This window comes from Castor canadensis, chromosome 2 (assembly GCF_047511655.1).
Source record: "Castor canadensis chromosome 2, mCasCan1.hap1v2, whole genome shotgun sequence".
Lineage (NCBI taxonomy): Eukaryota > Metazoa > Chordata > Mammalia > Rodentia > Castoridae > Castor > Castor canadensis.
The window spans coordinates 154,800,854-154,872,942 of NC_133387.1; positions in this window are offsets into that span (position 1 = coordinate 154,800,854).

A 72,089-nucleotide genomic window follows, 5' to 3' on the forward strand; every position below is an offset into this window, starting at 1 on the left:
CATGTCCTAGAACATCCTGCTTGAAACACAGACTGTTTTCTCGGGAGAGATACCTGTGTTTTGTCAACCAAGCAGAAAATGCCAATGTGGAGAAAAAGATCCTATCTCCAGCTTGAAACACCTATGTCGCAGGAAGTCGTCCTTTCAAAAAATAATCCAATTCGCACTGGGAAACAATGTGCTAGATTCCAATACTTTGAACAGAGATGGTTTTCTTTCAAGTTCTGTGTGTGTTTTTTCAAGTTAGCTGAGTAGGCCTATTTGAAGAAAGTGAGGGTTTCTACACCTGGAAAACTAACATTCCCAGGAAGTATTCCTTTCCAAACTAATGCGATTCTCCTAGCGAAACTGTGTGCTGGATGCTCCTTCTTTTAACACATATGCTTGTCTTTGGTGTGAGGATACATGAGTTTTGTCAACTCAGCTGAATAGGAATGTTTGAAAGAAAATGAGTCTATCTCCACCTTGAACAATTCGATTTGCAGGAAGTGTTCTTTCAAGAAATCAATCAGTTCTCAATGGGAACCCATGTGGAACATACTCCTGCTTCAAACACAGAAAATATTCCTTAGAGAGATATATGTGTTTCTTCAACTCAGCTAAATAGGCCTGTTGGGAACATCATGAGTGTTTCTCCAAGTTGACAATTATGATTTGCAGGAAGGATTCCTTACAAAGCCTAACTCAGTTCTCACAAGGAAACAAATACTAGATGCTGCTACTTCTAACACAGATGGTTTTCTATCGAGAGGTACCTGTGCTTCCACAACTCAGCTGAATAGGCCTATTGGGAGCACAGTGAGCCTTTCCCACCTTGAAAACTCTGATATGCAGGAAGTATGCCTTTCAAAAACAAACTCAATCCTCACAGGGAAACCATGTGCTTGATGTTGCAGCTTCTCACAGACGTATCTTTCTTTGGATAGTTATATATTTTTCTTCTGCTGAGCAGAATGGGCCTATTTGCAACAATCAAAGCCTTTCTAAATGTTGAAAAATCCTAGTTACAGGACATAGTCCTTTCAAGAATTAACTGAATTGTCACAGGGGAACAAGCTTCTAGACGCCTCTGCTTCTAACACACATGGTTATTTTTCCAAGGGATACATGCGTCTTGTCAGCTCCGCAGAATATGTCAATTTGGACATAAGAGCGTATCTCCTCATTGAAACACCTGTTTCAGGAAGTAGTCCTTTCAAAAAAGAATTCAATTCTCATAGTTAAACAATGGGCCATATGCTAAAGCTTCTAAAACAGACGGTTTTCATTTATGAGATACATGTGTTTTGATAACATAGCTGAGTAGGCTTCTTTGGAACAAAATGAGCCTTTCCTCACCTGGAAATTAGGATTTTCAGAAAGGATTGCTTTCAAAACTAAACCAGTTCTCCCAAGGATACAATGTGCTAGTGCTCCTGCTTCGAAAACATATGGTTTTCTTGCGAGTCATACATGTGTTTTGTCTGCTCAGCTGAACAGGCGTATTTGGAACAAAACAAGCCGATGTCCACCTTGAAACCTTTCATTTTGAAGGATGTATTCCTTTCAAGAATTAACTCAATTCTCACAGGGAAACAATGTGCTTGATTCTGCTGCTTCTTACACAGATGGTTTGGTTTTGCATGATGCCTGTGTTCCTTCAACTTTCAGCAACAGGCCTGTTAGGAACAAAATGAGTCTATCACCACGCTGAAAACGCTCATTTGCAAGAAGTATTCTCTTCAAAATCCTATTCAGTTCTCACAGGGAAACCATTCACTAGGTTCTCCTCTTTCTAATACCTAAGTTTTTCTTTTGAGAGATACGTGTGTTTCGACTCGTGACCTGAATAGGCCTGTTTGGAACCAAATGAGCCTATCTCCACCTTAACATAATGATTTGCTCCAAGGATTGCTTTGGAAAACTTACTCAATTCTCACAGGGAAACAATGTGCGAGATGCTGCACTTTCTGACAGACATGGTTTTCTTCGAGAGATACATGTCTTTCTTCAACTCAGCAGAGTAAGGCTATTTGGAGACAAAGAGACTATCTCCACCTTGAAACTCCCATATGGTCACAAGTATTTCTTTCAAAAAATATCTCAATTCTCACTGGGGAACAGAGTTCCTAGATGGTAATACTTGTAACCCAGATGTTTTTCTGTGAAGTTATAGTCGTGTTTTGTCAACTAAGCTGAATAGGCCTATTTAAACAAAATGAGTGTTCCTCCTCCTGGAAAACTAACATTCTCTGGAAGTATTCCTTACAAAAAGTTCCTCAGTTCTCACAGGGAAAGCACAAGCTAAATGCTCCTGCTTCTAACATATATGGATTTCCTTTGGCAGTTACATGTGTTTCTTTGCCTAAATTGAATAGGCATAAGTGACACAAAATGAGCCTTTCTCCCCCTTCAAACTGTGATTTCGGGTAACTATTCCTTTCAAAGCCTAACGAAATTCTCACCAGGAACAACAATTTTGATGCTGCACCTTGTAACATACATGGTTTTCTTTCGAGACCAGCATGTGTTTCTTCAACTCACCTGTATAGGCCTACATGGAACGAAATGACCTTTTCTCCACCTTGATAACAGTGACCTCCAGGAAGTATGCATTTCAAGAAGTTAGGCAATACTCCCAGGAAAACAACGTGTGAGCAGCTCAGGCTCTAACACAGATGGTTTGTTTCGAGAGATACTCGCCTTTCCTCCAGTTAGACGAATATGACTACTTGCAAAAATGAGTCTTTCTCCAATTTGAAAATTATGTTCTGCAGGAAGCATTCCTTTCAAAAACTACATCAATTGTCACTGGGAGACAACGTGCTAGAGGCTCCTGCCAGTAAAATGTATGGTTTTCGTTTTGGAGATACATATTTTTCTTCAATTTAGACAATTAGGTCTATTTAGAACAAAATGAGCCTGTCCCCTTCTTGAAATCTATGATTTGCAGGATGTACTCAATTTCCAAAATAACTCTATTGTCACAGAGAAACAATGAACTGGATGTTGTTGCTTGTGACCCGATGGTTTTCTTTCAAGAGATACATGTGTTTCTTCAACTTTGGGGAATAGGCCTCTTTGAAACACAATGAGCCTTTCTCCACCTTGAAATCTGCGATTTGCAGGGATTTTTTCTTTCAAAATGCACTTAATTCTTACAGGGAAATGGTGTGCTAGATGCTGCAGCTTCTAACATAGATGGTTTTCTTGGGAGAGATACATGTGTTTCTTGAACTCAGCAGGTTTTCTTGGGAGAGATACATGTGTTTCTTGAACTCAGCAGAATAGGCCTGTTTTCAGCAAACAGAACCTATCTCAGCTTGAAACCCATAAGTTTCGGGAGGTATTCCTTTCAAAAACTACACCAACTCTCACAAGGAAAGAACTCGCTAGATGCTCCTACTTCTAACACAGATGGTTTTGTATCGAGAGTGACATGTTTGGACAACTCAGCTGAATAGGGCTATTTGGAACAAAATGAACGTTTCTTCTCCTTGAAAACTCTCATTTGCAGGACGTATGCCTTTCAGAAACTAACGCAATTCTCACAGAGAAACCATGTACTGGATGCTCCTGCTTCCAATATACGCATATAATTTTGAATAGATATATTATGCCTTCGACTCACCTGAATTCATCGGCCCATTGGGAAGAATAAAAGCCCATCTCGATGTTGAACAACCTAATTTACAGGACACATTCCTTTCAAGAATTAACTCAATTTTCACAGGAAAACATGTCCTAGAACATCCTGCTTGAAACACAGACTGTTTTCTCGGGAGAGATACCTGTGTTTTGTCAACCAAGCAGAAAATGCCAATGTGGAGAAAAAGATCCTATCTCCAGCTTGAAACACCTATGTCGCAGGAATTCGTCCTTTCAAAAAATAATCCAATTCGCACTGGGAAACAATGCGCTAGATTCGAATACTTTGAACAGAGATGGTTTTCTTTCAAGTTCTGTGTGTGTTTTTTTAGTTAGCTGAATAGGCCTATTTGAAGAAAGTGAGGGTTTCTACACCTGGAAAACTACCATTCACAGGAAGTATTCCTTTCCAAACTAATGCGATTCTCCTAGCGAAACTGTGTGCTGGATGCTCCTTCTTTTAACACATATGCTTGTCTTTGGTGTGAGGATACATGAGTTTTGTCAACTCAGCTGAATAGGAATGTTTGAAAGAAAATGAGTCTATCTCCACCTTGAACAATTCGATTTGCAGGAAGTGTTCTTTCAAGAAATCACTCAGTTCTCAATGGGAACCCATGTGGAACATACTCCTGCTTCAAACACAGAAAATATTCCTTAGAGAGATATATGTGTTTCTTCAACTCAGCTAAATAGGCCTGTTGGGAACAACATGAGTGTTTCTCCAAGTTGAAAATTATGATTTGCAGGAAGTATTCCTTACAAAGCCTAACTCAGTTCTCACAAGGAAACAAATACTAGATGCTGCTACTTCTAACACAGATGGTTTTCTATCGAGAGGTACCTGTGCTTCCACAACTCAGCTGAATAGGCCTATTGGGAGCACAGTGAGCCTTTCCCACCTTGAAAACTCTGATATGCAGGAAGTATGCCTTTCAAAAACAAACTCAATCCTCACAGGGAAACCATGTGCTTGATGTTGCAGCTTCTCACAGACGTATCTTTCTTTGGATAGTTATATATTTTTCTTCTGCTGAGCAGAATGGGCCTATTTGCAACAATCAAAGCCTTTCTAAATGTTGAAAAATCCTAGTTACAGGACATAGTCCTTTCAAGAATTAACTGAATTGTCACAGGGGAACAAGGTTCTAGACGCCTCTGCTTCTAACACACATGGTTATTTTTCCAAGGGATACATGCGTCTTGTCAGCTCTGCAGAATATGTCAATTTGGACATAAGAGCGTATCTCCTCATTGAAACACCTGTTTCAGGAAGTAGTCCTTTCAAAAAAGAACTCAATTCTCATAGTTAAACAATGGGCCACATGCTAAAGCTTCTAACACAGACGGTTTTCATTTATGAGATACATGTGTTTTGATAACATAGCTGAGTAGGCTTCTTTGGAACAAAATGAGCCTTTCCTCACCTGGAAATTAGGATTTTCAGGAAGGATTACTTTCAAAACTAAACCACTTCTCCCAGGGATACAATGTGCTAGTGCTCCTGCTTCGAAAACATATGGTTTTCTTGCGAGTCATACATGTGTTTTGTCTGCTCAGCTGAACAGGCGTATTTGGAACAAAACAAGCCGATGTCCACCTTGAAACCTTTCATTTTGAAGGATGTATTCCTTTCAAGAATTAACTCAATTCTCACAGGGAAACAATGTGCTTGATTCTGCTGCTTCTTACACAGATGGTTTTGTTTTGCATGATGCCTGTGTTCCTTCAACTTTCAGCAACAGGCCTGTTACGAACAAAATGAGTCTATCACCACGCTGAAAACGCTCATTTGCAAGAAGTATTCTCTTCAAAATCCTATTCAGTTCTCACAGGGAAACCATTCACTAGGTTCTCCTCTTTCTAATACCTAAGTTTTTCTTTTGAGAGATACGTGTGTTTCGACTCGTGATCTGAATAGGCCTGTTTGGAACCAAATGAGCCTATCTCCACCTTAACATAATGATTTGCTCCCAGGATTGCTTTGGAAAACTTACTCAATTCTCACAGGGAAACAATGTGCGAGATGCTGCACTTTCTGACAGACATGGTTTTCTTCGAGAGATACATGTCTTTCTTCAACTCAGCAGAGTAAGGCTATTTGGAGACAAAGAGCCTATCTCCACCTTGAAACTCCCATATGGTCACAAGTATTTCTTTCAAAAAATATCTCAATTCTCACAGGGGAACAGAGTTCCTACATGGTAATACTTGTAACCCAGATGTTTTTCTGTGAAGTTATAGTCGTGTTTTGTCAACTAAGCTGAATAGGCCTATTTAAACAAAATGAGTGTTCCTCCTCCTGGAAAACGAACAATCTCTGGAAGTATTCCTTACAAAAAGTTCCTCAGTTCTCACAGGGAAAGCACAAGCTAAATGCTCCTGCTTCTAACACATATGGATTAACTTTGGCAGTTACATGTGTTTCTTTGCCTAAATTGAATAGGCATAAGTGACACAAAATGAGCCTTTCTCCCCCTTCAAACTGTGATTTCCGGTAACTATTCCTTTCAAAGCCTAACGAAATTCTCACCAGGAACAATAATTTTGATGCTGCACCTTGTAACATACATGGTTTTCTTTCGAGACCGGCATGTGTTTCTTCAACTCACCTGTATAGGCCTACATGGAACGAAATGACCTTTTCTCCACCTTGATAACAGTGACCTCCAGGAAGTATGCATTTCAAGAAGTTAGGCAATACTCCCCGGAAAACAACGTGTGAGCAGCTCAGGCTCTAACACAGATGGTTTGTTTCGAGAGATACTCGCCTTTCCTCCAGTTAGACGAATATGACTACTTGCAAAAATGAGTCTTTCTCCAATTTGAAAATTATGTTCTGCAGGAAGCATTCCTTTCAAAAACTACATCAATTGTCACTGGGAGACAACGTGCTAGAGGCTCCTGCCAGTAAAATGTATGGTTTTCTTTTTGGAGATACATATTTTTCTTCAATTTAGACGATTAGGTCTATTTAGAACAAAATGAGCCTGTCCCCTTCTTGAAATCTATGATTTGCAGGATGTACTCCATTTCCAAAATAACTCTATTGTCACAGAGAAACAATGAACTGGATGTTGTTGCTTGTGACCCGATGGTTTTCTTTCAAGAGATACATGTGTTTCTTCAACTTTGGGGAATAGGCCTCTTTGAAACACAATGAGCCTTTCTCCACCTTGAAATCTGCGATTTGCAGGGATTTTTTCTTTCAAAATGCACTTAATTCTTACAGGGAAATGGTGTGCTAGATGCTGCAGCTTCTAACATAGATGGTTTTCTTGGGAGAGATACATGTGTTTCTTGAACTCAGCAGAATAGGCCTGTTTTCAGCAAACAGAACCTATCTCAGCTTGAAACCCATCAGTTTCAGGAGGTATTCCTTTCAAAAACTACACCAACTCTCACAAGGAAAGAACTCGCTAGATGCTCCTACTTCTAACACAGATGGTTTTGTATCGAGAGTGACATGTTTGGACAACTCAGCTGAATAGGCCTATTTGGAACAAAATGAACGTTTCTTCTTCTGGAAAACTCTCATTTGCAGGACGTATGCCTTTCAGAAACTAACGCAATTCTCACAGAGAAACCATGTACTGGATGCTCCTGCTTCCAATATACGCATATTATTTTGAATAGATATATTATGCTTTCGACTCACCTGAATTCATCGGCCCATTGGGAAGAATAAAAGCCCATCTCGATGTTGAACAACCTAATTTACAGGACACATTCCTTTCAAGAATTAACTCAATTTTCACAGGAAAACATGTCCTAGAACATCCTGCTTGAAACACAGACTGTTTTCTCGGGAGAGATACCTGTGTTTTGTCAACCAAGCAGAAAATGCCAATGTGGAGAAAAATATCCTATCTCCAGCTTGAAACACCTATGTCGCAGGAATTCGTCCTTTCAAAAAATAATCCAATTCGCACTGGGAAACAATGCGCTAGATTCGAATACTTTGAACAGAGATGGTTTTCTTTCAAGTTCTGTGTGTGTTTTTTCAAGTTAGCTGAATAGGCCTATTTGAAGAAAGTGAGGGTTTCTACACCTGGAAAACTACCATTCACAGGAAGTATTCCTTTCCAAACTAATGCGATTCTCCTAGCAAAAGTGTGTGCTGGATGCTCCTTCTTTTAACACATATGCTTGTCTTTGGTGTGAGGATACATGAGTTTTGTCAACTCAGCTGAATAGGAATGTTTGAAAGAAAATGAGTCTATCTCCACCTTGAACAATTCGATTTGCAGGAAGTGTTCTTTCAAGAAATCACTCAGTTCTCAATGGGAACCCATGTGGAACATACTCCTGCTTCAAACACAGAAAATATTCCTTAGAGAGATATATGTGTTTCTTCAACTCAGCTAAATAGGCCTGTTGGGAACAACATGAGTGTTTCTCCAAGTTGACAATTATTATTTGCAGAAAGGATTCCTTACAAAGCCTAACTCAGTTCTCACAAGGAAACAAATACTAGATGCTGCTACTTCTAACACAGATGGTTTTCTATCGAGAGGTACCTGTGCTTCCACAACTCAGCTGAATAGGCCTATTGGGAGCACAGTGAGCCTTTCCCACCTTGAAAACTCTGATATGCAGGAAGTATGCCTTTCAAAAACAAACTCAATCCTCACAGGGAAACCATGTGCTTGATGTTGCAGCTTCTCACAGACGTATCTTTCTTTGGATAGTTATATATTTTTCTTCTGCTGAGCAGAATGGGCCTATTTGCAACAATCAAAGCCTTTCTAAATGTTGAAAAATCCTAGTTACAGGACATAGTCCTTTCAAGAATTAACTGAATTGTCACAGGGGAACAAGGTTCTAGATGCCTCTGCTTCTAACACACATGGTTATTTTTCCAAGGGATACATGCGTCTTGTCAGCTCTGCAGAATATGTCAATTTGGACATAAGAGCGTATCTCCTCATTGAAACACCTGTTTCAGGAAGTAGTCCTTTCAAAAAAGAACTCAATTCTCATAGTTAAACAATGGGCCACATGCTAAAGAGTCTAACACAGACGGTTTTCATTTATGAGATACATGTGTTTTGATAACATAGCTGAGTAGGCTTCTTTGGAACAAAATGAGCCTTTCCTCACCTGGAAATTAGGATTTTCAGGAAGGATTACTTTCAAAACTAAACCACTTCTCCCAGGGATACAATGTGCTAGTGCTCCTGCTTCGAAAACATATGGTTTTCTTGCGAGTCATACATGTGTTTTGTCTGCTCAGCTGAACAGGCGTATTTGGAACAAAACAAGCCGATGTCCACCTTGAAACCTTTCATTTTGAAGGATGTATTCCTTTCAAGAATTAACTCAATTCTCACAGGGAAACAATGTGCTTGATTCTGCTGCTTCTTACACAGATGGTTTTGTTTTGCATGATGCCTGTGTTCCTTCAACTTTCAGCAACAGGCCTGTTACGAACAAAATGAGTCTATCACCACGCTGAAAACGCTCATTTGCAAGAAGTATTCTCTTCAAAATCCTATTCAGTTCTCACAGGGAAACCATTCACTAGGTTCTCCTCTTTCTAATACCTAAGTTTTTCTTTTGAGAGATACGTGTGTTTCGACTCGTGATCTGAATAGGCCTGTTTGGAACCAAATGAGCCTATCTCCACCTTAACATAATGATTTGCTCCCAGGATTGCTTTGGAAAACTTACTCAATTCTCACAGGGAAACAATGTGCGAGATGCTGCATTTTCTGACAGACATGGTTTTCTTCGAGAGATACATGTCTTTCTTCAACTCAGCAGAGTAAGGCTATTTGGAGACAAAGAGCCTATCTCCACCTTGAAACTCCCATATGGTCACAAGTATTTCTTTCAAAAAATATCTCAATTCTCACAGGGGAACAGAGTTCCTACATGGTAATACTTGTAACCCAGATGTTTTTCTGTGAAGTTATAGTCGTGTTTTGTCAACTAAGCTGAATAGGCCTATTTAAACAAAATGAGTGTTCCTCCTCCTGGAAAACGAACATTCTCTGGAAGTATTCCTTACAAAAAGTTCCTCAGTTCTCACAGGGAAAGCACAAGCTAAATGCTCCTGCTTCTAACACATATGGATTAACTTTGGCAGTTACATGTGTTTCTTTGCCTAAATTGAATAGGCATAAGTGACACAAAATGAGCCTTTCTCCCCCTTCAAACTGTGATTTCCGGTAACTATTCCTTTCAAAGCCTAACGAAATTCTCACCAGGAACAATAATTTTGATGCTGCACCTTGTAACATACATGGTTTTCTTTCGAGACCGGCATGTGTTTCTTCAACTCACCTGTATAGGCCTACATGGAACGAAATGACCTTTTCTCCACCTTGATAACAGTGACCTCCAGGAAGTATGCATTTCAAGAAGTTAGGCAATACTCCCAGGAAAACAACGTGTGAGCAGCTCAGGCTCTAACACAGATGGTTTGTTTCGAGAGATACTCGCCTTTCCTCCAGTTAGACGAATATGACTACTTGCAAAAATGAGTCTTTCTCCAATTTGAAAATTATGTTCTGCAGGAAGCATTCCTTTCAAAAACTACATCAATTGTCACTGGGAGACAACGTGCTAGAGGCTCCTGCCAGTAAAATGTATGGTTTTCTTTTTGGAGATACATATTTTTCTTCAATTTAGACGATTAGGTCTATTTAGAACAAAATGAGCCTGTCCCCTTCTTGAAATCTATGATTTGCAGGATGTACTCCATTTCCAAAATAACTCTATTGTCACAGAGAAACAATGAACTGGATGTTGTTGCTTGTGACCCGATGGTTTTCTTTCAAGAGATACATGTGTTTCTTCAACTTTGGGGAATAGGCCTCTTTGAAACACAATGAGCCTTTCTCCACCTTGAAATCTGCGATTTGCAGGGATTTTTTCTTTCAAAATGCACTTAATTCTTACAGGGAAATGGTGTGCTAGATGCTGCAGCTTCTAACATAGATGGTTTTCTTGGGAGAGATACATGTGTTTCTTGAACTCAGCAGGTTTTCTTGGGAGAGATACATGTGTTTCTTGAACTCAGCAGAATAGGCCTGTTTTCAGCAAACAGAACCTATCTCAGCTTGAAACCCATAAGTTTCGGGAGGTATTCCTTTCAAAAACTACACCAACTCTCACAAGGAAAGAACTCGCTAGATGCTCCTACTTCTAACACAGATGGTTTTGTATCGAGAGTGACATGTTTGGACAACTCAGCTGAATAGGGCTATTTGGAACAAAATGAACGTTTCTTCTCCTTGAAAACTCTCATTTGCAGGACGTATGCCTTTCAGAAACTAACGCAATTCTCACAGAGAAACCATGTACTGGATGCTCCTGCTTCCAATATACGCATATTATTTTGAATAGATATATTATGCCTTCGACTCACCTGAATTCATCGGCCCATTGGGAAGAATAAAAGCCCATCTCGATGTTGAACAACCTAATTTACAGGACACATTCCTTTCAAGAATTAACTCAATTTTCACAGGAAAACATGTCCTAGAACATCCTGCTTGAAACACAGACTGTTTTCTCGGGAGAGATACCTGTGTTTTGTCAACCAAGCAGAAAATGCCAATGTGGAGAAAAAGATCCTATCTCCAGCTTGAAACACCTATGTCGCAGGAATTCGTCCTTTCAAAAAATAATCCAATTCGCACTGGGAAACAATGCGCTAGATTCGAATACTTTGAACAGAGATGGTTTTCTTTCAAGTTCTGTGTGTGTTTTTTTAGTTAGCTGAATAGGCCTATTTGAAGAAAGTGAGGGTTTCTACACCTGGAAAACTACCATTCACAGGAAGTATTCCTTTCCAAACTAATGCGATTCTCCTAGCGAAACTGTGTGCTGGATGCTCCTTCTTTTAACACATATGCTTGTCTTTGGTGTGAGGATACATGAGTTTTGTCAACTCAGCTGAATAGGAATGTTTGAAAGAAAATGAGTCTATCTCCACCTTGAACAATTCGATTTGCAGGAAGTGTTCTTTCAAGAAATCACTCAGTTCTCAATGGGAACCCATGTGGAACATACTCCTGCTTCAAACACAGAAAATATTCCTTAGAGAGATATATGTGTTTCTTCAACTCAGCTAAATAGGCCTGTTGGGAACAACATGAGTGTTTCTCCAAGTTGACAATTATTATTTGCAGAAAGGATTCCTTACAAAGCCTAACTCAGTTCTCACAAGGAAACAAATACTAGATGCTGCTACTTCTAACACAGATGGTTTTCTATCGAGAGGTACCTGTGCTTCCACAACTCAGCTGAATAGGCCTATTGGGAGCACAGTGAGCCTTTCCCACCTTGAAAACTCTGATATGCAGGAAGTATGCCTTTCAAAAACAAACTCAATCCTCACAGGGAAACCATGTGCTTGATGTTGCAGCTTCTCACAGACGTATCTTTCTTTGGATAGTTATATATTTTTCTTCTGCTGAGCAGAATGGGCCTATTTGCAACAATCAAAGCCTTTCTAAATGTTGAAAAATCCTAGTTACAGGACATAGTCCTTTCAAGAATTAACTGAATTGTCACAGGGGAACAAGGTTCTAGACGCCTCTGCTTCTAACACACATGGTTATTTTTGCAAGGGATACATGCGTCTTGTCAGCTCTGCAGAATATGTCAATTTGGACATAAGAGCGTATCTCCTCATTGAAACACCTGTTTCAGGAAGTAGTCCTTTCAAAAAAGAACTCAATTCTCATAGTTAAACAATGGGCCACATGCTAAAGCTTCTAACACAGACGGTTTTCATTTATGAGATACATGTGTTTTGATAACATAGCTGAGTAGGCTTCTTTGGAACAAAATGAGCCTTTCCTCACCTGGAAATTAGGATTTTCAGGAAGGATTACTTTCAAAACTAAACCACTTCTCCCAGGGATACAATGTGCTAGTGCTCCTGCTTCGAAAACATATGGTTTTCTTGCGAGTCATACATGTGTTTTGTCTGCTCAGCTGAACAGGCGTATTTGGAACAAAACAAGCCGATGTCCACCTTGAAACCTTTCATTTTGAAGGATGTATTCCTTTCAAGAATTAACTCAATTCTCACAGGGAAACAATGTGCTTGATTCTGCTGCTTCTTACACAGATGGTTTTGTTTTGCATGATGCCTGTGTTCCTTCAACTTTCAGCAACAGGCCTGTTACGAACAAAATGAGTCTATCACCACACTGAAAACGCTCATTTGCAAGAAGTATTCTCTTCAAAATCCTATTCAGTTCTCACAGGGAAACCATTCACTAGGTTCTCCTCTTTCTAATACCTAAGTTTTTCTTTTGAGAGATACGTGTGTTTCGACTCGTGATCTGAATAGGCCTGTTTGGAACCAAATGAGCCTATCTCCACCTTAACATAATGATTTGCTCCCAGGATTGCTTTGGAAAACTTACTCAATTCTCACAGGGAAACAATGTGCGAGATGCTGCACTTTCTGACAGACATGGTTTTCTTCGAGAGATACATGTCTTTCTTCAACTCAGCAGAGTAAGGCTATTTGGAGACAAAGAGCCTATCTCCACCTTGAAACTCCCATATGGTCACAAGTATTTCTTTCAAAAAATATCTCAATTCTCACAGGGGAACAGAGTTCCTACATGGTAATACTTGTAACCCAGATGTTTTTCTGTGAAGTTATAGTCGTGTTTTGTCAACTAAGCTGAATAGGCCTATTTAAACAAAATGAGTGTTCCTCCTCCTGGAAAACGAACATTCTCTGGAAGTATTCCTTACAAAAAGTTCCTCAGTTCTCACAGGGAAAGCACAAGCTAAATGCTCCTGCTTCTAACACATATGGATTAACTTTGGCAGTTACATGTGTTTCTTTGCCTAAATTGAATAGGCATAAGTGACACAAAATGAGCCTTTCTCCCCCTTCAAACTGTGATTTCCGGTAACTATTCCTTTCAAAGCCTAACGAAATTCTCACCAGGAACAATAATTTTGATGCTGCACCTTGTAACATACATGGTTTTCTTTCGAGACCGGCATGTGTTTCTTCAACTCACCTGTATAGGCCTACATGGAACGAAATGACCTTTTCTCCACCTTGATAACAGTGACCTCCAGGAAGTATGCATTTCAAGAAGTTAGGCAATACTCCCAGGAAAACAACGTGTGAGCAGCTCAGGCTCTAACACAGATGGTTTGTTTCGAGGGATACTCGCCTTTCCTCCAGTTAGACGAATATGACTACTTGCAAAAATGAGTCTTTCTCCAATTTGAAAATTATGTTCTGCAGGAAGCATTCCTTTCAAAAACTACATCAATTGTCACTGGGAGACAACGTGCTAGAGGCTCCTGCCAGTAAAATGTATGGTTTTCTTTTTGGAGATACATATTTTTCTTCAATTTAGACGATTAGGTCTATTTAGAACAAAATGAGCCTGTCCCCTTCTTGAAATCTATGATTTGCAGGATGTACTCCATTTCCAAAATAACTCTATTGTCACAGAGAAACAATGAACTGGATGTTGTTGCTTGTGACCCGATGGTTTTCTTTCAAGAGATACATGTGTTTCTTCAACTTTGGGGAATAGGCCTCTTTGAAACACAATGAGCCTTTCTCCACCTTGAAATCTGCGATTTGCAGGGATTTTTTCTTTCAAAATGCACTTAATTCTTACAGGGAAATGGTGTGCTAGATGCTGCAGCTTCTAACATAGATGGTTTTCTTGGGAGAGATACATGTGTTTCTTGAACTCAGCAGAATAGGCCTGTTTTCAGCAAACAGAACCTATCTCAGCTTGAAACCCATCAGTTTCAGGAGGTATTCCTTTCAAAAACTACACCAACTCTCACAAGGAAAGAACTCGCTAGATGCTCCTACTTCTAACACAGATGGTTTTGTATCGAGAGTGACATGTTTGGACAACTCAGCTGAATAGGCCTATTTGGAACAAAATGAACGTTTCTTCTTCTGGAAAACTCTCATTTGCAGGACGTATGCCTTTCAGAAACTAACGCAATTCTCACAGAGAAACCATGTACTGGATGCTCCTGCTTCCAATATACGCATATTATTTTGAATAGATATATTATGCTTTCGACTCACCTGAATTCATCGGCCCATTGGGAAGAATAAAAGCCCATCTCGATGTTGAACAACCTAATTTACAGGACACATTCCTTTCAAGAATTAACTCAATTTTCACAGGAAAACATGTCCTAGAACATCCTGCTTGAAACACAGACTGTTTTCTCGGGAGAGATACCTGTGTTTTGTCAACCAAGCAGAAAATGCCAATGTGGAGAAAAATATCCTATCTCCAGCTTGAAACACCTATGTCGCAGGAATTCGTCCTTTCAAAAAATAATCCAATTCGCACTGGGAAACAATGCGCTAGATTCGAATACTTTGAACAGAGATGGTTTTCTTTCAAGTTCTGTGTGTGTTTTTTCAAGTTAGCTGAATAGGCCTATTTGAAGAAAGTGAGGGTTTCTACACCTGGAAAACTACCATTCACAGGAAGTATTCCTTTCCAAACTAATGCGATTCTCCTAGCAAAAGTGTGTGCTGGATGCTCCTTCTTTTAACACATATGCTTGTCTTTGGTGTGAGGATACATGAGTTTTGTCAACTCAGCTGAATAGGAATGTTTGAAAGAAAATGAGTCTATCTCCACCTTGAACAATTCGATTTGCAGGAAGTGTTCTTTCAAGAAATCACTCAGTTCTCAATGGGAACCCATGTGGAACATACTCCTGCTTCAAACACAGAAAATATTCCTTAGAGAGATATATGTGTTTCTTCAACTCAGCTAAATAGGCCTGTTGGGAACAACATGAGTGTTTCTCCAAGTTGACAATTATTATTTGCAGAACGGATTCCTTACAAAGCCTAACTCAGTTCTCACAAGGAAACAAATACTAGATGCTGCTACTTCTAACACAGATGGTTTTCTATCGAGAGGTACCTGTGCTTCCACAACTCAGCTGAATAGGCCTATTGGGAGCACAGTGAGCCTTTCCCACCTTGAAAACTCTGATATGCAGGAAGTATGCCTTTCAAAAACAAACTCAATCCTCACAGGGAAACCATGTGCTTGATGTTGCAGCTTCTCACAGACGTATCTTTCTTTGGATAGTTATATATTTTTCTTCTGCTGAGCAGAATGGGCCTATTTGCAACAATCAAAGCCTTTCTAAATGTTGAAAAATCCTAGTTACAGGACATAGTCCTTTCAAGAATTAACTGAATTGTCACAGGGGAACAAGGTTCTAGACGCCTCTGCTTCTAACACACATGGTTATTTTTCCAAGGGATACATGCGTCTTGTCAGCTCTGCAGAATATGTCAATTTGGACATAAGAGCGTATCTCCTCATTGAAACACCTGTTTCAGGAAGTAGTCCTTTCAAAAAAGAACTCAATTCTCATAGTTAAACAATGGGCCACATGCTAAAGCTTCTAACACAGACGGTTTTCATTTATGAGATACATGTGTTTTGATAACATAGCTGAGTAGGCTTCTTTGGAACAAAATGAGCCTTTCATCACCTGGAAATTAGGATTTTCAGGAAGGATTACTTTCAAAACTAAACCACTTCTCCCAGGGATACAATGTGCTAGTGCTCCTGCTTCGAAAACATATGGTTTTCTTGCGAGTCATACATGTGTTTTGTCTGCTCAGCTGAACAGGCGTATTTGGAACAAAACAAGCCGATGTCCACCTTGAAACTTTTCATTTTGAAGGATGTATTCCTTTCAAGAATTAACTCAATTCTCACAGGGAAACAATGTGCTTGATTCTGCTGCTTCTTACACAGATGGTTTTGTTTTGCATGATGCCTGTGTTCCTTCAACTTTCAGCAACAGGCCTGTTACGAACAAAATGAGTCTATCACCACGCTGAAAACGCTCATTTGCAAGAAGTATTCTCTTCAAAATCCTATTCAGTACTCACAGGGAAACCATTCACTAGGTTCTCCTCTTTCTAATACCTAAGTTTTTCTTTTGAGAGATACGTGTGTTTCGACTCGTGATCTGAATAGGCCTGTTTGGAACCAAATGAGCCTATCTCCACCTTAACATAATGATTTGCTCCAAGGATTGCTTTGGAAAACTTACTCAATTCTCACAGGGAAACAATGTGCGAGATGCTGCACTTTCTGACAGACATGGTTTTCTTCGAGAGATACATGTCTTTCTTCAACTCAGCAGAGTAAGGCTTTTTGGATACAAAGAGCCTATCTCCACCTTGAAACTCCCATATGGTCACAAGTATTTCTTTCAAAAAATATCTCAATTCTCACAGGGGAACAGAGTTCCTAGATGGTAATACTTCTAACCCAGATGTTTTTCTGTGAAGTTATAGTCGTGTTTTGTCAACTAAGCTGAATAGGCCTATTTAAACAAAATGAGTGTTACTCCTCCTGGAAAACGAACATTCTCTGGAAGTATTCCTTACAAAAAGTTCCTCAGTTCTCACAGGGAAAGCACAAGCTAAATGCTCCTGCTTCTAACACATATGGATTTCCTTTGGCAGTTACATGTGTTTCTTTGCCTAAATTGAATAGGCATAAGTGACACAAAATGAGCCTTTCTCCCCCTTCAAACTGTGATTTCCGGTAACTATTCCTTTCAAAGCCTAACGAAATTCTCACCAGGAACAATAATTTTGATGCTGCACCTTGTAACATACATGGTTTTCTTTCGAGACAGGCATGTGTTTCTTCAACTCACCTGAATAGGCCTATATGGAACGAAATGACCTTTTCTCCACCTTGATAACAGTGACCTCCAGGAAGTATGCATTTCAAGAAGTTAGGCAATACTCCCAGGAAAACAACGTGTGAGCAGCTCAGGCTCTAACACAGATGGTTTGTTTCGAGGGATACTCGCCTTTCCTCCAGTTAGACGAATATGACTACTTGCAAAAATGAGTCTTTCTCCAATTAGAAAATTATGTTCTGCAGGAAGCATTCCTTTCAAAAACTACATCAATTGTCACTGGGAGACAATGTGCTAGAGGCTCCTGCCAGTAAAACGTATGGTTTTCTTTTTGGAGATACATATTTTTCTTCAATTTAGACGATTAGGTCTATTTAGAACAAAATGAGCCTGTCCCCTTCTTGAAATCTATGATTTGCAAGATGTACACAATTTCCAAAATAACTCTATTGTCACAGAGAAACAATGAACTAGATGTTGTTGCTTGTGACCCGATGGTTTTCTTTCAAGAGATACATGTGTTTCTTCAACTTTGGGGAATAGGCCTCTTTGAAACACAATGAGCCTTTCTCCACCTTGAAATCTGCGATTTGCAGGGATTATTTCTTTCAAAATGCACTTAATTCTTACAGGGAAATGGTGTGCTAGATGCTGCAGCTTCTAACATAGATGGTTTTCTTGGGAGAGATACATGTGTTTCTTGAACTCAGCAGAATAGGCCTGTTTTCAGCAAACAGAACCTATCTCAGCTTGAAACCCATAAGTTTCAGGAGGTATTCCTTTGAAAAACTACACCAACTCTCACAAGGAAAGAACTCGCTAGATGCTCCTACTTCTAACACAGATGGTTTTGTATCGAGAGTGACATGTTTGGACAACTCAGCTGAATAGGCCTATTTGGAACAAAATGAACCTTTCTTCACCTGGAAAACTCTCATTTGCAGGACGTATGCCTTTTAGAAACTAACGCAGTTCTCACAGAGAAACCATGTACTGGATGCTCCTGCTTCCAACATACGCATATTATTTTGAATAGATATATTATGCCTTCGACTCACCTGAATACATCAGCCCATTGGGAAGAATAAAAGCCCATCTCGATGTTGAACAACCTAATTTACAGGACACATTCCTTTCAAGAATTAACTCAATTTTCACAGGAAAACATGTCCTAGAACATCCTGCTTTAAACACAGACTGTTTTCTCGGGAGAGATACCTGTGTTTTGTCAAGTAAGCAGAAAATGCCAATGTGGAGAAAAAGATCCTATCTCCAGCTTGAAACACCTATGTCGCAGGAAGTCGTCCTTTCAAAAAATAATCCAATTCGCACTGGGAAACAATGCGCTAGATTCGAATACTTTGAACAGAGATGGTTTTCTTTCAAGTTCTGTGTGTGTTTTTTCAAGTTAGCTGAATAGGCCTATTTGAAGAAAGTGAGGGTTTCTACACCTGGAAAACTAACATTCGCAGGAAGGATTCCTTTCCAAACTAATGCGATTCTCCTAGCAAAACTGTGTGCTGGATGCTCCTTCTTTTAACACATATGCTTGTCTTTGGTGTGAGGATACATGAGTTTTGTCAACAAGGCTGAATAGGAATGTTTGAAAGAAAATGAGTCTATCTCCACATTGAACAATTCGATTTGCAGGAAGTGTTCTTTCAAGAAATCACTCAGTTCTCAATGGGAACCCATGTGGAACATACTCCTGCTTCAAACACAGAAAATATTCTTTAGAGAGATATATGTGTTTCTTCAACTCAGCTAAATAGGCCTGTTGGGTACAACATGAGTGTTTCTCCAAGTTGAAAATTAGGATTTGCAGGAAGGATTCCTTACAAAGCCTAACTCAATTCTCACAAGGAAACAAATACTAGATGCTGCTACTTCTAACACAGATGGTTTTCTATCGATAGGTACCTGTGCTTCGACAACTCAGCTGAATAGGCCTATTGGGAGCATAGTGAGCCTTTCCCACCTTGAAAACTCTGATATGCAGGAAGTATGCCTTTCAAAAACAAACTCAATCCTCACAGGGAAACCATGTGCTTGATGTTGCAGCTTCTCACAGACGTATCTTTCTTTGGATAGTTATATATTTTTCTTCTGCTGAGCAGAATGGGCCTATTTGCAACAATCAAAAACTTTCTAAATGTTGAAAAATCCTAGTTACAGGACATCGTCCTTTCAAGAATTAACTGAATTGTCACAGGGGAGCAAGGTTCTAGACGCCTCCGGTTCTAGCACACATTGTTATTTTTCCAAGGGATACATGCGTCTTGTCAGCTCTGCAGCATATGTCAATTTGGACATAAGAGCGTATCTCCTCATTGAAAACACCTGTTTCAAGAAGTACTCCTTTCAAAAAAGAACCCAATTCTCCTAGGGAAACAATGGGCCACATGCTAAAGCTTCTAACACAGACGGTTTTCATTTATGAGATACATGTGTTTTTATAACATAGCGGAGTAGGCTTCTTTGGAACAAAAGGAGCCTTTCCTCACCAGGAAATTAGGATTTTCGGGAAGGATTGCTTTCAAAACTAAACCAGTTCTCCCAGGGATACAATGTGCTAGGGCTCCTGCTTCGAAAACATATGGTTTTCTTGCGAGTCATCCATGTGTTTTGTCTGCTCAGCTGGACAGGCGTATTTGGAACAAAACAAGCCTATGTCCACCTTGAAACCTTTCATTTGAAGGATGTATTCCTTTCAAGAATTAACTCAATTCTCACAGGGAAACAATGTGCTTGATTCTGCTGCTTCTTACACAGATGGTTTTGTTTTGCATGATGCCTGTGTTCCTTCAACTTTCAGCAACAGGCCTGTTAGGAACAAAATGAGTCTATCACCATGCTGAAAACGTTCATTTGCAAGAAGCATTCTCTTCAAAATCCTATTCAGTTCTCACAGGGAAACCACTCACTAGGTTCTCCTCTTTCTAATACCTAAGTTTTTCTTTGAGAGATACGTGTGTTTCGACTCGTGATCTGAATAAGCCTGTTTGGAACCAAATGAGCCTATCTCCACCTTAACATAATGATTTGCTTCCAAGGATTGCTTTGGAAAACTTACTCAATTCTCACAGGGAAACAATGTGCGAGATGCTGCACTTTCTGACAGACATGGTTTTCTTCGAGAGATACATGTCTTTCTTCAACTCAGCCGAGTACGGCTATTTGGAGACAAAGAGCCTATCTCCACCTTGAAACTCCCATATGGTCACAAGTATTTCTTTCAAAAAATATCTCAATTCTCACAGGGAAACAGAGTTCCTAGATGGTAATACTTCTAACCCAGATGTTTTTCTGTGAAGTTATAGTCGTGTTTTGTCAACTAAGCTGAATAGGCCTATTTAAACAAAATGAGTGTTCCTCCTCCTGGAAAACTAACATTCTCTGGTACTATGGAAAACTAACATTCTCTGGAAGGATTCCTTACAAAAAGTTCCTCAGTTCTCACAGGGAAAGCACAAGCTAAATGCTCCTGCTTCTAACACATCTGGATTTCCTTTGGCGGTTACCTGTGTTTCTTTGCCTAAATTGAATAGGCATAAGTGACACAAAATGAGCCTTTCTCCCCCTTCAAACTGTGATTTCCGGTAACTATTCCTTTCAAAGCCTAACGAAATTCTCACCAGGAACAATAATTTTGATGCTGCACCTTGTAACATACATGGTTTTCTTTCGAGACCGGCATGTGTTTCTTCAACTCACCTGTATAGGCCTACATGGAACGAAATGACCTTTTCTCCACCTTGATAACAGTGACCTCCAGGAAGTATGCATTTCAAGAAGTTAATCAATACTCCCAGGAAAACAACGTGTGAGCAGCTCAGGCTCTAACACAGATGGTTTGTTTCGAGAGATACTCGCCTTTCCTCCATTTAGACGAATATGAATACTTGCAAAAATGAGTCTTTCTCCAATTTGAAAATTATGTTCTGCAGGAAGCATTCCTTTCAAAAACTACATCAATTGTCACTGGGAGACAACGTGCTAGAGGCTCCTGCCAGTAAAATGTATGGTTTTCTTTTTGGAGATACATATTTTTCTTCAATTTACACGATTAGGTCTATTTAGAACAAAATGAGCCTGTCCCCTTCTTGAAATCTATGATTTGCAGGATGTACTCCATTTCCAAAATAACTCTATTGTCACAGAAAAACAATGAACTAGATGTTGTTGCTTGTGACCCGATGGTTTTCTTTCCAGAGATACATGTGTTTCTTCAACTTTGGGGAATAGGCCTCTTTCAAACACAATGAGCCTTTCTCCACCTTGAAATCTGCGATTTGCAGGGATTTTTTCTTTCAAAATGCACTTAATTCTTACAGGGAAATGGTGTGATAGATGCTGCAGCTTCTAACATAGATGGTTTTCTTGGGAGAGATACATGTGTTTCTTGAATTCAGCAGAATAGGCCTGTTTTCAGCAAACAGAACCTATCTCAGCTTGAAACCCATAAGTTTCAGGAGGTATTCCTTTCAAAACTACACCAACTCTAACAAGGAAAGCACTCGCTAGATGCTCCTATTTCTAACACAGATGGTTTTGTATCAAGAGTGACATGTTTGGACAACTCAGCTGAATAGGCCTATTTGGAACAAAATGAACCTTTCTTCACCTGGAAAACTCTCATTTGCAGGACGTATGCCTTTTAAAACTAACGCAATTCTCACAGAGAAACCATGTACTGGATGCTCCTGCTTCCAACATACGCATATTATTTTGAATAGATATATTATGCCTTCGACTCACCTGAATACATCGGCCCATTGGGAAGGATAAATCCCATCTCGATGTTGAACAACCTAATTTACAGGACACATTCCTTGCAAGAATTAACTCAATTTTCACAGGAAAATATGTCCTAGAACATCCTGCTTGAAACACAGACTGTTTTCTCGGGAGAGATACCTGTGTTTTGTCAAGTAAGCAGAAAATGCCAATGTGGAGAAAAAGATCCTATCTCCAGCTTGAAACACCTATGTCGCAGGAAGTCGTCCTTTCAAAAAATAATCCAATTCGCACTGGGAAACAATTCGCTAGATTCGAATACTTCGAACGGAGATGGTTTTCTTTCAAGTTCTGTGTGTGTTTTTTCAAGTTAGCTGAATAGGCCTATTTGAAGAAAGTGAGGGTTTCTACACCTGGAAAACTAACATTCGCAGGAAGGATTCCTTTCCAAACTAATGCGATTCTCCTAGCGAAACTGTGTGCTGGATGCTCCTTCTTTTAACACATATGCTTGTCTTTGGTGTGAGGATACATGAGTTTTGTCAACTCAGCTGAATAGGAATGTTTGAAAGAAAATGAGTCTATCTCCACCTTGAACAATTCGATTTGCAGGAAGTTTTCTTTCAAGAAATCACTCAGTTCTCAATGGGAACCCATGTGGAACATACTCCTGCTTCAAACACAGAAAATATTCCTTAGAGAGATATATGTGTTTCTTCAACTCAGCTAAATAGGCCTGTTGGGGACAACATGAGTGTTTCTCCAAGTTGACAATTATGATTTGCAGGAAAGATTCCTTACAAAGCCTAACTCAGTTCTCACAAGGAAACAAATACTAGATGCTGCTACTTCTAACAGAGATGGTTTTCTATCGAGAGGTACCTGTGCTTCCACAACTCAGCTGAATAGGCCTATTGGGAGTACAGTGAGCCTTTCCCACCTTGAAAACTCTGATATGCAGGAAGTATGCCTTTCAAAAACAAACTCAATCCTCACAGGGAAACCATGTGCTTGATGTTGCAGCTTCTCACAGACGTATCTTTCTTTGGATAGTTACATATTTTTCTTCTGCTGAGCAGAATGGGCCTATTTGCAACAATCAAAGCCTTTCTAAATGTTGAAAAATCCTAGTTACAGGACATAGTCCTTTCAAGAATTAACTGAATTGTCACAGGGGAACAAGGTTCTAGACGCCTCTGCTTCTAACACACGTGGTTATTTTTCCAAGGGATACATGCGTCTTGTCAGCTCTGCAGAATATGTCAATTTGGACATAAGAGCGTATCTCCTCATTGAAACACCTGTTTCAGGAAGTAGTCCTTTCAACAAAGAACTCAATTCTCATAGCTAAACAATGGGCCACATGCTAAAGCTTCTAACACAGCCGGTTTTCATTTATGAGATACATGTGTTTTGATAACATAGCGGAGTAGGCTTCTTTGGAACAAAATGAGCCTTTCCTCACCTGGAAATTAGGATTTTCAGGAAGGATTGCTTTCAAAACTAAACCAGTTCTCCCAGGGATACAATGTGCTAGTGCTCCTGCTTCGAAAACATATGGTTTTCTTGCGAGTCATACATGTGTTTTGTCTGCTCAGCTGAACAGGCGTATTTGGAACAAAACAAGCCGATGTCCACCTTGAAACCTTTCATTTGAAGGATGTATTCCTTTCAAGAATTAACTCAATTCTCACAGGGAAACAATGTGCTTGATTCTGCTGCTTCTTACACAGATGGTTTTGTTTTGCATGATGCCTGTGTTCCTTCAACTTTCAGCAACAGGCCTGTTAGGAACAAAATGAGTCTATCACCACGCTGAAAACGCTCATTTGCAAGAAGTATTCTCTTCAAAATCCTATTCAGTTCTCACAGGGAAACCATTCACTAGGTTCTCCTCTTTCTAATACCTAAGTTTTTCTTTTGAGAGATACGTGTGTTTCGACTCGTGATCTGAATAGGCCTGTTTGGAACCAAATGAGCCTATCTCCACCTTAACATAATGATTTGCTCCAAGGATTGCTTTGGAAAACTTACTCAATTCTCATAGGGAAACAATGTGCGAGATGCTGCACTTTCTGACAGACATGGTTTTCTTCGAGAGATACATGTCTTTCTTCAACTCAGCAGAGTAAGGCTATTTGGAGACAAAGAGCCTATCTCCACCTTGAAACTCCCATATGGTCACAAGTATTTCTTTGAAAAAATATCTCAATTCTCACAGGGGAACAGAGTTCCTAGATGGTAATACTTCTAACCCAGATGTTTTTCTGTGAAGTTATAGTCGTGTTTTGTCAACTAAGCTGAATAGGCCTATTTAAACAAAATGAGTGTTCCTCCTCCTGGAAAACTAACATTCTCTCTAAGTATTCCTTACAAAAAGTTCCTCAGTTCTCACAGGGAAAGCACCAGCTAAATGCTCCTGCTTCTAACACATATGGATTTCCTTTGGCGGTTACCTGTGTTTCTTTCCCTAAATTGAATAGGCATAAGTGACACAAAATGAGCCTTTCTCCACCTTCAAACTGTGATTTCCGGTAACTATTCCTTTCAAAGCCTAACGAAATTCTCACCAGGAAGAATAATTTTGATGCTGCACCTTGTAACATACATGGTTTTCTTTCGAGACCGGCATGTGTTTCTTTAACTCACCTGTGTAGGCCTACATGGAACGAAATTACCTTTTCTCCACCTTGATAACAGTGACCTCCAGGAAGTATGCATTTCAAGAAGTTAGTCAATACTCCCAGGAAAACAACGTGTGAGCAGCTCAGGCTCTAACACAGATGGTTTGTTTTGAGAGATACTCGCCTTTCCTATAGTTAGACGAATATGACTACTTGCAAAAATGAGTCTTTCTCCAATTTGAAAATTATGTTCTGCAGGAAGCATTCCTTTCAAAAACTACATCAATTGTCACTGGGAGACAACGTGCTAGAGGCTCCTGCCAGTAAAATGTATGGTTTTCTTTTTGGAGATACATATTTTTCTTCAATTTACACGATTAGGTCTATTTAGAACAAAATGAGCCTGTCCCCTTCTTGAAATCTATGATTTGCAAGATGTACACAATTTCCAAAATAACTCTATTGTCACAGCGAAACAATGAACTAGATGTTGTTGCTTGTGACCCGATGGTTTTCTTTCCAGAGATACATGTGTTTCTTCAACTTTGGGGAATAGGCCTCTTTGAAACACAATGAGCCTTTCTCCACCTTGAAATCTGCGATTTGCAGGGATTTTTTCTTTCAAAATGCACTTAATTCTTACAGGGAAATTGTGTGCTAGATGCTGCAGCTTCTAACATAGATGGTTTTCTTGGGAGAGATACATGTGTTTCTTGAACTCAGCAGAATAGGCCTGTTTTCAGCAAACAGAACCTATCTCAGCTTGAAACCCATAAGTTTCAGGAGGTATTCCTTTCAAAAACTACACCAACTCTCACAAGGAAAGAACTCAATAGATGCTCCTACTTCTAACACAGATAGTTCTGTATCAAGAGTGACATGTTTGGACAACTCAGCTGAATAGGCCTATTTGGAACAAAATGAACATTTCTTCTCCTGGAAAACTCTCATTTGCAGGACGTATGCCTTTTAGAAACTAACGCAATTCTCACAGATTAACCATGTACTGGATACTCCTGCTTCCAACATACGCATATTATTTTGAATAGATATATTATGCCTTCGACTCACCTGAATACATCGCCCCATTGGGAAGGATAAAAGCCCATCTCGATGTTGAACAACCTAATTTACAGGACACATTCCTTTCAAGAATTAACTCAATTTTCACAGGAAAATATGTCCTAGAACATCCTGCTTGAAACACAGACTGTTTTCTCGGGGGAGATACCTGTGTTTTGTCAACTAAGCAGAAAATGCCAATGTGGAGAAAAAGATCCTATCTCCAGCTTGAAACACCTATGTCGCAGGAAGTCGTCCTTTCAAAAAATAATCCAATTCGCACTGGGAAACAATGCGCTAGATTCGAATACTTCGAATAGAGATGGTTTTCTTTCAAGTTCTTTGTGTGTTTTTTCAAGTTAGCTGAATAGGCCTATTTGAAGAAAGTGAGGGTTTCTACACCTGGAAAACTAACATTCGCAGGAAGGATTCCTTTCCAAACTAATGCGATTCTCCTAGCGAAACTGTGTGCTGGATGCTCCTTCTTTGAACACATATGCTTGTCTTTGGTGTGAGGATACATGAGTTTTGTCAACTCAGCTGAATAGGAATGTTTGAAAGAAAATGAGTCTATCTCCACCTTGAACAATTCGATTTGCAGGAAGTGTTCTTTCAAGAAATCACTCAGTTCTCAATGGGAACCCATGTGGAACATACTCCTGCTTCAAACACAGAAAATATTCCTTAGAGACATATATGTGTTTCTTCAACTCAGCTAAATAGGCCTGTTGGGAACAACATGAGTGTTTCTCCAAGTTGACAATTATGATTTGCAGGAAGGATTCCTTACAAAGCCTAACTCAGTTCTCACAAGGAAACAAATACTATATGCTGCTACTTCTAACACAGATGTTTTTCTATCGAGAGGTACCTGTGCTTCCACAACTCAGCTGAATAGGCCTATTGGGAGCACAGTGAGCCTTTCCCACCTTGAAAATTCTGATATGCAGGAAGTATGTCTTTCAAAAACAAACTCAATCCTCACAGGGAAACCATGTGCTTGATATTGCAGCTTCTCACAGACGTATCTTTCTTTGGATAGTTATATATTTTTCTTCTGCTGAGCAGAATGGGCCTATTTGCAACAATCAAAGCCTTTCTAAATGTTGAAAAATCCTAGTTACAGGACATAGTCCTTTCAAGAATTAACTGAATTGTCACAGGGGAACAAGGTTCTAGACGCCTCAGCTTCTAACACACATGGTTATTTTTCCAAGGGATACATGCGTCTTGTCAGCTCTGCAGAATATGTCAATTTGGACATAAGAGCATATCTCCTCATTGAAACACCTGTTTCAGGAAGTAGTCCTTTCAAAAAAGAACTCAATTCTCATAGCTAAACAATGGGCCACATGCTAAAGCTTCTAACCCAGACGGTTTTCATTTATGAGATACATGCGTTTTGATAACATAGCGGAGTAGGCTTCTTTGGAACAAAATGAGCCTTTCCTCACCTGGAAATTAGGATTTTCAGGAAGGATTGCTTTCAAAACTAAACCAGTTCTCCCAGGGATACAATGTGCTAGTGCTCCTGCTTCGAAAACATATGGTTTTCTTGCGAGTCATACATGTGTTTTGTCTGCTCAGCTGAACAGGCGTATTTGGAACAAAACAAGCCGATGTCCACCTTGAAACCTTTCATTTTGAAGGATGTATTCCTTTCAAGAATTAACTCAATTCTCACAGGGAAACAATGTGCTTGATTCTGCTGCTTCTCACACAGATGGTTTTGTTTTGCATGATGCCTGTGTTCCTTCAACTTTCAGCAACAGGCCTGTTAGGAACAAAATGAGTCTATCACCACGCTGAAAACGCTCATTTGCAAGAAGTATTCTCTTCAAAATCCTATTCAGTTCTCACAGGGAAACCATTCACTAGGTTCTCCTCTTTCTAATACCTAAGTTTTTCTTTTGAGAGATACGTGTGTTTCGACTCGTGACCTGAATAGGCCTGTTTGGAACCAAATGAGCCTATCTCCACCTTAACATAATGATTTGCTCCAAGGATTGCTTTGGAAAACTTACTCAATTCTCACAGGGAAACAATGTGCGAGATGCTGCACTTTCTGACAGACATGGTTTTCTTCGAGAGATACATGTCTTTCTTCAACTCAGCAGAGAAAGGCTATTTGGAGACAAAGAGCCTATCTCCACCTTGAAACTCCCATATGGTCACAAGTATTTCTTTCAAAAAATATCTCAATTCTCACAGGGGAACAGAGTTCCTAGATGGTAATACTTCTAACCCAGATGTTTTTCTGTGAAGTTATAGTCGTGTTTTGTCAACTAAGCTGAATAGGCCTATTTAAACAAAATGAGTGTTCCTACTCCTGGAAAACGAACATTCTCTGGAAGTATTCCTTACAAAAAGTTCCTCAGTTCTCACAGGGAAAGCACAAGCTAAATGCTCCTGCTTCTAACACATATGGATTTCCTTTGGCAGTTACATGTGTTTCTTTGCCTAAATTGAATAGGCATAAGTGACACAAAATGAGCCTTTCTCCCCCTTCAAACTGTGATTTCTGGTAACTATTCCTTTCAAAGCCTAACGAAATTCCCACCAGGAAGAATAATTTTGATGCTGCACCTTGTAACATACATGGTTTTCTTTCGAGACCGGCATGTGTTTCTTCAACTCACCTGTATAATCCTACATGGAACGAAATGACCTTTTCTCCACCTTGATAACAGTGACCTCCAGGAAGTATGCATTTCAAGAAGTTAGGCAATACTCCCAGGAAAACAACGTGTGAGCAGCTCAGGCTCTAACACAGATGGTTTGTTTCGAGAGATACTCGCCTTTCCTCCAGTTAGATGAATATGACTACTTGCAAAAATGAGTCTTTCTCCAATTTGAAAATTATGTTCTGCAGGAAGCATTCCTTTCAAAAACTACATCAATTGTCACTGGGAGACAACGTGCTAGAGGCTCCTGCCAGTAAAATGCATGGTTTTCTTTTTGGAGATACATATTTTTCTTCAATTTAGACGATTAGGTCTATTTAGAACAAAATGAGCCTGTCCCCTTCTTGAAATCTATGATTTGCAGGATGTACTCCATTTCCAAAATAACTCTATTGTCACAGAGAAACAATGAACTAGATGTTGTTGCTTGTGACCCGATGGTTTTCTTTCAAGAAATACATGTGTTTCTTCAACTTTGGGGAATAGGCCTCTTTCAAACACAATGAGCCTTTCTCCACCTTGAAATCTGCGATTTGCAGGGATTTTTTCTTTCAAAATGCACTTAATTCTTACAGGGAAATGGTGTGCTAGATGCTGCAGCTTCTAACATAGATGGTTTTCTTGGGAGAGATACATGTGTTTCTTGAACTCAGCAGAATAGGCCTGTTTTCAGCAAACAGAACCTATCTCAGCTTGAAACCCATCAGTTTCAGGAGGTATTCCTTTCAAAAACTACACCAACTCTCACAAGGAAAGAACTCGCTAGATGCTCCTACTTCTAACACAGACGGTTTTGTATCGAGAGTGACATGTTTGGACAACTCAGCTGAATAGGCCTATTTGGAACAAAATGAACGTTTCTTCTCCTGGAAAACTCTCATTTGCAGGACGTATGCCTTTCAGAAACTAACGCAATTCTCACAGAGAAACCATGTACTGGATGCTCCTGCTTCCAATATACGCATATTATTTTGAATAGATATATTATGCCTTCGACTCACCTGAATACATCGGCCCATTGGGAAGAATAAAAGCCCATCTCGATGTTGAACAACCTAATTTACAGGACACATTCCTTTCAAGAATTAACTCAATTTTCACAGGAAAACATGTCCTAGAACATCCTGCTTGAAACACAGACTGTTTTCTCGGGAGAGATACCTGTGTTTTGTCAACCAAGCAGAAAATGCCAATGTGGAGAAAAAGATCCTATCTCCAGCTTGAAACACCTATGTCGCAGGAAGTCGTCCTTTCAAAAAATAATCCAATTCGCACTGGGAAACAATGCGCTAGATTCGAATACTTTGAACAGAGATGGTTTTCTTTCAAGTTCTGTGTGTGTTTTTTCAAGTTAGCTGAATAGGCCTATTTGAAGAAAGTGAGGGTTTCTACACCTGGAAAACTAACATTCCCAGGAAGTATTCCTTTCCAAACTAATGCGATTCTCCTAGCGAAACTGTGTGCTGGATGCTCCTTCTTTTAACACATATGCTTGTCTTTGGTGTGAGGATACATGAGTTTTGTCAACTCAGCTGAATAGGAATGTTTGAAAGAAAATGAGTCTATCTCCACCTTGAACAATTCGATTTGCAGGAAGTGTTCTTTCAAGAAATCACTCAGTTCTCAATGGGAACCCATGTGGAACATACTCCTGCTTCAAACACAGAAAATATTCCTTAGAGAGATATATGTGTTTCTTCAACTCAGCTAAATAGGCCTGTTGGGAACAACATGAGTGTTTCTCCAAGTTGACAATTATGATTTGCAGGAAGGATTCCTTACAAAGCCTAACTCAGTTCTCACAAGGAAACAAATACTAGATACTGCTACTTCTAACACAGATGGTTTTCTATCGAGAGGTACCTGTGCTTCCACAACTCAGCTGAATAGGCCTATTGGGAGCACAGTGAGCCTTTCCCACCTTGAAAACTCTGATATGCAGGAAGTATGCCTTTCAAAAACAAACTCAATCCTCACAGGGAAACCATGTGCTTGATGTTGCAGCTTCTCACAGACGTATCTTTCTTTGGATAGTTATATATTTTTCTTCTGCTGAGCAGAATGGGCCTATTTGCAACAATCAAAGCCTTTCTAAATGTTGAAAAATCCTAGTTACAGGACATAGTCCTTTCAAGAATTAACTGAATTGTCACAGGGGAACAAGCTTCTAGACGCCTCTGCTTCTAACACACATGGTTATTTTTCCAAGGGATACATGCGTCTTGTCAGCTCTGCAGAATATGTCAATTTGGACATAAGAGCGTATCTCCTCATTGAAACACCTGTTTCAGGAAGTAGTCCTTTCAAAAAAGAACTCAACTCTCATAGTTAAACAATGGGCCACATGCTAAAGCTTCTAACACAGACGGTTTTCATTTATGAGATACATGTGTTTTGATAACATAGCTGAGTAGGCTTCTTTGGAACAAAATGAGCCTTTCCTCACCTGGAAATTAGGATTTTCAGGAAGGATTGCTTTCAAAACTAAACCAGTTCTCCCAGGGATACAATGTGCTAGTGCTCCTGCTTCGAAAACATATGGTTTTCTTGCGAGTCATACATGTGTTTTGTCTGCTCAGCTGAACAGGCGTATTTGGAACAAAACAAGCCGATGTCCACCTTGAAACCTTTCATTTTGAAGGATGTATTCCTTTCAAGAATTAACTCAATTCTCACAGGGAAACAATGTGCTTGATTCTGCTGCTTCTCACACAGATGGTTTTGTTTTGCATGATGCCTGTGTTCCTTCAACTTTCAGCAACAGGCCTGTTAGGAACAAAATGAGTCTATCACCACGCTGAAAACGCTCATTTGCAAGAAGTATTCTCTTCAAAATCCTATTCAGTTCTCACAGGGAAACCATTCACTAGGTTCTCCTCTTTCTAATACCTAAGTTTTTCTTTTGAGAGATACGTGTGTTTCGACTCGTGACCTGAATAGGCCTGTTTGGAACCAAATGAGCCTATCTCCACCTTAACATAATGATTTGCTCCAAGGATTGCTTTGGAAAACTTACTCAATTCTCACAGGGAAACAATGTGCGAGATGCTGCACTTTCTGACAGACATGGTTTTCTTCGAGAGATACATGTCTTTCTTCAACTCAGCAGAGAAAGGCTATTTGGAGACAAAGAGCCTATCTCCACCTTGAAACTCCCATATGGTCACAAGTATTTCTTTCAAATAATATCTCAATTCTCACAGGGGAACAGAGTTCCTAGATGGTAATACTTCTAACCCAGATGTTTTTCTGTGAAGTTATAGTCGTGTTTTGTCAACTAAGCTGAATAGGCCTATTTAAACAAAATGAGTGTTCCTCCTCCTGGAAAACGAACATTCTCTGGAAGTATTCCTTACAAAAAGTTCCTCAGTTCTCACAGGGAAAGCACAAGCTAAATGCTCCTGCTTCTAACACATATGGATTTCCTTTGGCAGTTACATGTGTTTCTTTGCCTAAATTGAATAGGCATAAGTGACACAAAATGAGCCTTTCTCCCCCTTCAAACTGTGATTTCTGGTAACTATTCCTTTCAAAGCCTAACGAAATTCCCACCAGGAAGAATAATTTTGATGCTGCACCTTGTAACATACATGGTTTTCTTTCGAGACCGGCATGTGTTTCTTCAACTCACCTGTATAATCCTACATGGAACGAAATGACCTTTTCTCCACCTTGATAACAGTGACCTCCAGGAAGTATGCATTTCAAGAAGTTAGGCAATACTCCCAGGAAAACAACGTGTGAGCAGCTCAGGCTCTAACACAGATGGTTTGTTTCGAGAGATACTCGCCTTTCCTCCAGTTAGACGAATATGACTACTTGCAAAAATGAGTCTTTCTCCAATTTGAAAATTATGTTCTGCAGGAAGCATTCCTTTCAAAAACTACATCAATTGTCACTGGGAGACAACGTGCTAGAGGCTTCTGCCAGTAAAATGTATGGTTTTCTTTTTGGAGATACATATTTTTCTTCAATTTAGACGATTAGGTCTATTTAGAACAAAATGAGCCTGTCCCCTTCTTGAAATCTATGATTTGCAGGATGTACTCCATTTCCAAAATAACTCTATTGTCACAGAGAAACAATGAACTAGATGTTGTTGCTTGTGACCCGATGGTTTTCTTTCAAGAGATACATGTGTTTCTTCAACTTTGGGGAATAGGCCTCTTTGAAACACAATGAGCCTTTCTCCACCTTGAAATCTGCGATTTGCAGGGATTTTTTCTTTCAAAATGCACTTAATTCTTACAGGGAAATGGTGTGCTAGATGCTGCAGCTTCTAACATAGATGGTTTTCTTGGGAGAGATACATGTGTTTCTTGAACTCAGCAGAATAGGCCTGTTTTCAGCAAACAGAACCTATCTCAGCTTGAAACCCATCAGTTTCAGGAGGTATTCCTTTCAAAAACTACACCAACTCTCACAAGGAAAGAACTCGCTAGATGCTCCTACTTCTAACACAGACGGTTTTGTATCGAGAGTGACATGTTTGGACAACTCAGCTGAATAGGCCTATTTGGAACAAAATGAACGTTTCTTCTCCTGGAAAACTCTCATTTGCAGGACGTATGCCTTTCAGAAACTAACGCAATTCTCACAGAGAAACCATGTACTGGATGCTCCTGCTTCCAATATACGCATATTATTTTGAATAGATATATTATGCCTTCGACTCACCTGAATACATCGGCCCATTGGGAAGAATAAAAGCCCATCTCGATGTTGAACAACCTAATTTACAGGACACATTCCTTTCAAGAATTAACTCAATTTTCACAGGAAAACATGTCCTAGAACATCCTGCTTTAAACACAGACTGTTTTCTCGGGAGAGATACCTGTGTTTTGTCAACCAAGCAGAAAATGCCAATGTGGAGAAAAAGATCCTATCTCCAGCTTGAAACACCTATGTCGCAGGAAGTCGTCCTTTCAAAAAATAATCCAATTCGCACTGGGAAACAATGCGCTAGATTCGAATACTTTGAACAGAGATGGTTTTCTTTCAAGTTCTGTGTGTGTTTTTTCAAGTTAGCTGAATAGGCCTATTTGAAGAAAGTGAGGGTTTCTACACCTGGAAAACTAACATTCCCAGGAAGTATTCCTTTCCAAACTAATGCGATTCTCCTAGCGAAACTGTGTGCTGGATGCTCCTTCTTTTAACACATATGCTTGTCTTTGGTGTGAGGATACATGAGTTTTGTCAACTCAGCTGAATAGGAATGTTTGAAAGAAAATGAGTCTATCTCCACCTTGAACAATTCGATTTGCAGGAAGTGTTCTTTCAAGAAATCACTCAGTTCTCAATGGGAACCCATGTGGAACATACTCCTGCTTCAAACACAGAAAATATTCCTTAGAGAGATATATGTGTTTCTTCAACTCAGCTAAATAGGCCTGTTGGGAACAACATGAGTGTTTCTCCAAGTTGACAATTATGATTTGCAGGAAGGATTCCTTACAAAGCCTAACTCAGTTCTCACAAGGAAACAAATACTAGATACTGCTACTTCTAACACAGATGGTTTTCTATCGAGAGGTACCTGTGCTTCCACAACTCAGCTGAATAGGCCTATTGGGAGCACAGTGAGCCTTTCCCACCTTGAAAACTCTGATATGCAGGAAGTATGCCTTTCAAAAACAAACTCAATCCTCACAGGGAAACCATGTGCTTGATGTTGCAGCTTCTCACAGACGTATCTTTCTTTGGATAGTTATATATTTTTCTTCTGCTGAGCAGAATGGGCCTATTTGCAACAATCAAAGCCTTTCTAAATGTTGAAAAATCCTAGTTACAGGACATAGTCCTTTCAAGAATTAACTGAATTGTCACAGGGGAACAAGCTTCTAGACGCCTCTGCTTCTAACACACATGGTTATTTTTCCAAGGGATACATGCGTCTTGTCAGCTCTGCAGAATATGTCAATTTGGACATAAGAGCGTATCTCCTCATTGAAACACCTGTTTCAGGAAGTAGTCCTTTCAAAAAAGAACTCAACTCTCATAGTTAAACAATGGGCCACATGCTAAAGCTTCTAACACAGACGGTTTTCATTTATGAGATACATGTGTTTTGATAACATAGCTGAGTAGGCTTCTTTGGAACAAAATGAGCCTTTCCTCACCTGGAAATTAGGATTTTCAGGAAGGATTGCTTTCAAAACTAAACCAGTTCTCCCAGGGATACAATGTGCTAGTGCTCCTGCTTCGAAAACATATGGTTTTCTTGCGAGTCATACATGTGTTTTGTCTGCTCAGCTGAACAGGCGTATTTGGAACAAAACAAGCCGATGTCCACCTTGAAACCTTTCATTTTGAAGGATGTATTCCTTTCAAGAATTAACTCAATTCTCACAGGGAAACAATGTGCTTGATTCTGCTGCTTCTCACACAGATGGTTTTGTTTTGCATGATGCCTGTGTTCCTTCAACTTTCAGCAACAGGCCTGTTAGGAACAAAATGAGTCTATCACCACGCTGAAAACGCTCATTTGCAAGAAGTATTCTCTTCAAAATCCTATTCAGTTCTCACAGGGAAACCATTCACTAGGTTCTCCTCTTTCTAATACCTAAGTTTTTCTTTTGAGAGATACGTGTGTTTCGACTCGTGACCTGAATAGGCCTGTTTGGAACCAAATGAGCCTATCTCCACCTTAACATAATGATTTGCTCCAAGGATTGCTTTGGAAAACTTACTCAATTCTCACAGGGAAACAATGTGCGAGATGCTGCACTTTCTGACAGACATGGTTTTCTTCGAGAGATACATGTCTTTCTTCAACTCAGCAGAGAAAGGCTATTTGGAGACAAAGAGCCTATCTCCACCTTGAAACTCCCATATGGTCACAAGTATTTCTTTCAAAAAATATCTCAATTCTCACAGGGGAACAGAGTTCCTAGATGGTAATACTTCTAACCCAGATGTTTTTCTGTGAAGTTATAGTCGTGTTTTGTCAACTAAGCTGAATAGGCCTATTTAAACAAAATGAGTGTTCCTACTCCTGGAAAACGAACATTCTCTGGAAGTATTCCTTACAAAAAGTTCCTCAGTTCTCACAGGGAAAGCACAAGCTAAATGCTCCTGCTTCTAACACATATGGATTTCCTTTGGCAGTTACATGTGTTTCTTTGCCTAAATTGAATAGGCATAAGTGACACAAAATGAGCCTTTCTCCCCCTTCAAACTGTGATTTCTGGTAACTATTCCTTTCAAAGCCTAACGAAATTCCCACCAGGAAGAATAATTTTGATGCTGCACCTTGTAACATACATGGTTTTCTTTCGAGACCGGCATGTGTTTCTTCAACTCACCTGTATAATCCTACATGGAACGAAATGACCTTTTCTCCACCTTGATAACAGTGACCTCCAGGAAGTATGCATTTCAAGAAGTTAGGCAATACTCCCAGGAAAACAACGTGTGAGCAGCTCAGGCTCTAACACAGATGGTTTGTTTCGAGAGATACTCGCCTTTCCTCCAGTTAGACGAATATGACTACTTGCAAAAATGAGTCTTTCTCCAATTTGAAAATTATGTTCTGCAGGAAGCATTCCTTTCAAAAACTACATCAATTGTCACTGGGAGACAACGTGCTAGAGGCTTCTGCCAGTAAAATGTATGGTTTTCTTTTTGGAGATACATATTTTTCTTCAATTTAGACGATTAGGTCTATTTAGAACAAAATGAGCCTGTCCCCTTCTTGAAATCTATGATTTGCAGGATGTACTCCATTTCCAAAATAACTCTATTGTCACAGAGAAACAATGAACTAGATGTTGTTGCTTGTGACCCGATGGTTTTCTTTCAAGAGATACATGTGTTTCTTCAACTTTGGGGAATAGGCCTCTTTCAAACACAATGAGCCTTTCTCCACCTTGAAATCTGCGATTTGCAGGGATTTTTTCTTTCAAAATGCACTTAATTCTTACAGGGAAATGGTGTGCTAGATGCTGCAGCTTCTAACATAGATGGTTTTCTTGGGAGAGATACATGTGTTTCTTGAACTCAGCAGAATAGGCCTGTTTTCAGCAAACAGAACCTATCTCAGCTTGAAACCCATCAGTTTCAGGAGGTATTCCTTTCAAAAACTACACCAACTCTCACAAGGAAAGAACTCGCTAGATGCTCCTACTTCTAACACAGACGGTTTTGTATCGAGAGTGACATGTTTGGACAACTCAGCTGAATAGGCCTATTTGGAACAAAATGAACGTTTCTTCTCCTGGAAAACTCTCATTTGCAGGACGTATGCCTTTCAGAAACTAACGCAATTCTCACAGAGAAACCATGTACTGGATGCTCCTGCTTCCAATATACGCATATTATTTTGAATAGATATATTATGCCTTCGACTCACCTGAATACATCGGCCCATTGGGAAGAATAAAAGCCCATCTCGATGTTGAACAACCTAATTTACAGGACACATTCCTTTCAAGAATTAACTCAATTTTCACAGGAAAACATGTCCTAGAACATCCTGCTTTAAACACAGACTGTTTTCTCGGGAGAGATACCTGTGTTTTGTCAACCAAGCAGAAAATGCCAATGTGGAGAAAAAGATCCTATCTCCAGCTTGAAACACCTATGTCGCAGGAAGTCGTCCTTTCAAAAAATAATCCAATTCGCACTGGGAAACAATGCGCTAGATTCGAATACTTTGAACAGAGATGGTTTTCTTTCAAGTTCTGTGTGTGTTTTTTCAAGTTAGCTGAATAGGCCTATTTGAAGAAAGTGAGGGTTTCTACACCTGGAAAACTAACATTCCCAGGAAGTATTCCTTTCCAAACTAATGCGATTCTCCTAGCGAAACTGTGTGCTGGATGCTCCTTCTTTTAACACATATGCTTGTCTTTGGTGTGAGGATACATGAGTTTTGTCAACTCAGCTGAATAGGAATGTTTGAAAGAAAATGAGTCTATCTCCACCTTGAACAATTCGATTTGCAGGAAGTGTTCTTTCAAGAAATCACTCAGTTCTCAATGGGAACCCATGTGGAACATACTCCTGCTTCAAACACAGAAAATATTCCTTAGAGAGATATATGTGTTTCTTCAACTCAGCTAAATAGGCCTGTTGGGAACAACATGAGTGTTTCTCCAAGTTGACAATTATGATTTGCAGGAAGGATTCCTTACAAAGCCTAACTCAGTTCTCACAAGGAAACAAATACTAGATACTGCTACTTCTAACACAGATGGTTTTCTATCGAGAGGTACCTGTGCTTCCACAACTCAGCTGAATAGGCCTATTGGGAGCACAGTGAGCCTTTCCCACCTTGAAAACTCTGATATGCAGGAAGTATGCCTTTCAAAAACAAACTCAATCCTCACAGGGAAACCATGTGCTTGATGTTGCAGCTTCTCACAGACGTATCTTTCTTTGGATAGTTATATATTTTTCTTCTGCTGAGCAGAATGGGCCTATTTGCAACAATCAAAGCCTTTCTAAATGTTGAAAAATCCTAGTTACAGGACATAGTCCTTTCAAGAATTAACTGAATTGTCACAGGGGAACAAGCTTCTAGACGCCTCTGCTTCTAACACACATGGTTATTTTTCCAAGGGATACATGCGTCTTGTCAGCTCTGCAGAATATGTCAATTTGGACATAAGAGCGTATCTCCTCATTGAAACACCTGTTTCAGGAAGTAGTCCTTTCAAAAAAGAACTCAACTCTCATAGTTAAACAATGGGCCACATGCTAAAGCTTCTAACACAGACGGTTTTCATTTATGAGATACATGTGTTTTGATAACATAGCTGAGTAGGCTTCTTTGGAACAAAATGAGCCTTTCCTCACCTGGAAATTAGGATTTTCAGGAAGGATTGCTTTCAAAACTAAACCAGTTCTCCCAGGGATACAATGTGCTAGTGCTCCTGCTTCGAAAACATATGGTTTTCTTGCGAGTCATACATGTGTTTTGTCTGCTCAGCTGAACAGGCGTATTTGGAACAAAACAAGCCGATGTCCACCTTGAAACCTTTCATTTTGAAGGATGTATTCCTTTCAAGAATTAACTCAATTCTCACAGGGAAACAATGTGCTTGATTCTGCTGCTTCTCACACAGATGGTTTTGTTTTGCATGATGCCTGTGTTCCTTCAACTTTCAGCAACAGGCCTGTTAGGAACAAAATGAGTCTATCACCACGCTGAAAACGCTCATTTGCAAGAAGTATTCTCTTCAAAATCCTATTCAGTTCTCACAGGGAAACCATTCACTAGGTTCTCCTCTTTCTAATACCTAAGTTTTTCTTTTGAGAGATACGTGTGTTTCGACTCGTGACCTGAATAGGCCTGTTTGGAACCAAATGAGCCTATCTCCACCTTAACATAATGATTTGCTCCAAGGATTGCTTTGGAAAACTTACTCAATTCTCACAGGGAAACAATGTGCGAGATGCTGCACTTTCTGACAGACATGGTTTTCTTCGAGAGATACATGTCTTTCTTCAACTCAGCAGAGAAAGGCTATTTGGAGACAAAGAGCCTATCTCCACCTTGAAACTCCCATATGGTCACAAGTATTTCTTTCAAAAAATATCTCAATTCTCACAGGGGAACAGAGTTCCTAGATGGTAATACTTCTAACCCAGATGTTTTTCTGTGAAGTTATAGTCGTGTTTTGTCAACTAAGCTGAATAGGCCTATTTAAACAAAATGAGTGTTCCTACTCCTGGAAAACGAACATTCTCTGGAAGTATTCCTTACAAAAAGTTCCTCAGTTCTCACAGGGAAAGCACAAGCTAAATGCTCCTGCTTCTAACACATATGGATTTCCTTTGGCAGTTACATGTGTTTCTTTGCCTAAATTGAATAGGCATAAGTGACACAAAATGAGCCTTTCTCCCCCTTCAAACTGTGATTTCTGGTAACTATTCCTTTCAAAGCCTAACGAAATTCCCACCAGGAAGAATAATTTTGATGCTGCACCTTGTAACATACATGGTTTTCTTTCGAGACCGGCATGTGTTTCTTCAACTCACCTGTATAATCCTACATGGAACGAAATGACCTTTTCTCCACCTTGATAACAGTGACCTCCAGGAAGTATGCATTTCAAGAAGTTAGGCAATACTCCCAGGAAAACAACGTGTGAGCAGCTCAGGCTCTAACACAGATGGTTTGTTTCGAGAGATACTCGCCTTTCCTCCAGTTAGACGAATATGACTACTTGCAAAAATGAGTCTTTCTCCAATTTGAAAATTATGTTCTGCAGGAAGCATTCCTTTCAAAAACTACATCAATTGTCACTGGGAGACAACGTGCTAGAGGCTTCTGCCAGTAAAATGTATGGTTTTCTTTTTGGAGATACATATTTTTCTTCAATTTAGACGATTAGGTCTATTTAGAACAAAATGAGCCTGTCCCCTTCTTGAAATCTATGATTTGCAGGATGTACTCCATTTCCAAAATAACTCTATTGTCACAGAGAAACAATGAACTAGATGTTGTTGCTTGTGACCCGATGGTTTTCTTTCAAGAGATACATGTGTTTCTTCAACTTTGGGGAATAGGCCTCTTTCAAACACAATGAGCCTTTCTCCACCTTGAAATCTGCGATTTGCAGGGATTTTTTCTTTCAAAATGCACTTAATTCTTACAGGGAAATGGTGTGCTAGATGCTGCAGCTTCTAACATAGATGGTTTTCTTGGGAGAGATACATGTGTTTCTTGAACTCAGCAGAATAGGCCTGTTTTCAGCAAACAGAACCTATCTCAGCTTGAAACCCATCAGTTTCAGGAGGTATTCCTTTCAAAAACTACACCAACTCTCACAAGGAAAGAACTCGCTAGATGCTCCTACTTCTAACACAGACGGTTTTGTATCGAGAGTGACATGTTTGGACAACTCAGCTGAATAGGCCTATTTGGAACAAAATGAACGTTTCTTCTCCTGGAAAACTCTCATTTGCAGGACGTATGCCTTTCAGAAACTAACGCAATTCTCACAGAGAAACCATGTACTGGATGCTCCTGCTTCCAATATACGCATATTATTTTGAATAGATATATTATGCCTTCGACTCACCTGAATACATCGGCCCATTGGGAAGAATAAAAGCCCATCTCGATGTTGAACAACCTAATTTACAGGACACATTCCTTTCAAGAATTAACTCAATTTTCACAGGAAAACATGTCCTAGAACATCCTGCTTTAAACACAGACTGTTTTCTCGGGAGAGATACCTGTGTTTTGTCAACCAAGCAGAAAATGCCAATGTGGAGAAAAAGATCCTATCTCCAGCTTGAAACACCTATGTCGCAGGAAGTCGTCCTTTCAAAAAATAATCCAATTCGCACTGGGAAACAATGCGCTAGATTCGAATACTTTGAACAGAGATGGTTTTCTTTCAAGTTCTGTGTGTGTTTTTTCAAGTTAGCTGAATAGGCCTATTTGAAGAAAGTGAGGGTTTCTACACCTGGAAAACTAACATTCCCAGGAAGTATTCCTTTCCAAACTAATGCGATTCTCCTAGCGAAACTGTGTGCTGGATGCTCCTTCTTTTAACACATATGCTTGTCTTTGGTGTGAGGATACATGAGTTTTGTCAACTCAGCTGAATAGGAATGTTTGAAAGAAAATGAGTCTATCTCCACCTTGAACAATTCGATTTGCAGGAAGTGTTCTTTCAAGAAATCACTCAGTTCTCAATGGGAACCCATGTGGAACATACTCCTGCTTCAAACACAGAAAATATTCCTTAGAGAGATATATGTGTTTCTTCAACTCAGCTAAATAGGCCTGTTGGGAACAACATGAGTGTTTCTCCAAGTTGACAATTATGATTTGCAGGAAGGATTCCTTACAAAGCCTAACTCAGTTCTCACAAGGAAACAAATACTAGATACTGCTACTTCTAACACAGATGGTTTTCTATCGAGAGGTACCTGTGCTTCCACAACTCAGCTGAATAGGCCTATTGGGAGCACAGTGAGCCTTTCCCACCTTGAAAACTCTGATATGCAGGAAGTATGCCTTTCAAAAACAAACTCAATCCTCACAGGGAAACCATGTGCTTGATGTTGCAGCTTCTCACAGACGTATCTTTCTTTGGATAGTTATATATTTTTCTTCTGCTGAGCAGAATGGGCCTATTTGCAACAATCAAAGCCTTTCTAAATGTTGAAAAATCCTAGTTACAGGACATAGTCCTTTCAAGAATTAACTGAATTGTCACAGGGGAACAAGCTTCTAGACGCCTCTGCTTCTAACACACATGGTTATTTTTCCAAGGGATACATGCGTCTTGTCAGCTCTGCAGAATATGTCAATTTGGACATAAGAGCGTATCTCCTCATTGAAACACCTGTTTCAGGAAGTAGTCCTTTCAAAAAAGAACTCAACTCTCATAGTTAAACAATGGGCCACATGCTAAAGCTTCTAACACAGACGGTTTTCATTTATGAGATACATGTGTTTTGATAACATAGCTGAGTAGGCTTCTTTGGAACAAAATGAGCCTTTCCTCACCTGGAAATTAGGATTTTCAGGAAGGATTGCTTTCAAAACTAAACCAGTTCTCCCAGGGATACAATGTGCTAGTGCTCCTGCTTCGAAAACATATGGTTTTCTTGCGAGTCATACATGTGTTTTGTCTGCTCAGCTGAACAGGCGTATTTGGAACAAAACAAGCCGATGTCCACCTTGAAACCTTTCATTTTGAAGGATGTATTCCTTTCAAGAATTAACTCAATTCTCACAGGGAAACAATGTGCTTGATTCTGCTGCTTCTCACACAGATGGTTTTGTTTTGCATGATGCCTGTGTTCCTTCAACTTTCAGCAACAGGCCTGTTAGGAACAAAATGAGTCTATCACCACGCTGAAAACGCTCATTTGCAAGAAGTATTCTCTTCAAAATCCTATTCAGTTCTCACAGGGAAACCATTCACTAGGTTCTCCTCTTTCTAATACCTAAGTTTTTCTTTTGAGAGATACGTGTGTTTCGACTCGTGACCTGAATAGGCCTGTTTGGAACCAAATGAGCCTATCTCCACCTTAACATAATGATTTGCTCCAAGGATTGCTTTGGAAAACTTACTCAATTCTCACAGGGAAACAATGTGCGAGATGCTGCACTTTCTGACAGACATGGTTTTCTTCGAGAGATACATGTCTTTCTTCAACTCAGCAGAGAAAGGCTATTTGGAGACAAAGAGCCTATCTCCACCTTGAAACTCCCATATGGTCACAAGTATTTCTTTCAAAAAATATCTCAATTCTCACAGGGGAACAGAGTTCCTAGATGGTAATACTTCTAACCCAGATGTTTTTCTGTGAAGTTATAGTCGTGTTTTGTCAACTAAGCTGAATAGGCCTATTTAAACAAAATGAGTGTTCCTACTCCTGGAAAACGAACATTCTCTGGAAGTATTCCTTACAAAAAGTTCCTCAGTTCTCACAGGGAAAGCACAAGCTAAATGCTCCTGCTTCTAACACATATGGATTTCCTTTGGCAGTTACATGTGTTTCTTTGCCTAAATTGAATAGGCATAAGTGACACAAAATGAGCCTTTCTCCCCTTTCAAACTGTGATTTCTGGTAACTATTCCTTTCAAAGCCTAACGAAATTCCCACCAGGAAGAATAATTTTGATGCTGCACCTTGTAACATACATGGTTTTCTTTCGAGACCGGCATGTGTTTCTTCAACTCACCTGTATAATCCTACATGGAACGAAATGACCTTTTCTCCACCTTGATAACAGTGACCTCCAGGAAGTATGCATTTCAAGAAGTTAGGCAATACTCCCAGGAAAACAACGTGTGAGCAGCTCAGGCTCTAACACAGATGGTTTGTTTCGAGAGATACTCGCCTTTCCTCCAGTTAGACGAATATGACTACTTGCAAAAATGAGTCTTTCTCCAATTTGAAAATTATGTTCTGCAGGAAGCATTCCTTTCAAAAACTACATCAATTGTCACTGGGAGACAACGTGCTAGAGGCTCCTGCCAGTAAAATGCATGGTTTTCTTTTTGGAGATACATATTTTTCTTCAATTTAGACGATTAGGTCTATTTAGAACAAAATGAGCCTGTCCCCTTCTTGAAATCTATGATTTGCAGGATGTACTCCATTTCCAAAATAACTCTATTGTCACAGAGAAACAATGAACTAGATGTTGTTGCTTGTGACCCGATGGTTTTCTTTCAAGAGATACATGTGTTTCTTCAACTTTGGGGAATAGGCCTCTTTGAAACACAATGAGCCTTTCTCCACCTTGAAATCTGCGATTTGCAGGGATTTTTTCTTTCAAAATGCACTTAATTCTTACAGGGAAATGGTGTGCTAGATGCTGCAGCTTCTAACATAGATGGTTTTCTTGGGAGAGATACATGTGTTTCTTGAACTCAGCAGAATAGGCCTGTTTTCAGCAAACAGAACCTATCTCAGCTTGAAACCCATCAGTTTCAGGAGGTATTCCTTTCAAAAACTACACCAACTCTCACAAGGAAAGAACTCGCTAGATGCTCCTACTTCTAACACAGACGGTTTTGTATCGAGAGTGACATGTTTGGACAACTCAGCTGAATAGGCCTATTTGGAACAAAATGAACGTTTCTTCTCCTGGAAAACTCTCATTGGCAGGATGTATGCCTTTCAGAAACTAACGCAATTCTCACAGAGAAACCATGTACTGGATGCTCCTGCTTCCAATATACGCATATTATTTTGAATAGATATATTATGCCTTCGACTCACCTGAATACATCGGCCCATTGGGAAGAATAAAAGCCCATCTCGATGTTGAACAACCTAATTTACAGGACACATTCCTTTCAAGAATTAACTCAATTTTCACAGGAAAACATGTCCTAGAACATCCTGCTTGAAACACAGACTGTTTTCTCGGGAGAGATACCTGTGTTTTGTCAACCAAGCAGAAAATGCCAATGTGGAGAAAAAGATCCTATCTCCAGCTTGAAACACCTATGTCGCAGGAAGTCGTCCTTTCAAAAAATAATCCAATTCGCACTGGGAAACAATGCGCTAGATTCGAATACTTTGAACAGAGATGGTTTTCTTTCAAGTTCTGTGTGTGTTTTTTCAAGTTAGCTGAATAGGCCTATTTGAAGAAAGTGAGGGTTTCTACACCTGGAAAACTAACATTCCCAGGAAGTATTCCTTTCCAAACTAATGCGATTCTCCTAGCGAAACTGTGTGCTGGATGCTCCTTCTTTTAACACATATGCTTGTCTTTGGTGTGAGGATACATGAGTTTTGTCAACTCAGCTGAATAGGAATGTTTGAAAGAAAATGAGTCTATCTCCACCTTGAACAATTCGATTTGCAGGAAGTGTTCTTTCAAGAAATCACTCAGTTCTCAATGGGAACCCATGTGGAACATACTCCTGCTTCAAACACAGAAAATATTCCTTAGAGAGATATATGTGTTTCTTCAACTCAGCTAAATAGGCCTGTTGGGAACAACATGAGTGTTTCTCCAAGTTGACAATTATGATTTGCAGGAAGGATTCCTTACAAAGCCTAACTCAGTTCTCACAAGGAAACAAATACTAGATACTGCTACTTCTAACACAGATGGTTTTCTATCGAGAGGTACCTGTGCTTCCACAACTCAGCTGAATAGGCCTATTGGGAGCACAGTGAGCCTTTCCCACCTTGAAAACTCTGATATGCAGGAAGTATGCCTTTCAAAAACAAACTCAATCCTCACAGGGAAACCATGTGCTTGATGTTGCAGCTTCTCACAGACGTATCTTTCTTTGGATAGTTATATATTTTTCTTCTGCTGAGCAGAATGGGCCTATTTGCAACAATCAAAGCCTTTCTAAATGTTGAAAAATCCTAGTTACAGGACATAGTCCTTTCAAGAATTAACTGAATTGTCACAGGGGAACAAGCTTCTAGACGCCTCTGCTTCTAACACACATGGTTATTTTTCCAAGGGATACATGCGTCTTGTCAGCTCTGCAGAATATGTCAATTTGGACATAAGAGCGTATCTCCTCATTGAAACACCTGTTTCAGGAAGTAGTCCTTTCAAAAAAGAACTCAACTCTCATAGTTAAACAATGGGCCACATGCTAAAGCTTCTAACACAGACGGTTTTCATTTATGAGATACATGTGTTTTGATAACATAGCTGAGTAGGCTTCTTTGGAACAAAATGAGCCTTTCCTCACCTGGAAATTAGGATTTTCAGGAAGGATTGCTTTCAAAACTAAACCAGTTCTCCCAGGGATACAATGTGCTAGTGCTCCTGCTTCGAAAACATATGGTTTTCTTGCGAGTCATACATGTGTTTTGTCTGCTCAGCTGAACAGGCGTATTTGGAACAAAACAAGCCGATGTCCACCTTGAAACCTTTCATTTTGAAGGATGTATTCCTTTCAAGAATTAACTCAATTCTCACAGGGAAACAATGTGCTTGATTCTGCTGCTTCTCACACAGATGGTTTTGTTTTGCATGATGCCTGTGTTCCTTCAACTTTCAGCAACAGGCCTGTTAGGAACAAAATGAGTCTATCACCACGCTGAAAACGCTCATTTGCAAGAAGTATTCTCTTCAAAATCCTATTCAGTTCTCACAGGGAAACCATTCACTAGGTTCTCCTCTTTCTAATACCTAAGTTTTTCTTTTGAGAGATACGTGTGTTTCGACTCGTGACCTGAATAGGCCTGTTTGGAACCAAATGAGCCTATCTCCACCTTAACATAATGATTTGCTCCAAGGATTGCTTTGGAAAACTTACTCAATTCTCACAGGGAAACAATGTGCGAGATGCTGCACTTTCTGACAGACATGGTTTTCTTCGAGAGATACATGTCTTTCTTCAACTCAGCAGAGAAAGGCTATTTGGAGACAAAGAGCCTATCTCCACCTTGAAACTCCCATATGGTCACAAGTATTTCTTTCAAAAAATATCTCAATTCTCACAGGGGAACAGAGTTCCTAGATGGTAATACTTCTAACCCAGATGTTTTTCTGTGAAGTTATAGTCGTGTTTTGTCAACTAAGCTGAATAGGCCTATTTAAACAAAATGAGTGTTCCTACTCCTGGAAAACGAACATTCTCTGGAAGTATTCCTTACAAAAAGTTCCTCAGTTCTCACAGGGAAAGCACAAGCTAAATGCTCCTGCTTCTAACACATATGGATTTCCTTTGGCAGTTACATGTGTTTCTTTGCCTAAATTGAATAGGCATAAGTGACACAAAATGAGCCTTTCTCCCCCTTCAAACTGTGATTTCTGGTAACTATTCCTTTCAAAGCCTAACGAAATTCCCACCAGGAAGAATAATTTTGATGCTGCACCTTGTAACATACATGGTTTTCTTTCGAGACCGGCATGTGTTTCTTCAACTCACCTGTATAATCCTACATGGAACGAAATGACCTTTTCTCCACCTTGATAACAGTGACCTCCAGGAAGTATGCATTTCAAGAAGTTAGGCAATACTCCCAGGAAAACAACGTGTGAGCAGCTCAGGCTCTAACACAGATGGTTTGTTTCGAGAGATACTCGCCTTTCCTCCAGTTAGACGAATATGACTACTTGCAAAAATGAGTCTTTCTCCAATTTGAAAATTATGTTCTGCAGGAAGCATTCCTTTCAAAAACTACATCAATTGTCACTGGGAGACAACGTGCTAGAGGCTTCTGCCAGTAAAATGTATGGTTTTCTTTTTGGAGATACATATTTTTCTTCAATTTAGACGATTAGGTCTATTTAGAACAAAATGAGCCTGTCCCCTTCTTGAAATCTATGATTTGCAGGATGTACTCCATTTCCAAAATAACTCTATTGTCACAGAGAAACAATGAACTAGATGTTGTTGCTTGTGACCCGATGGTTTTCTTTCAAGAGATACATGTGTTTCTTCAACTTTGGGGAATAGGCCTCTTTCAAACACAATGAGCCTTTCTCCACCTTGAAATCTGCGATTTGCAGGGATTTTTTCTTTCAAAATGCACTTAATTCTTACAGGGAAATGGTGTGCTAGATGCTGCAGCTTCTAACATAGATGGTTTTCTTGGGAGAGATACATGTGTTTCTTGAACTCAGCAGAATAGGCCTGTTTTCAGCAAACAGAACCTATCTCAGCTTGAAACCCATCAGTTTCAGGAGGTATTCCTTTCAAAAACTACACCAACTCTCACAAGGAAAGAACTCGCTAGATGCTCCTACTTCTAACACAGACGGTTTTGTATCGAGAGTGACATGTTTGGACAACTCAGCTGAATAGGCCTATTTGGAACAAAATGAACGTTTCTTCTCCTGGAAAACTCTCATTTGCAGGACGTATGCCTTTCAGAAACTAACGCAATTCTCACAGAGAAACCATGTACTGGATGCTCCTGCTTCCAATATACGCATATTATTTTGAATAGATATATTATGCCTTCGACTCACCTGAATACATCGGCCCATTGGGAAGAATAAAAGCCCATCTCGATGTTGAACAACCTAATTTACAGGACACATTCCTTTCAAGAATTAACTCAATTTTCACAGGAAAACATGTCCTAGAACATCCTGCTTTAAACACAGACTGTTTTCTCGGGAGAGATACCTGTGTTTTGTCAACCAAGCAGAAAATGCCAATGTGGAGAAAAAGATCCTATCTCCAGCTTGAAACACCTATGTCGCAGGAAGTCGTCCTTTCAAAAAATAATCCAACTCGCACTGGGAAACAATGCGCTAGATTCGAATACTTTGAACAGAGATGGTTTTCTTTCAAGTTCTGTGTGTGTTTTTTCAAGTTAGCTGAATAGGCCTATTTGAAGAAAGTGAGGGTTTCTACACCTGGAAAACTAACATTCGCAGGAAGGATTCCTTTCCAAACTAATGCGATTCTCCTAGCAAAACTGTGTGCTGGATGCTCCTTCTTTTAACACATATGCTTGTCTTTGGTGTGAGGATACATGAGTTTTGTCAACTCAGCTGAATAGGAATGTTTGAAAGAAAATGAGTCTATCTCCACCTTGAACAATTCGATTTGCAGGAAGTGTTCTTTCAAGAAATCACTCAGTTCTCAATGGGAACCCATGTGGAACATACTCCTGCTTCAAACACAGAAAATATTCTTTAGAGAGATATATGTGTTTCTTCAACTCAGCTAAATAGGCCTGTTGGGAACAACATGAGTGTTTCTCCAAGTTGAAAATTATGATTTGCAGGAAGGATTCCTTACAAAGCCTAACTCAATTCTCACAAGGAAACAAATACTAGATGCTGCTACTTCTAACACAGATGGTTTTCTATCGAGAGGTACCTGTGCTTCGACAACTCAGCTGAATAGGCCTATTGGGAGCACAGTGAGCCTTTCCCACCTTGAAAACTCTGATATGCAGGAAGTATGCCTTTCAAAAACAAACTCAATCCTCACAGGGAAACCATGTGCTTGATGTTGCAGCTTCTCACAGACGTATCTTTCTTTGGATAGTTACATATTTTTCTTCTGCTGAGCAGAATGGGCCTATTTGCAACAATCAAAGCCTTTCTAAATGTTGAAAAATCCTAGTTACAGGACATCGTCCTTTCAAGAATTAACTGAATTGTCACAGGGGAACAAGGTTCTAGACGCCTCCGGTTCTAGCACACATTGTTATTTTTCCAAGGGATACATGCGTCTTGTCAGCTCTGCAGCATATGTCAATTTGGACATAAGAGCGTATCTCCTCATTGAAACACCTGTTTCAAGAAGTACTCCTTTCAAAAAAGAACGCGATTCTCCTAGGGAAACAATGGGCCACATGCTAAAGCTTCTAACACAGACGGTTTTCATTTATGAGATACATGTGTTTTTATAACATAGCGGAGTAGGCTTCTTTGGAACAAAATGAGCCTTTCCTCAAATGGAAATTAGGATTTTCAGGAAGGATTGATTTCAAAACTAAACCAGTTCTCCCAGGGATACAATGTGCTAGTGCTCCTGCTTCGAAAACATATGGTTTTCTTGCGAGTCATACATGTGTTTTGTCTGCTCAGCTGAACAGGCGTATTTGGAACAAAACAAGCCTATGTCCACCTTGAAACCTTTCATTTGAAGGATGTATTCCTTTCAAGAATTAACTCAATTCTCACAGGGAAACAATGTGCTTGATTCTGCTGCTTCTTACACAGATGGTTTTGTTTTGCATGATGCCTGTGTTCCTTCAACTTTCAGCAACAGGCCTGTTAGGAACAAAATGAGTCTATCACCACGCTGAAAACGCTCATTTGCAAGAAGTATTCTCTTCAAAATCCTATTCAGTTCTCACAGGGAAACCATTCACTAGGTTCTCCTCTTTCTAATACCTAAGTTTTTCTTTTGAGAGATACGTGTGTTTCGACTCGTGACCTGAATAGGCCTGTTTGGAACCAAAGGAGCCTATCTCCACCTTAACATAATGATTTGCTCCAAGGATTGCTTTGGAAAACTTACTCAATTCTCACAGGGAAACAATGTGCGAGATGCTGCACTTTCTGACAGACATGGTTTTCTTCGAGAGATACATGTCTTTCTTCAACTCAGCAGAGAAAGGCTATTTGGAGACAAAGAGCCTATCTCCACCTTGAAACTCCCATATGGTCACAAGTATTTCTTTCAAAAAATATCTCAATTCTCACAGGGGAACAGAGTTCCTAGATGGTAATACTTCTAACCCAGATGTTTTTCTGTGAAGTTATAGTCGTGTTTTGTCAACTAAGCTGAATAGGCCTATTTAAACAAAATGAGTGTTCCTCCTCCTGGAAAACTAACATTCTCTGGAAGTATTCCTTACAAAAAGTTCCTCAGTTCTCACAGGGAAAGCACAAGCTAAATGCTCCTGCTTCTAACACATCTGGATTTCCTTTGGCGGTTACCTGTGTTTCTTTGCCTAAATTGAATAGGCATAAGTGACACAAAATGAGCCTTTCTCCCCCTTCAAACTGTGATTTCCGGTAACTATTCCTTTCAAAGCCCAACGAAATTCTCACCAGGAAGAATAATTTTGATGCTGCACCTGGTCACATACATGGTTTTCTTTCGAGACCAGCATGTGTTTCTTTAACTCACCTGTGTAGGCCTACATGGAACGAAATGACCTTTTCTCCACCTTGATAACAGTGACCTCCAGGAAGTATGCATTTCAAGAAGTTAGTCAATACTCCCAGGAAAACAACGTGTGAGCAGCTCAGGCTCTAACACAGATGGTTTGTTTCGAGAGATACTCGCCTTTCCTAAAGTTAGACGAATATGACTACTTGCAAAAATGAGTCTTTCTCCAATTTGAAAATTATGTTCTGCAGGAAGCATTCCTTTCAAAAACTACATCAATTGTCACTGGGAGACAACGTGCTAGAGGCTCCTGCCAGTAAAATGTATGGTTTTCTTTTTGGAGATACATATTTTTCTTCAATTTACACGATTAGGTCTATTTAGAACAAAATGAGCCTGTCCCCTTCTTGAAATCTATGATTTGCAGGATGTACTCAATTTCCAAAATAACTCTATTGTCACAGAGAAACAATGAACTAGATGTTGTTGCTTGTGACCCGATGGTTTTCTTTCAAGAGATACATGTGTTTCTTCAACTTTGGGGAATAGGCCTCTTTGAAACACAAAGAGCCTTTCTCCACCTTGAAATCTGCGATTTGCAGGGATTTTTTCTTTCAAAATGCACTTAATTCTTACAGGGAAATGGTGTGCTAGATGCTGCAGCTTCTAACTTAGATGGTTTTCTTGGGAGAGATACATGTGTTTCTTGAACTCAGCAGAATAGGCCTCTTTTCAGCAAACAGAACCTATCTCAACTTGAAACCCATAAGTTTCAGGAAGTATTCCTTTCAAAACTACACCAACTCTAACAAGGAAAGCACTCGCTAGATGCTCCTACTTCTAACACAGATGGTTTTGTATCGAGAGTGACATGTTTGGACAACTCAGCTGAATAGGCCTATTTGGAACAATATGAACCTTTCTTCACGTGGAAAACTCTCATTTGCAGGACGTATGCCTTTTAGAAACTAACACAATTCTCACAGAGAAACCATGTACTGGATGCTCCTGCTTCCAACATACGCATATTATTTTGAATAGATATATTATGCCTTCGACTCACCTGAATACATCGGCCCATTGGGAAGTATAAAAGCCCATCTCGATGTTGAACAACCTAATTTACAGGACACATTCCTTTCAAGAATTAACTCAATTTTCACAGGAAAATATGTCCTAGAACATCCTGCTTGAAACACAGACTGTTTTCTCGGGAGAGATACTTGTTTTTTGTCAACGAAGCAGAAAATGCCAATGTGGAGAAAAAGATCCTATCTCCAGCTTGAAACACCTATGTCGCAGGAAGTCGTCCTTTCAAAAAATAATCCAATTCGCACTGGGAAACAATGCGCTAGATTCGAATAGTTCGAACAGAGATGGTTTTCTTTCAAGTTCTGTGTGTTTTTTTTCAAGTTAGCTGAATAGGCCTATTTGAAGAAAGTGAGGGTTTCTACACCTGGAAAACTAACATTCGCAGGAAGGATTCCTTTCCAAACTAATGCGATTCTCCTAGCAAAACTGTGTGCTGGATGCTCCTTCTTTTAACACATATGCTTGTCTTTGGTGTGAGGATACATGAGTTTTGTCAACTCAGCTGAATCGGAATGTTTGAAAGAAAATGAGTCTATCTCCACCTTGAACAATTCGATTTGCAGGAAGTCTTCTTTCAAGAAATCACTCAGTTCTCAATGGGAACCCATGTGGAACATACTCCTGCTTCAAACACAGAAAATATTCCTTAGAGAGATATATGTGTTTCTTCAACTCAGCTAAATAGGCCTGTTGGGAACAACATGAGTGTTTCTCCAAGTTGACAATTATGATTTGCAGGAAGGATTCCTTACAAAGCCTAACTCAGTACTCAGAAGGAAACAAATACTAGATGCTGCTACTTCTAACACAGATGTTGTTCTATCGAGAGGTACCTGTGCTTCCACAACTCAGCTGAATAGGCCTATTGGGAGCACAGTGAGCCTTTCCCACCTTGAAAACTCTGATATGCAGGAAGTATGCCTTTCAAAAACAAACTCAATCCTCACAGGGAAACCATGTGCTTGATGTTGCAGCTTCTCACAGACGTATCTTTCTTTGGATAGTTATATATTTTTCTTCTGCTGAGCAGAATGGGCCTATTTGCAACAATCAAAGCCTTTCTAAATGTTGAAAAATCCTAGTTACAGGACATAGTCCTTTCAAGAATTAACTGAATTGTCACAGGGGAACAAGGTTCTAGACGCCTCTCCTTCTAACACACATGGTTATTTTTCCAAGGGATACATGCGTCTTGTCAGCTCTGCAGAATATGTCAATTTGGACATAAGAGCGTATCTCCTCATTGAAACACCTGTTTCAGGAAGTAGTCCTTTCAACAAAGAACTCAATTCTCATAGTTAAACAATGGGCCACATGCTAAAGCTTCTAACACAGACGGTTTTCATTTGTGAGATACATGTGTTTTGATAACATAGCGGAGTAGGCTTCTTTGGAACAAAATGAGCCTTTCCTCACCTGGAAATTAGGATTTTCAGGAAGGATTGCTTTCAAAACTAAACCAGTTCTCCCAGGGATACAATGTGCTAGTGCTCCTGCTTTGAAAACATATGGTTTTCTTTCGAGTCATACATGTGTTTTGTCTGCTCAGCTGAACAGGCGTATTTGGAACAAAACAAGCCGATGTCCACCTTGAAACCTTTCATTTGAAGGATGTATTCCTTTCAAGAATTAACTCAATTCTCACAGGGAAACAATGTGCTTGATTCTGCTGCTTCTTACACAGATGGTTTTGTTTTGCATGATGCCTGTGTTCCTTCAACTTTCAGCAACAGGCCTGTTAGGAACAAAATGAGTCTATCACCACGTTGAAAACGCTCATTTGCAAGAAGTATTCTCTTCAAAATCCTATTCAGTTCTCACAGGGAAACCATTCACTAGGTTCTCCTCTTTCTAATACCTAAGTTTTTCTTTTGAGAGATACGTGTGTTTCGACTCGTGACCTGAATAGGCCTGTTTGGAACCAAATGAGCCTATCTCCACCTTAACATAATGATTTGCTCCAAGGATTGCTTTGGAAAACTTACTCAATTCTCACAGGGAAACAATGTGCGAGATGCTGCACTTTCTGACAGACATGGTTTTCTTCGAGAGATACATGTCTTTCTTCAACTCAGCAGAGTACGGCTATTTGGAGACAAAGAGCCTATGTCCACCTTGAAACTCCCATATGGTCACAAGTATTTCTTTCAAAAAATATCTCAATTCTCACAGGAGAACAAAGTTCCTAGATGGTAATACTTGTAACCCAGATGTTTTTCTGTGAAGTTATAGTGGTGTTTTGTCAACTAAGCTGAATAGGCCTATTTAAACAAAATGAGTGTTCCTCCTCCTGGAAAACTAACATTCTCTGGAAGTATTCCTTACAAAAAGTTCCTCAGTTCTCACAGGGAAAGCACAAGCTAAATGCTCCTGCTTCTAACACATCTGGATTTCCTTTGGCGGTTACCTGTGTTTCTTTGCCTAAATTGAATAGGCATAAGTGACACAAAATGAGCCTTTGTCCCCCTTCCAACTGTGATTTCCGGTAACTATTCCTTTCAAAGCCTAACGAAATTCTCACCAGGAACAATAATTTTGATGCTGCACCTTGTAACATACATGGTTTTCTTTCGAGACCGGCATGTGTTTCTTTAACTCACCTGTGTAGGCGTACATGGAACGAAATGACCTTTTCTCCACCTTGATAACAGTGACCTCCAGGAAGTATGCATTTCAAGAAGTTAGTCAATACTTCCAGGGAAACAACGTGTGAGCAGCTCAGGCTCTAACACAGATGGTTTGTTTCGAGAGATACTCGCCTTTCCTCCAGTTAGACGAATATGACTACTTGCAAAAATGAGTCTTTCTCCAATTTGAAAATTATGTTCTGCAGGAAGCATTCCTTTCAAAAACTACATCAATTGTCACTGGGAGACAACGTGCTAGAGGCTCCTGCCAGTAAAATGTATGGTTTTCTTTTTAGAGATACATATTTTTCTTCAATTTACACGATGAGGTCTATTTAGAACAAAATGAGCCTGTCCCCTTCTTGAAATCTATGATTTGCAGGATGTACTCAATTTCCAAAATAACTCTATTGTCACAGAGAAACAATGAACTAGAGGTTGTTGCTTGTGACCCGATGGTTTTCTTTCAAGAGATACATGTGTTTCTTCAACTTTGGGGAATAGGCCTCTTTGAAACACAATGAGCCTTTGTCCACCTTGAAATCTGCGATTTGCAGGGATTTTTTCTTTCAAAATGCACTTAATTCTTACAGGGAAATGGTGTGCTAGATGCTGCAGCTTCTAACATAGATGGTTTTCTTGGGAGAGATACATGTGTTTCTTGAACTCAGCAGAATAGGCCTGTTTTCAGCAAACAGAACCTATCTCAGCTTGAAACCCATAAGTTTCAGGAAGGATTCCTTTCAAAACTACACCAACTCTCACAAGGAAAGCACTCGCTAGATGCTCCTACTTCTAACACAGATGGTTTTGTATCGAGAGTGACATGTTTGGACAACTCAGCTGAATAGGCCTATTTGGAACAAAATGAACCTTTCTTCACCTGGAAAACTCTCATTTGCAGGACGTATGCCTTTTAGAAACTAACGCAGTTCTCACAGAGAAACCATGTACTGGATGCTCCTGCTTCCAACATACGCATATTATTTTGAATAGATATATTATGCCTTCGACTCACCTGAATACATCGGCCCATTGGGAAGAATAAAAGCCCATCTCGATGTTGAACAACCTAATTTACAGGACACATTCCTTTCAAGAATTAACTCAATTTTCACAGGAAAACATGTCCTAGAACATCCTGCTTGAAACACAGACTGTTTTCTCGGGAGAGATACCTGTGTTTTGTCAAGTAAGCAGAAAATGCCAATGTGGAGAAAAAGATCCTATCTCCAGCTTGAAACACCTATGTCGCAGGAAGTCGTCCTTTCAAAAAATAATCCAACTCGCACTGGGAAACAATGCGCTAGATTCGAATACTTTGAACAGAGATGGTTTTCTTTCAAGTTCTGTGTGTGTTTTTTCAAGTTAGCTGAATAGGCCTATTTGAAGAAAGTGAGGGTTTCTACACCTGGAAAACTAACATTCGCAGGAAGGATTCCTTTCCAAACTAATGCGATTCTCCTAGCAAAACTGTGTGCTGGATGCTCCTTCTTTTAACACATATGCTTGTCTTTGGTGTGAGGATACATGAGTTTTGTCAACTCAGCTGAATCGGAATGTTTGAAAGAAAATGAGTCTATCTCCACCTTGAACAATTCGATTTGCAGGAAGTGTTCTTTCAAGAAATCACTCAGTTCTCAATGGGAACCCATGTGGAACATACTCCTGCTTCAAACACAGAAAATATTCTTTAGAGAGATATATGTGTTTCTTCAACTCAGCTAAATAGGCCTGTTGGGAACAACATGAGTGTTTCTCCAAGTTGAAAATTATGATTTGCAGGAAGGATTCCTTACAAAGCCTAACTCAATTCTCACAAGGAAACAAATACTAGATGCTGCTACTTCTAACACAGATGGTTTTCTATCGAGAGGTACCTGTGCTTCGACAACTCAGCTGAATAGGCCTATTGGGAGCACAGTGAGCCTTTCCCACCTTGAAAACTCTGATATGCAGGAAGTATGCCTTTCAAAAACAAACTCAATCCTCACAGGGAAACCATGTGCTTGATGTTGCAGCTTCTCACAGACGTATCTTTCTTTGGATAGTTACATATTTTTCTTCTGCTGAGCAGAATGGGCCTATTTGCAACAATCAAAGCCTTTCTAAATGTTGAAAAATCCTAGTTACAGGACATCGTCCTTTCAAGAATTAACTGAATTGTCACAGGGGAACAAGGTTCTAGACGCCTCCGGTTCTAGCACACATTGTTATTTTTCCAAGGGATACATGCGTCTTGTCAGCTCTGCAGCATATGTCAATTTGGACATAAGAGCGTATCTCCTCATTGAAACACCTGTTTCAAGAAGTACTCCTTTCAAAAAAGAACGCGATTCTTCTATGGAAACAATGGGCCACATGCTAAAGCTTCTAACACAGACGGTTTTCATTTATGAGATACATGTGTTTTTATAACATAGCGGAGTAGGCTTCTTTGGAACAAAATGAGCCTTTCCTCAAATGGAAATTAGGATTTTCAGGAAGGATTGCTTTCAAAACTAAACCAGTTCTCCCAGGGATACAATGTGCTAGTGCTCCTGCTTCGAAAACATATGGTTTTCTTGCGAGTCATACATGTGTTTTGTCTGCTCAGCTGAACAGGCGTATTTGGAACAAAACAAGCCTATGTCCACCTTGAAACCTTTCATTTGAAGGATGTATTCCTTTCAAGAATTAACTCAATTCTCACAGGGAAACAATGTGCTTGATTCTGCTGCTTCTTACACAGATGGTTTTGTTTTGCATGATGCCTGTGTTCCTTCAACTTTCAGCAACAGGCCTGTTAGGAACAAAATGAGTCTATCACCACGCTGAAAACGCTCATTTGCAAGAAGTATTCTCTTCAAAATCCTATTCAGTTCTCACAGGGAAACCATTCACTAGGTTCTCCTCTTTCTAATACCTAAGTTTTTCTTTTGAGAGATACGTGTGTTTCGACTCGTGATCTGAATAGGCCTGTTTGGAACCAAATGAGCCTATCTCCACCTTAACATAATGATTTGCTCCAAGGATTGCTTTGGAAAACTTACTCAACTCTCACAGGGAAACAATGTGCGAGATGCTGCCCTTTCTGACAGACATGGTTTTCTTCGAGAGATACATGTCTTTCTTCAACTCAGCAGAGTACGGCTATTTGGAGACAAAGAGCCTATCTCCACCTTGAAACTCCCATGTGGTCACAAGTATTTCTTTCAAAAAATATCTCAATTCTCACAGGGAAACAGAGTTCCTAGATGGTAATACTTCTAACCCAGATGTTTTTCTGTGAAGTTATAGTCGTGTTTTGTCAACTAAGCTGAATAGGCCTATTTAAACAAAATGAGTGTTCCTCCTCCTGGAAAACTAACATTCTCTGGTAGTATGGAAAACTAACATTCTCTGGAAGGATTCCTTACAAAAAGTTCCTCAGTTCTCACAGGGAAAGCACAAGCTAAATGCTCCTGCTTCTAACACATCTGGATTTCCTTTGGCGGTTACCTGTGTATCTTTGCCTAAATTGAATAGGCATAAGTGACACAAAATGAGCCTTTCTCCCCCTTCAAACTGTGATTTCCAGTAACTATTCCTTTCAAAGCCTAACGAAATTCTCACCAGGAACAATAATTTTGATGCTGCACCTTGTAACATACATGGTTTTCTTTCGAGACAGGCATGTGTTTCTTCAACTCACCTGAATAGGCCTATATGGAACGAAATGACCTTTTCTCCACCTTGATAACAGTGACCTCCAGGAAGTATGCATTTCAAGAAGTTAGGCAATACTCCCAGGAAAACAACGTGTGAGCAGCTCAGGCTCTAACACAGATGGTTTGTTTCGAGGGATACTCGCCTTTAATCCAGTTAGACGAATATGTCTACTTGCAAAAATGAGTCTTTCTCCAATTTGAAAATTATGTTCTGCAGGAAGCATTCCTTTCAAAAACTACATCAATTGTCACTGGGAGACAATGTGCTAGAGGCTCCTGCCAGTAAAATGTATGGTTTTCTTTTTGCAGATATATATTTTTCTTCAATTTACACGATTAGGTCTATTTAGAACAAAATGAGCCTGTCCCCTTCTTGAAATCTATGATTTGCAAGATGTACACAATTTCCAAAATAACTCTATTGTCACAGCGAAACAATGAACTAGATGTTGTTGCTTGTGACCCGATGGTTTTCTTTCAAGAGATACATGTGTTTCTTCAACTTTGGGGAATAGGCCTCTTTGAAACACAATGAGCCTTTCTCCACCTTGAAATCTGCGATTTGCAGGGATTATTTCTTTCAAAATGCACTTAATTCTTACAGGGAAATGGTGTGCTAGATGCTGCAGCTTCTAACATAGATGGTTTTTTTGGAAGAGATACATGTTTTTCTTGAACTCAGCAGAATAGGCCTGTTTTCAGCAAACAGAACCTATCTCAGCTTGAAACCCATCAGTTTCAGGAGGTATTCCTTTGAAAAACTACACCAACTCTCACAAGGGAAGAACTCGCTAGATGCTCCTACTTCTAACACAGATGGTTTTGTATCGAGAGTGACATGTTTGGACAACTCAGCTGAATAGGCCTATTTGGATCAAAATAAACCTTTCTTCACCTGGAAAACTCTCATTTGCAGGACGTATGCCTTTTAGAAACTAATGCAGTTCTCACAGAGAAACCATGTACTGGATGCTCCTGCTTCCAACATACGCATATTATTTTGAATAGATATATTATGCCTTCGACTCACCTGAATACATCGGCCCATTGGGAAGAATAAAAGCCCATCTCGATGTTGAACAACCTAATTTACAGGACACATTCCTTTCAAGAATTAACTCAATTTTCACAGGAAAACATGTCCTACAACATCCTGCTTGAAACACAGACTGTTTTCTCGGGAGAGATACCTGTGTTTTGTCAAGTAAGCAGAAAATGCCAATGTGGAGAAAAAGATCCTATCTCCAGCTTGAAACACCTATGTCGCAGGAAGTCGTCCTTTCAAAAAATAATCCAATTCGCACTGGGAAACAATGCGCTAGATTCGAATACTTTGAACAGAGATGGTTTTCTTTCAAGTTCTGTGTGTGTTTTTTCAAGTTAGCTGGATAGGCCTATTTGAAGAAAGTGAGGGTTTCTACACCTGGAAAACTAACATTCCCAGGAAGTATTCCTTTCCAAACTAATGCGATTCTCCTAGCAAAACTGTGTGCTGGATGCTCCTTCTTTTAACACATATGCTTGTCTTTGGTGTGAGGATACATGAGTTTTGTCAACTCAGCTGAATAGGAATGTTTGAAAGAAAATGAGTCTATCTCCACCTTGAACAATTCGATTTGCAGGAAGTGTTCTTTCAAGAAATCACTCAGTTCTCAATGGGAACCCATGTGGAACATACTCCTGCTTCAAACACAGAAAATATTCTTTAGAGAGATATATGTGTTTCTTCAACTCAGCTAAATAGGCCTGTTGGGAACAACATGAGTGTTTCTCCAAGTTGACAATTATGATTTGCAGGAAGGATTCCTTACAAAGCCTAACTCAATTCTCACAAGGAAACAAATACTAGATGCTGCTACTTCTAACACAGATGGTTTTCTATCGAGAGGTACCTGTGCTTCGACAACTCAGCTGAATAGGCCTATTGGGAGCACAGTGAGCCTTTCCCACCTTGAAAACTCTGATATGCAGGAAGTATGCCTTTCAAAAACAAACTCAATCCTCACAGGGAAACCATGTGCTTGATGTTGCAGCTTCTCACAGACGTATCTTTCTTTGGATAGTTACATATTTTTCTTCTGCTGAGCAGAATGGGCCTATTTGCAACAATCAAAGCCTTTCTAAATGTTGAAAAATCCTAGTTACAGGACATCGTCCTTTCAAGAATTAACGGAATTGTCACAGGGGAACAAGGTTCTAGACGCCTCCGGTTCTAGCACACATTGTTATTTTTCCAAGGGATACATCCGTCTTCTCAGCTCTGCAGCATATGTCAATTTGGACATAAGAGCGTATCTCCTCATTGAAACACCTGTTTCAGGACGTAGTCCTTTCAAAAAAGAACTCAATTCTCATAGTTAAACAATGGGCCACATGCTAAAGCTTCTAACACAGATGGTTTTCATTTATGAGATACATGTGTTTTTATATCATAGCGGAGTAGGCTTCTTTGGAACAAAATGAGCCTTTCCTCACCTGGAAATTAGGATTTTCAGGAAGGATTCCTTTCAAAACTAAACCAGTTCTCCCAGGGATACAATGTGCTAGGGCTCCTGCTTCGAAAACATATGGTTTTCTTGCGAGTCATCCATGTGTTTTGTCTGCTCAGCTGGACAGGCGTATTTGGAACAAAACAAGCCTATGTCCACCTTGAAACCTTTCATTTGAAGGATGTATTCCTTTCAAGAATTAACTCAATTCTCACAGGGAAACAATGTGCTTGATTCTGCTGCTTCTTACACAGATGGTTTTGTTTTGCATGATGCCTGTGTTCCTTCAACTTTCAGCAACAGGCCTGTTAGGAACAAAATGAGTCTATCACCACGCTGAAAACTCTCATTTGCCAGAAGTATTCTCTTCAAAATCCTATTCAGTTCTCACAGGGAAACCACTCACTAGGTTCTACTCTTTCTAATACCTAAGTTTTTCTTTGAGAGATACGTGTGTTTCGACTCGTGATCTGAATAAGCCTGTTTGGAACCAAATGAGCCTATCTCCACCTTAACGTAATGATTTGCTCCCAGGATTGCTTTGGAAAACTTACTCAATTCTCACAGGGAAACAATGTGCGAGATGCTGCACTTTCTGACAGACATGGTTTTCTTCGAGAGATACATGTCTTTCTTCAACTCAGCAGAGTACGGCTATTTGGAGACAAAGAGCCTATCTCCACCATGAAACTCCCATATGGTCACAAGTATTTCTTTCAAAAAATATCTCAATTCTCACAGGGAAACAGAGTTCCTAGATGGTAATACTTCTAACCCAGATGTTTTTCTGTGAAGTTATAGTCGTGTTTTGTCAACTAAGCTGAATAGGCCTATTTAAACAAAATGAGTGTTCCTCCTCCTGGAAAACTAACATTCTCTGGTAGTATGGAAAACTAACATTCTCTGGAAGGATTCCTTACAAAAAGTTCCTCAGTTCTCACAGGGAAAGCACAAGCTAAATGCTCCTGCTTCTAACACATCTGGATTTCCTTTGGCGGTTACCTGTGTTTCTTTGCCTAAATTGAATAGGCATAAGTGACACAAAATGAGCCTTTCTCCCCCTTCAAACTGTGATTTCCGGTAACTATTCCTTTCAAAGCCTAACAAAATTCTCACCAGGAACAATAATTTTGATGCTGCACCTTGTAACATACATGGTTTTCTTTCGAGACAGGCATGTGTTTCTTCAACTCACCTGAATAGGCCTATATGGAACGAAATGACCTTTTCTCCACCTTGATAACGGTGACCTCCAGGAAGTATGCATTTCAAGAAGTTAGGCAATACTCCCAGGAAAACAACGTGTGAGCAGCTCAGGCTCTAACACAGATGGTTTGTTTCGAGGGATACTCGCCTTTCCTCCAGTTAGACGAATATGACTACTTGCAAAAATGAGTTTTTCTCCAATTTGAAAATTATGTTCTGCAGGAAGCATTCCTTTCAAAAACTACATCAATTGTCACTGGGAGACAATGTGCTAGAGGCTCCTGCCAGTAAAACGTATGGTTTTCTTTTTGGAGATACATATTTTTCTTCAATTTAGACGATTAGGTCTATTTAGAACAAAATGAGCCTGTCCCCTTCTTGAAATCTATGATTTGCAAGATGTACACAATTTCCAAAATAACTCTATTGTCACAGCGAAACAATGAACTAGATGTTGTTGCTTGTGACCCGATGGTTTTCTTTCAAGAGATACATGTGTTTCTTCAACTTTGGGGAATAGGCCTCTTTGAAACACAATGAGCCTTTCTCCACCTTGAAATCTGCGAATTGCAGGGATTATTTCTTTCAAAAGGCACTTAATTCTTACAGGGAAATGGTGTGCTAGATGCTGCAGCTTCTAACATAGATGGTTTTCTTGGGAGAGATACATGTGTTTCTTGAACTCAGCAGAATAGGCCTGTTTTCAGCAAACAGAACCTATCTCAGCTTGAAACCCATAAGTTTCAGGAAGGATTCCTTTGAAAAACTACACCAACTCTCACAAGGGAAGAACTCGCTAGATGCTCCTACTTCTAACACAGATGGTTTTGTATCGAGAGTGACATGTTTGGACAACTCAGCTGAATAGGCCTATTTGGAACACAATGAACCTTTCTTCACCTGGAAAACTCTCATTTGCAGGACGTATGCCTTTTAGAAACTAACGCAATTCTCACAGAGAAACCATGTACTGGATGCTCCTGCTTCCAACATACGCATATTATTTTGAATAGATATATTATGCCTTCGACTCACCTGAATACATCGGCCCATTGGGAAGAATAAAAGCCCATCTCGATGTTGAACAACCTAATTTACAGGACACATTCCTTTCAAGAATTAACTCAATTTTCACAGGAAAACATGTCCTACAACATCCTGCTTGAAACACAGACTGTTTTCTCGGGAGAGATACCTGTGTTTTGTCAAGTAAGCAGAAAATGCCAATGTGGAGAAAAAGATCCTATCTCCAGCTTGAAACACCTATGTCGCAGGAAGTCGTCCTTTCAAAAAATAATCCAATTCGCACTGGGAAACAATGCGCTAGATTCGAATACTTTGAACAGAGATGGTTTTCTTTCAAGTTCTGTGTGTGTTTTTTCAAGTTAGCTGAATAGGCCTATTTGAAGAAAGTGAGGGTTTCTACACCTGGAAAACTAACATTCGCAGGAAGGATTCCTTTCCAAACTAATGCGATTCTCCTAGCAAAACTGTGTGCTGGATGCTCCTTCTTTTAACACATATGCTTGTCTTTGGTGTGAGGATACATGAGTTTTGTCAACTCAGCTGAATAGGAATGTTTGAAAGAAAATGAGTCTATCTCCACCTTGAACAATTCGATTTGCAGGAAGTGTTCTTTCAAGAAATCACTCAGTTCTCAATGGGAACCCATGTGGAACATACTCCTGCTTCAAACACAGAAAATATTCTTTAGAGAGATATATGTGTTTCTTCAACTCAGCTAAATAGGCCTGTTGGGAACAACATGAGTGTTTCTCCAAGTTGACAATTATGATTTGCAGGAAGGATTCCTTACAAAGCCTAACTCAATTCTCACAAGGAAACAAATACTAGATGCTGCTACTTCTAACACAGATGGTTTTCTATCGAGAGGTACCTGTGCTTCGACAACTCAGCTGAATAGGCCTATTGGGAGCACAGTGAGCCTTTCCCACCTTGAAAACTCTGATATGCAGGAAGTATGCCTTTCAAAAACAAACTCAATCCTCACAGGGAAACCATGTGCTTGATGTTGCAGCTTCTCACAGACGTATCTTTCTTTGGATAGTTACATATTTTTCTTCTGCTGAGCAGAATGGGCCTATTTGCAACAATCAAAGCCTTTCTAAATGTTGAAAAATCCTAGTTACAGGACATCGTCCTTTCAAGAATTAACGGAATTGTCACAGGGGAACAAGGTTCTAGACGCCTCCGGTTCTAGCACACATTGTTATTTTTCCAAGGGATACATCCGTCTTCTCAGCTCTGCAGCATATGTCAATTTGGACATAAGAGCGTATCTCCTCATTGAAACACCTGTTTCAGGACGTAGTCCTTTCAAAAAAGAACTCAATTCTCATAGTTAAACAATGGGCCACATGCTAAAGCTTCTAACACAGATGGTTTTCATTTATGAGATACATGTGTTTTTATATCATAGCGGAGTAGGCTTCTTTGGAACAAAATGAGCCTTTCCTCACCTGGAAATTAGGATTTTCAGGAAGGATTCCTTTCAAAACTAAACCAGTTCTCCCAGGGATACAATGTGCTAGGGCTCCTGCTTCGAAAACATATGGTTTTCTTGCGAGTCATCCATGTGTTTTGTCTGCTCAGCTGGACAGGCGTATTTGGAACAAAACAAGCCTATGTCCACCTTGAAACCTTTCATTTGAAGGATGTATTCCTTTCAAGAATTAACTCAATTCTCACAGGGAAACAATGTGCTTGATTCTGCTGCTTCTTACACAGATGGTTTTGTTTTGCATGATGCCTGTGTTCCTTCAACTTTCAGCAACAGGCCTGTTAGGAACAAAATGAGTCTATCACCACGCTGAAAACTCTCATTTGCCAGAAGTATTCTCTTCAAAATCCTATTCAGTTCTCACAGGGAAACCACTCACTAGGTTCTACTCTTTCTAATACCTAAGTTTTTCTTTGAGAGATACGTGTGTTTCGACTCGTGATCTGAATAAGCCTGTTTGGAACCAAATGAGCCTATCTCCACCTTAACGTAATGATTTGCTCCCAGGATTGCTTTGGAAAACTTACTCAATTCTCACAGGGAAACAATGTGCGAGATGCTGCACTTTCTGACAGACATGGTTTTCTTCGAGAGATACATGTCTTTCTTCAACTCAGCAGAGTACGGCTATTTGGAGACAAAGAGCCTATCTCCACCATGAAACTCCCATATGGTCACAAGTATTTCTTTCAAAAAATATCTCAATTCTCACAGGGAAACAGAGTTCCTAGATGGTAATACTTCTAACCCAGATGTTTTTCTGTGAAGTTATAGTCGTGTTTTGTCAACTAAGCTGAATAGGCCTATTTAAACAAAATGAGTGTTCCTCCTCCTGGAAAACTAACATTCTCTGGTAGTATGGAAAACTAACATTCTCTGGAAGGATTCCTTACAAAAAGTTCCTCAGTTCTCACAGGGAAAGCACAAGCTAAATGCTCCTGCTTCTAACACATCTGGATTTCCTTTGGCGGTTACCTGTGTTTCTTTGCCTAAATTGAATAGGCATAAGTGACACAAAATGAGCCTTTCTCCCCCTTCAAACTGTGATTTCCGGTAACTATTCCTTTCAAAGCCTAACGAAATTCTCACCAGGAACAATAATTTTGATGCTGCACCTTGTAACATACATGGTTTTCTTTCGAGACAGGCATGTGTTTCTTCAACTCACCTGAATAGGCCTATATGGAACGAAATGACCTTTTCTCCACCTTGATAACGGTGACCTCCAGGAAGTATGCATTTCAAGAAGTTAGGCAATACTCCCAGGAAAACAACGTGTGAGCAGCTCAGGCTCTAACACAGATGGTTTGTTTCGAGGGATACTCGCCTTTCCTCCAGTTAGACGAATATGACTACTTGCAAAAATGAGTTTTTCTCCAATTTGAAAATTATGTTCTGCAGGAAGCATTCCTTTCAAAAACTACATCAATTGTCACTGGGAGACAATGTGCTAGAGGCTCCTGCCAGTAAAACGTATGGTTTTCTTTTTGGAGATACATATTTTTCTTCAATTTAGACGATTAGGTCTATTTAGAACAAAATGAGCCTGTCCCCTTCTTGAAATCTATGATTTGCAAGATGTACACAATTTCCAAAATAACTCTATTGTCACAGCGAAACAATGAACTAGATGTTGTTGCTTGTGACCCGATGGTTTTCTTTCAAGAGATACATGTGTTTCTTCAACTTTGGGGAATAGGCCTCTTTGAAACACAATGAGCCTTTCTCCACCTTGAAATCTGCGAATTGCAGGGATTATTTCTTTCAAAAGGCACTTAATTCTTACAGGGAAATGGTGTGCTAGATGCTGCAGCTTCTAACATAGATGGTTTTCTTGGGAGAGATACATGTGTTTCTTGAACTCAGCAGAATAGGCCTGTTTTCAGCAAACAGAACCTATCTCAGCTTGAAACCCATAAGTTTCAGGAAGGATTCCTTTGAAAAACTACACCAACTCTCACAAGGAAAGAACTCGCTAGATGCTCCTACTTCTAACACAGATGGTTTTGTATCGAGAGTGACATGTTTGGACAACTCAGCTGAATAGGCCTATTTGGAACACAATGAACCTTTCTTCACCTGGAAAACTCTCATTTGCAGGACGTATGCCTTTTAGAAACTAACGCAATTCTCACAGAGAAACCATGTACTGGATGCTCCTGCTTCCAACATACGCATATTATTTTGAATAGATATATTATGCCTTCGACTCACCTGAATACATCGGCCCATTGGGAAGAATAAAAGCCCATCTCGATGTTGAACAACCTAATTTACAGGACACATTCCTTTCAAGAATTAACTCAATTTTCACAGGAAAACATGTCCTACAACATCCTGCTTGAAACACAGACTGTTTTCTCGGGAGAGATACCTGTGTTTTGTCAAGTAAGCAGAAAATGCCAATGTGGAGAAAAAGATCCTACCTCCAGCTTGAAACACCTATGTCGCAGGAAGTCGTCCTTTCAAAAAATAATCCAATTCGCACTGGGAAACAATGCGCTAGATTCGAATACTTTGAACAGAGATGGTTTTCTTTCAAGTTCTGTGTGTGTTTTTTCAAGTTAGCTGAATAGGCCTATTTGAAGAAAGTGAGGGTTTCTACACCTGGAAAACTAACATTCGCAGGAAGGATTCCTTTCCAAACTAATGCGATTCTCCTAGCAAAACTGTGTGCTGGATGCTCCTTCTTTTAACACATATGCTTGTCTTTGGTGTGAGGATACATGAGTTTTGTCAACTCAGCTGAATCGGAATGTTTGAAAGAAAATGAGTCTATCTCCACCTTGAACAATTCGATTTGCAGGAAGTGTTCTTTCAAGAAATCACTCAGTTCTCAATGGGAACCCATGTGGAACATACTCCTGCTTCAAACACAGAAAATATTCTTTAGAGAGATATATGTGTTTCTTCAACTCAGCTAAATAGGCCTGTTGGGAACAACATGAGTGTTTCTCCAAGTTGACAATTATGATTTGCAGGAAGGATTCCTTACAAAGCCTAACTCAATTCTCACAAGGAAACAAATACTAGATGCTGCTACTTCTAACACAGATGGTTTTCTATCAAGAGGTACCTGTGCTTCGACAACTCAGCTGAATAGGCCTATTGGGAGCACAGTGAGCCTTTCCCACCTTGAAAACTCTGATATGCAGGAAGTATGCCTTTCAAAAACAAACTCAATCCTCACAGGGAAACCATGTGCTTGATGTTGCAGCTTCTCACAGGCGTATCTTTCTTTGGATAGTTACATATTTTTCTTCTGCTGAGCAGAATGGGCCTATTTGCAACAATCAAAGCCTTTCTAAATGTTGAAAAATCCTAGTTACAGGACATCATCCTTTCAAGAATTAACTGAATTGTCACATGGGAACAAGGTTCTAGACGCCTCCGGTTCTAGCACACATTGTTATTTTTCCAAGGGATACATGCGTCTTGTCATCTCTGCAGCATATGTCAATTTGGACATAAGAGCGTATCTCCTCATTGAAACACCTGTTTCAAGAAGTACTCCTTTCAAAAAAGAACGCGATTCTCCTAGGGAAACAATGGGCCACATGCTAAAGCTTCTAACACAGACGATTTTCATTTATGAGATACATGTGTTTTGATAACATAGCGGAGTAGGCTTCTTTGGAACAAAATGAGCCTTTCCTCACCTGGAAATTAGGATTTTCAGGAAGGATTCCTTTCAAAACTAAACCAGTTCTCCCAGGGATACAATGTGCTAGGGCTCCTGCTTCGAAAACATATGGTTTTCTTGCGAGTCATCCATGTGTTTTGTCTGCTCAGCTGGACAGGCGTATTTGGAACAAAACAAGCCTATGTCCACCTTGAAACCTTTCATTTGAAGGATGTATTCCTTCCAAGAATTAACTCAATTCTCACAGGGAAACAATGTGCTTGATTCTGCTGCTTCTTACACAGATGGTTTTGTTTTGCATGATGCCTGTGTTCCTTCAACTTTCAGCAACAGGCCTGTTAGGAACAAAATGAGTCTATCACCACGCTGAAAACGCTCATTTGCAAGAAGTATTCTCTTCAATATCCTATTAAGTTCTCACAGGGAAACCACTCACTAGGTTCTCCTCTTTCTAATACCTAAGTTTTTCTTTGAGAGATACGTGTGTTTCGACTCGTGATCTGAATACGTCTGTTTCAAACCAAATGAGCCTATCTCCACCTTAACATAATGATTTGCTCCCAGGATTGCTTTGGAAAACTTACTCAATTCTCACAGGGAAACAATGTGCGAGATGCTACACTTTCTGACAGACATGGTTTTCTTCGAGAGATACATGTCTTTCTTCAACTCAGCAGAGTACGGCTATTTGGAGACAAAGAGCCTATCTCCACCTTGAAACTCCCATATGGTCACAAGTATTTCTTTCAAAAAATATCTCAATTCTCACAGGGAAACAGAGTTCCTAGATGGTAATACTTCTAACCCAGATGTTTTTCTGTGAAGTTATAGTCGTGTTTTGTCAACTAAGCTGAATAGGCCTATTTAAACAAAATGAGTGTTCCTCCTCCTGGAAAACTAACATTCTCTGGTAGTATGGAAAACTAACATTCTCTGGAAGGATTCCTTACAAAAAGTTCCTCAGTTCTCACAGGGAAAGCACAAGCTAAATGCTCCTGCTTCTAACACATCTGGATTTCCTTTGGCGGTTACCTGTGTTTCTTTGCCTAAATTGAATAGGCATAAGTGACACAAAATGAGCCTTTCTCCCCCTTCAAACTGTGATTTCCGGTAACTATTCCTTTCAAAGCCTAACGAAATTCTCACCAGGAACAATAATTTTGATGCTGCACCTTGTAACATACATGGTTTTCTTTCGAGACAGGCATGTGTTTCTTCAACTCACCTGAATAGGCCTATATGGAACGAAATGACCTTTTCTCCACCTTGATAACAGTGACCTCCAGGAAGTATGCATTTCAAGAAGTTAGGCAATACTCCCAGGAAAACAACGTGTGAGCAGCTCAGGCTCTAACACAGATGGTTTGTTTCGAGGGATACTCGCCTTTCCTCCAGTTAGACGAATATGACTACTTGCAAAAATGAGTCTTTCTCCAATTTGAAAATTATGTTCTGCAGGAAGCATTCCTTTCAAAAACTACATCAATTGTCACTGGGAGACAATGTGCTAGAGGCTCCTGCCAGTAAAACGTATGGTTTTCTTTTTGGAGATACATATTTTTCTTCAATTTAGACGATTAGGTCTATTTAGAACAAAATGAGCCTGTCCCCTTCTTGAAATCTATGATTTGCAAGATGTACACAATTTCCAAAATAACTCTATTGTCACAGCGAAACAATGAACTAGATGTTGTTGCTTGTGACCCGATGGTTTTCTTTCAAGAGATACATGTGTTTCTTCAACTTTGGGGAATAGGCCTCTTTGAAACACAATGAGCCTTTCTCCACCTTGAAATCTGCGATTTGCAGGGATTATTTCTTTCAAAATGCACTTAATTCTTACAGGGAAATGGTGTGCTAGATACTGCAGCTTCTAACATAGATGGTTTTCTTGGGAGAGTTACATGTGTTTCTTGAACTCAGCAGAATAGGCCTGTTTTCAGCAAACAGAACCTATCTCAGCTTGAAACCCATAAGTTTCAGGAGGTATTCCTTTGAAAAACTACACCAACTCTCACAAGGGAAGAACTCGCTAGATGCTCCTACTTCTAACACAGATGGTTTTGTATCGAGAGTGACATGTTTGGACAACTCAGCTGAATAGGCCTATTTGGAACAAAATAAACCTTTCTTCACCTGGAAAACTCTCATTTGCAGGACGTATGCCTTTTAGAAACTAACGCAGTTCTCACAGAGAAACCATGTACTGGATGCTCCTGCTTCCAACATACGCATATTATTTTGAATAGATATATTATGCCTTCGACTCACCTGAATACATCGGCCCATTGGGAAGAATAAAAGCCCATCTCGATGTTGAACAACCTAATTTACAGGACACATTCCTTTCAAGAATTAACTCAATTTTCACAGGAAAACATGTCCTACAACATCCTGCTTGAAACACAGACTGTTTTCTCGGGAGAGATACCTGTGTTTTGTCAAGTAAGCAGAAAATGCCAATGTGGAGAAAAAGATCCTATCTCCAGCTTGAAACACCTATGTCGCAGGAAGTCGTCCTTTCAAAAAATAATCCAATTCGCACTGGGAAACAATGCGCTAGATTCGAATACTTTGAACAGAGATGGTTTTCTTTCAAGTTCTGTGTGTGTTTTTTCAAGTTAGCTGAATAGGCCTATTTGAAGAAAGTGAGGGTTTCTACACCTGGAAAACGAACATTCGCAGGAAGGATTCCTTTCCAAACTAATGCGATTCTCCTAGCAAAACTGTGTGCTGGATGCTCCTTCTTTTAACACATATGCTTGTCTTTGGTGTGAGGATACATGAGTTTTGTCAACTCAGCTGAATAGGAATGTTTGAAAGAAAATGAGTCTATCTCCACCTTGAACAATTCGATTTGCAGGAAGTGTTCTTTCAAGAAATCACTCAGTTCTCAATGGGAACCCATGTGGAACATACTCCTGCTTCAAACACAGAAAATATTCTTTAGAGAGATATATGTGTTTCTTCAACTCAGCTAAATAGGCCTGTTGGGAACAACATGAGTGTTTCTCCAAGTTGACAATTATGATTTGCAGGAAGGATTCCTTACAAAGCCTAACTCAATTCTCACAAGGAAACAAATACTAGATGCTGCTACTTCTAACACAGATGGTTTTCTATCGAGAGGTACCTGTGCTTCGACAACTCAGCTGAATAGGCCTATTGGGAGCACAGTGAGCCTTTCCCACCTTGAAAACTCTGATATGCAGGAAGTATGCCTTTCAAAAACAAACTCAATCCTCACAGGGAAACCATGTGCTTGATGTTGCAGCTTCTCACAGACGTATCTTTCTTTGGATAGTTACATATTTTTCTTCTGCTGAGCAGAATGGGCCTATTTGCAACAATCAAAGCCTTTCTAAATGTTGAAAAATCCTAGTTACAGGACATCATCCTTTCAAGAATTAACTGAATTGTCACAGGGGAACAAGGTTCTAGACGCCTCCGGTTCTAGCACACATTGTTATTTTTCCAAGGGATACATGCGTCTTGTCAGCTCTGCAGCATATGTCAATTTGGACATAAGAGCGTATCTCCTCATTGAAACACCTGTTTCAAGAAGAACTCCTTTCAAAAAAGAACGCGATTCTCCTAGGGAAACAATGGGCCACATGCTAAAGCTTCTAATACAGACGGTTTTCATTTATGAGATACATGTGTTTTTATAACATAGCGGAGTAGGCTTCTTTGGAACAAAAGGAGCCTTTCCTCACCTGGAAATTAGGATTTTCAGGAAGGATTCCTTTCAAAACTAAACCAGTTCTCCCAAGGATACAATGTGCTAGGGCTCCTGCTTCGAAAACATATGGTTTTCTTGCGAGTCATCCATGTGTTTTGTCTGCTCAGCTGGACAGGCGTATTTGGAACAAAACAAGCCTATGTCCACCTTGAAACCTTTCATTTGAAGGATGTATTCCTTTCAAGAATTAACTCAATTCTCACAGGGAAACAATGTGCTTGATTCTGCTGCTTCTTACACAGATGGTTTTGTTTTGCATGATGCCTGTGTACCTTCAACTTTCAGCAACAGGCCTGTTAGGAACAAAATGAGTCTATCACCACGCTGAAAACGCTCATTTGCAAGAAGCATTCTCTTCAAAATCCTATTCAGTTCTCACAGGGAAACCACTCACTAGGTTCTCCTCTTTCTAATACCTAAGTTTTTCTTTGAGAGATACGTGTGTTTCGACTCGTGATCTGAATAAGCCTGTTTGGAACCAAATGAGCCTATCTCCACCTTAACATAATGATTTGCTCCCAGGATTGCTTTGGAAAACTTACTCAATTCTCACAGGGAAACAATGTGCGAGATGCTGCACTTTCTGACAGACATGGTTTTCTTCGAGAGATACATGTCTTTCTTCAACTCAGCCGAGTACGGCTATTTGGAGACAAAGAGCCTATCTCCACCTTGAAACTCCCATA